We start from the raw sequence: 59,983 nt of genomic DNA, 5'->3' as shown, positions 1-59,983 counted from the left end.
AAACAAAAATTTCCAAATCTCATTTTTTCAGCATTATTTTTTTAACTCAATTAATTTTCTGTAGATATATACAAAAAAAAAAAAACAAAACAAAAAGATATTTTGGGTTCCAAGCCTAGAATGGACAAGGCAGTGTTTACATCCAAAATCTTCTAGTAGAAAGAAAGGACCATTTATCATTTCCTTGTGTCGAATGATTGATACAGAAATTTCTAGTGCAGGTGGGAAATGTCTAAAGAAACGATCTAAATTTTTTGAACTTACAACCATGCGACCCAACTTGGCTGTGGGCTCCAAATGGTCGAAGAGCCTACTTGATCTGACCCGGGACGATGCCATAAGGGACTGACCTTACCATTGCCCCAAGAGTTTTAGATTCTGAATAAAGACTATGGGCCATAGTTGCGGCCTTGAATGGTGTCCGAACTTACTCACATGAACTAAAGCCACACTTGAACTCCATTCTTTGTTCATACATGTATCTTGATCTGATTTGCAATGTCTTTGTTGGGGTTAATAAAGGTATGTATTTAGTCGGGATCGATTCAGTTTACATATAAAATCAAGTAAATTGACAATTTTCAACTGCTAGATCGACAAACAAAATAATCAAACTCAACTCTTGGTTCCATTAGGTTGATTTTAGCAGTTTTTGACTTTTTTTAATTATCAAATATTATGAGCTAACATTGACATGGTGTGTAAATACTAAAGACAAATTAAGTCTTATGAATCGAAGTTGGATAATATTTTTATTAAATATTTGGCTTGAAAAGCAATGATAAACACAACCCAAATCTGTCTTACTGGGAGATTTTAATCAGTTGTGACAATCTCAAGGATTGTGAAGTGTTCAGTGACTTGCTTGAAATTTGAAACACATAATAGTAGATGTAAAGTAAAACAAAAGTTGAAATCAAAATGGGAGAAGAATGTTAAGGGCATGCCAGCTTTTCAAGTAAACAGAGTGAGTATGTTGTTAGAATAAAAAATCCAGGCCTTAGAAGGAAAAGATGATTAAATAAGGAATTGGCAGCAAGAAGCTGGAACCATTAAGGAGAAGAGTTGATAATGGAATTTGGTTCTTAAAAGATAGCTATAGGAATGCTATTAAAAATACAGAGGGACTTAAGGAAGCTTTTATCAATCATTTGTGTCGTCTTCAAGACAATCGTAGTGAGTACTTGCTTCCCCCAATGGATGCCCCCATTACAAAAAGAAGATATCAGAGAAGCTTTCTTCTCTCTTGGCCACTTAAAAGCTCCTGGGCCTAATTGGGAATTCATGGGTAACTACATTATGTCAAGGGAAAGTCAATAAAACCTTCATCCCCTCATCCCCAAGAACAATGCTTCCTACTATTCCCCTGAAATTCTGGTAAACAAACTTAAGCTGGTTCTTGGAGATGTTATCACTCCTTTTCAAGAATGCTTTTATTCATAAAACATAAATGGGTGATGATGACGTTGTTACGACTATTTTTCGGTTGTAATCATAAAAAATAAAAAATCAGCTTCACAAATATTTGAAAAAAGATATCAATATTTTGGTCTTTACAAAAACATGAGATTTTTTTAAAAACAATGAGCAGTTATTAATGTTTTGGTTAAGTTTGACTCAAAACATTTAAAACTATCTTTATAAAAGAAATTTCAGAAACCATTTTAAAAATGATAATTTTAAGTCCTATAAAAACAAATTTGAATTCAAAAGTCAATTACATGCAAGATTTTAGCATCATTGCATCTCTCAAATTTGATATTTTATTAAATGCTCGTTGTTTTAATTTTTAAAATAATAAATTACCTAATTTTTTAGAACACTCTCATTTTGACCATTCAAAAAAATTCTTGCAAATTTATTATGCAATTTTCAAGGTGTTTTCATTTTAATCACTTAAGCATTAAATCATTTTCCCTTAAAAAAAAGAAGATAATAACGTTTCTCTAAAAATTGTAGACTAGCAAGTTATATAAAAAATGGGAAGAGCATGCAAATTGTTCTCGAAAATTTTGAGAAGAGTAAGTTATGGTATTTGGGAAGACCATGTTTTGCTTTTCTCTAAGATAAATAAATAAAATTGAGAAGTGCATATCATAGTTAATCTTTAAAAAAATTAAGAATAACTAGTTATAATATTTCCTTTGAGAAATGATTGTATGAACCAGTGATGAATCTAACTGAAAATACTAAAAATCAAGAGGAAAAATCTAATTTATCATTCTCCTATTGTAAAGGGATAAAGATAGAGTAACAGTTTCATACAATCCCTTTTCTGCTTCCCTAAAAGAATGAGAATAGATTGCTGTAGTGTTTTCCTAAAAGGGTAAAAACAATCAACTATAGTGTTTTCAGAATAACTAGCTATATTGTTTCATTAAAAAAAGAGGGAATAATTTGTTATAACGTTTCTCTAAAAAAGTGAAACAACTAGGTATAGTGTTTACGAAACAAGCTATCATAGTGCTTACCTAAATTAGTGGGAACACCCTAGTATAGTGTTTCCAAAGCGACAAAAATAATATTCAAGTATAGGTATTCTAGATATAGTTATTCTCAACCAGCAATTGTTCTGAACAATAAATATTCTAAACAAGAGTTGGTGTTCCAAAAGAGATATTCAAGTGAAACGACAGCATTACTTATTTTACGTTTGATAACACAATTTCTTAAAATATAATATTATTTATCTTAAGAAAAAAAAAACATTAGTAGTATGTTTAAATTCAAGCCACAAAACTAAGAGACTTAATGCCTCTCTTGACAAACGATAATGGGATGTTAAAGCCTTGAATGACATCCTTGGTGGGGAAATTAGTTTGACCTATTGATGAAGGGTCAGGATGATCTCCTCTGGATGTTGAACTCTACATGGAAGTATTATGTCAAGACATGATACAATATGCTCAATCTTATTGCTTACCACAACACCAATCCTTATTAGGAAAGGTATAGAAAACTTTGGGACAAAATATGGTAACTCGAAATTCCATTTTAAAAAATTGCCTTTTTTTTAAGAGTGTATTTAGGTGAGGAATTTGCAAGAAGGATTTTATTTATATAAGGTTTTTTAAATTCTAAAATGAATTTATTTGTTTGAGTAAATATTTAAGAGAATTTTAAAATTTCTAGGTAATTCCAAGAAATTTAATTTTTTTAAAATTTTATTTAATTATAATTTCTATTTTTAAAATTTTATTTTATTAAAACTATTTATAAATTTTTACAAATATAACAATATTCATATTGAATATTTTTTATATTATTTATTTTTAATAAAATTATTTTTCTTTTATAATTATTTTTAATTTGTAACTTATTTTTTTTCTAAATCAATTATTTATCCAAAAATAAATAAATACAAGTAACGTATGCAAGTAATTCAAATTGCATACTCAACAGATGAGAAAGCTAATAACAATCTTGTAATTAGGATGGGAAAAAGGAAAGACAGGTAAAGCCAATTAGCCTACCACTTAATTTATCTGTTTATTCATAAATAATACATTATTTTAAAATTTACTTAAAATTAAATTCATATCATTATAAACTACTACCAAGTCTTCATATGCACTAGCTTGCTATTATTAACCCCCAAAAAAATCAAATTAGAAAGGGAGTCTGCAATTTAATGATATTATTTACAACTTCATCCTTCTTATTATATTTTCCAAGTATAATTATTAGACACAATTTTTTTCTATTTAAGTATCTTTCTTTTTGTCAAAGTAGGTTTTTACAGTTTTATTTCGTTTTTATTTTAAATTCGACTCTTAATTCTTGTTAAAAATTATTTGAACCAATCAAACTATGACATATAATGTTTTTAATTAAATAAAATTAAAATTAAAATTTGAATACTATACAAATCCAATATTTTTAGCAAATTATCTCCAAAATCCATGTGTAAAATAAAATACCCAAATACAGCCTCGCATGTCCTTGACGTTGGAAAAACAAAAACCTTATAATCTTATCTTTTCAGTATTAAGAATTTGAAAGAGGAAAGGGAAAAAAAATTACTTAAAATGCGAAACAACACAAAAATTGGTGTTTGTTTTAATGGCAAATAAGATGAGGCTTAAATATTGGAACTTATGTGGTTTGTTTTGATGGGAGAAATTTGAAGGTCAATTTGCAATATATATATATGTTGAGAGAGAGGGAGATCTTTTTAATTTATTTTTATGTAATATTAACTTTAAATATTTTTATTTAATTTAAAATACATTATCTCATATTTGGATTGATTCAAAGAATTTTTTAATGGAAGTTAACAGTTAAACTAAAAGTGATAACGAAATAAAATTTTAAATACTTTGACAAAAAAAAAAATTAAGTAGCTATTCATTATAATAGGTCAATTTTGACCTGGGCTTAATATAAATAAACCAATAATGTCCAAATTTTAAAATCCAAATTACAAAAATTAAAACCCAAATTTCAACCCTCATTAAAACCCAATTCCTAACTTAAGCCCTAAACCCAATTACCCAATACAGATCAGCCCACTATCCTAAAACATTTTCAACCAAACCCTAGGAGCCGCCCTAGCCACTGCCCCCTCCCACGTGCTTCGTCGGCACGTCCAACGCTCGAAGATCGGCTCCCCTGACACCGCTTGTACCAACATGGCAAGTTTCTGCACCATCGCTTCCGTCTAGGCCTGCAAAAGGAGAACAAAAAAAGAAAGCAAGACAGAGGGCAGAGAAACATGCAAAGTAGAAGCAGAAACAAGCAAAGAATAGTAACAAATCATATGTAATCGGCTATAAAGCCAAATGAAAAAATCAATGTAAAGGGGGAACCGATTGTTCAAAGAAAAAATACTTATCAATAAAAAAGAGAAAAAGTTTTGACGGTAGTTTCTTTTTTTTTTCTCTTTATTTCATTCTATTCTTTTCATTTTTACATATATTTTATACGAAAATCAAAAGAAGAAGAAAACGAAAAATACCTGAATCGATCTCCCTCCTCGTCGACGGACGTAGTCGGTGTCCGAGGGTCCCAAAAGGCGACGGAGTGGTTGTATGTTCGTTTGTTAATCATTTTCTCCATTTTTTTAAAAAATAAAAACTGATTTAAAGTTCTTTAAAAAAAAGGAAAAGGAGGTTTCGAAACGGGGCTAAAAGGCCTTGTCTGTGCACCGTCAGCCGCCGGTGCCATGGTGGCACGGTGGGCAAAGAAAGAGCCTTCGTCAAAAGAGATGAAAGGTTTCAAAACTTTTTTTGTTTTTTTTTTCTAAAAAAATATATATAAAGATGGGTTTTAAAACATTGAATGAAACAGCTGCGTCGGGTGTGAATCCGTGCATTCCCACCTTGAAAGGGTGATTTACATTTTTAATCCCTCCCTTTTGTAGCACCACTTGATCAGGCTTATTTCTTTTTTATTATTTTTTATTTGGCCCTCAAATTTTTCGTGTGGTTTTTTTTCAATTCGGTCCCTTGGGCTGTCTTGCTGAACATGCGGAGGGAACCAAGGGAATGTTTTCCCATCTAGTCCCTGCTAGTTTTAATGCGCTTCGTTCGGATCCTTGATTAACTTTCCAGTATTTATATTGAGCACCCCGAAATTTTAGCTTGTTTTCATCCCTGTCCTTAATTCATTTACTTCATTTATTTGCTTATTTTTTAAAAACTGTTGTATTGCTTATTGGATTTTTTACCTCAATATTATAAAAAAAATTTATACACCAAAATAGGTTGTCAGCCAGATTAATTACGAAAATGGTATGTTTTTTAGGTCGTGCCTATCTGACAGGCATAACCGATTTTTTAATATTAATTTTTTTTTTCGTTTAAAAAATTATTATTATATTATTTTTTAAATATTTATATTAATATATATGTAAAAATACGGGTTTTATACGGGTAAAAATACCCGAAACGGGTCGAGCCTGTCAGGCAGGCACGACTAGTCGTGCCTGACAGGTAGGCACAACACCCCCTGCTGCTGCTGCCTTCCCCCTGCATGCTGCCCATTTTTTCTCATGCATGAGTCTTATCACTCATGGGAAAAAAAAATTTTATGGGGGACCTTATAAGCATGGTCCCCCCACATATTGAAGCATCTACGGGTGAGAAAGAAAGGAGAGAAAGGAGAAGGAGAAAAAGAAGGAAGGTGAAGGAGAAGAAGAAGAAAGAAAAGGTAATGTATTATTTTAGTAATTTATTATAAAATTATGGTGTTTTGTGAGTTTTTAGTATGTAAATTTTTTTAAAAAAAATTGTATAATTATTTTGTTAGTAGTTTATGATTAGGTTATAAATTATTAGTTTTTTTTTGTATTTTGTTATAGTTATTTGTTTTGTTAATAATTTATGGGATTAGGTTACAAATTGTTAGTGTTTAGTGTATTAGTGTATTATGATTTTTTTAGTAATAATATATTTAAAAAAATTTATAGTTGATTTGGTTATATAAATTGTTAGTGTTTAGTAGTTTAGTGTATTAGTGTATTGTGATTTTTTAGTAATATATTTTTAAAAAAATAATTTTATAGCTATTTTATTAGTAATTTAAGATTAGGCTATATAAATTGTTAGTGTTTAGTGGTTTAGTATTAGCGTATGGTAATTTTTTTAGTAATATATTTAAAAAAAAAATATTTTTATAGCTATTTTATTAGTAATTTAAGATTAGGTTATATAAATTATTAGTGTTTAGTGGTTTAGTGTATTAGTGTATTGTGATTTTTTTTAGTAATATATTTTAAAAAAATATTTTTATACCTATTTTATTAGTAATTTAAGATTAGGTTATATATTGTTAGTGTTTAGTGGTTTAGTGTGTATTAATGTATTGTGATTTTTTTTAGTAATGTATTTTAAAAATAATTTTATAGTTATTTTGTGTTAGTATATGATTATAAATTGTTAGTGTTTATAGTTTAGTGTTTTGTGATTTTTTAATGTAATTTTTATATAATGTAATTTTATATTATTATATATTTATTTGATAATTTTTATTGATTTATTAAAATGTTGATTAAATTTGTTGTTACATAATTTTATAGGTTATTTGGAAGTTCTTCTAATTAGGTATGTTTCTAGTTCTTTTTTTTTAATTCGTATGTTTTTTATATTTAGATAGTTTATTTGTTTTTAATTATATTATTATTGTTATCTAACATAAAAAAATTGTAGGTAAAAAATGAGAAATTATGAGATATTTACTGTGTTTATTTCTAAAATTTGAAAAAATTTATTGTATCTTTTGAAATAAGAAAAACTGAATTTAATTTTTTTTAATTGCAGATTTGTAACAAATGGGTTCTTTGATTGATAATACAAATCACATATCAAGTACCATTAAGGAGATGGTAATAAAATTTTTATTTCATAGTCATGTTATTTGTTGAATTAAATTATATTGTATTAATTATTTCGCTAATATAATAATGTCAGGAGTCGTACCGCGTATTGAGAGGCCGTGTTAATAGTATAGGGTTTCAGCCAGATGAATGCCTAATACCATTCTTGGAGTTAGCCGGGTTCGGATCAGCAGCATTGATCTGGACTTTTGATCTGCGATATGACCTGATTTCCGCTTTAGTCGAGCGATGGCGTCCGGAGACCCACACATTTCATTTGCCGTGCGGGGAGTGCACCATCACTCTAGAAGATGTTGCAGTATAGCTCGGGCTCCCCATCGACGGGAATGCGGTCACGGGCGTAAGTTCGATCTCCAGGCCGGCAACCCTTTGCTATGAATTACTTGGACGCTCGCCAAGTGAGGGGAAATTTGTCAGTTTGAGGTTGTCATGGCTAAAGGCCAATTTTGAGTATTTGCCGAGTACTGCCAATGAACGGGAGGTGATGCAGGCCGTTCGAGCTTACATTATGCACCTTATAGGGGGTGTACTTATGACGGAATCAAACGGCAGTACTGTTCACTTGATGTACTTACCCCTATTATCTAATTTGCATAACACCCGTTCATACAGTTGGGGGTTCGCAGTGTTAGCCATGTTGTATCGAGAACTTTGTCGGACGACAGATCCTTCTGCGGTGGACATAGGCGGATGCCTCATACTACTGCAGTCGTGGGCACTTTACCGGATGCCATTCTTGGCACCAATTAGTCACCAATAATATATATTTCCACTCGTTAATAAGTGATGAATTTTTATGCATTGTAACAATTAGTTGACTTTTTTTTTCGGATTATATTGTTCTAACAATTTTTTTCTTAGATGGAGCACAAATCCGGGTATCGGAAGATCATACACGGTTCCGATATTCCGCCTGATGATCGAGAATCATTCTGGAGAGGGGGTAAGTTTTTCAATATCAATTTTATTTTATTATTTTATTTCACTCGACCTACGTTGGGGAGATAAGCATGAATAATATGTTACAATGTGGAACAACCGGTTTGAGAGGGTACCTCAGATGGATCGTGGCTTGAATCTTCAGCCCTCGTTACAGTACCTACAGTGGTACTGTGAGATAGGGAAACCATTTTTGTTTGGTGGGCGGTCGATGGTAGTCCCCCCACATACGACACGAATTGGGCAACATCTTCCAGATCCGAATCATGCACCAGAGCCAGAGCCACAGCAGGAGCCAGAGCCGGAACTACACTCTAGAGGTAATTCTTATCATCCAGATTTAGGGGGCGATGACTATTTCTCGGGCTCCTCAGGCCACGAATATCATTCAGAGTTTGATATCTTCAGCCCACTACCACTTCAGTACTCCAGTCATCCCGGCTCATATTTATCTTAGTACTCTACTCCTTCCGGCCCGTATCCACCTATGTACTCAACTCTTCCAGAGCCGTATCCACTGCCGTACTCTACTCCTCCTGGCCCATATCCACCTCCATATTCTACTCCTCTCGGCTCAAGTTCATCGATGGCATTTGAGACATATGATTTTTCGTCTATGTTTCACACACCTCCACATACAGATGAAGAGAACGTTGATCGTCGTAGTCGTCCGCAACGTGAACGTCGGGCTCCACAAAAATATACCCCTAGAACCACACCATCAAATCATCAATTTTAGAGGGTTTTGTAATATAAATAACTTCCTTTTTTATGTAATAAATTTTTGGCAAATTATGTAATGACTATTTATGTAATGAGTTTTTTATCATTAATTACAAAGGATAGTTATCATTTCCCCAGTTGAAGAATGTTATTATAATAGTAAATGAAATACATAATAAATCCGAGTTAAGTATGTATGAACACAAATAGTCATGCTTCACCTGAAGTAAGTATGTAAATTGTATATAAACATGTGCTTCGAAGGCGAATTTTGGATTTGCTTGGGTTGAAGTGCATAATTGCAAAAAAAGAGGAGTATTAAAAACAATCAATTTTAAAATGCTTAAAAAATCCATTTAATACTACTCGGTGGGACTTTTTCTTCCAACATGCAATTAACAAAATCTTAATTTCTATCTGATCGTGACGATTGTCCAATATGGTAGTTTGGAGCGGGCATTTATTCCGATTATGACCTTGTAATCTGCAAACTCCACACAACTTCCCATCGGATTTCTCTCTAATGTCCATTTCGTTACGGATTCTAGATGATTGTGGACGACCTTTTGGGTTCCTACGCAACCCTTTGTCTGGGACAAGCTCGAATGTCGTTGGAGGAACCTCCCAAGTAGATAGGTCAGGAAGTACGGGAAACTCATTCTCCCATACACGCAACGTGCGTTCGAGGGTATACACTTCATCGATAAATTGATCCACATTGAGCGAGACTTTAGCACAAGCTGCTACAACATGTGCACAAGGATAATGAAGTGTCTGGAACCTCCTACAATCGCACCGTCTATTTCGGAGATCAACTCCGTAGGACTTAGGTGGTATACCGGGTCGACGACCGATGGTCTCTGTAACACGAAACGTTTCATTACGTTGTGAATATACTTCTATATTCATCAACCTCGCTATCCAACGGTTTGCAACCATTGCATCCCTGACATATTCGACAAACACGTGTCCTGCCTCTATTTGGTTGACTTGTTGCTGACCTATTCTTGGCATCAAGGTAGCCAACCTGTAGAATGTAGCTGAGAAGACAGATGAAATCGGAAGATGTCGTGTTTTTAATAACACAGTGTTGATGCCCTCCACCAAGTTTGTAGTCATTTGACCGTAACGAAAGCCTTCGTCAAAACTTTGAGCCCATTGCCACGGCTCCATGGTACCCAACCATTGTCGGAAAGATGTGTTCGTTTGACCTTCCATGTCATTCTCAAGTCGAGTCATCCTTTGCCGGAAAATGTGTGGCTCAAGCTCGTACGCTGTGTATGTATTAAGAAAATATAAGTTACAGTCTCATCACAAAACATTAGGTTATATATTGAAAGGATAAGGTTATTCTTTACCCATTTTCACAACTTGTCTCTTCCAGTCTGGATTCTTATAATCTCGATGAAAGTTAGACGCAATGTGCCGTATGCAGTAAACAGATCTCCATGGCACACCGGAACGCCTAATGGCAGCAATTAATCATTTCCCTCTATCGGAGATGATGCAAATACTATCATTACTAACAACATACCTCCGCAGGTTTGTAAGAAAGAATTCCCACGACTCTATATTCTCTTTATCTACGATGGCAAACGCAATCGGGAGCACGTTATTGTTCCCGTCCTGAGCAATCACAAGAAGTAAAATCTGTGTATATTTACCGTATAGCCATGTCCCATCCACTTGCACAAACGGCTTGCAGTGGGGAAATGCACGTACACATGGATCAAACGTCCAGAACATCTGTTGGAAAATTCTTTTTCTCGGTTGTAGTTGCTCATCCAGGCCATAATAAGGTCGTGTCTGCAACTCAATGGCAGTCCCTGGTACGTACTCCCTCGTAGCGGCAATCCATCCCTGCAACTCATTATATGATGCATCGAAATCTCCGTACAATTGCTCCATTGCTATCTGTTTAGCTATCCATGCCTTCCGGTATGACACTCGATACTGGAATTGTAACGACCCGAACTTTAAGGTTATTAGGAAAGTGTATTTTCGGGTTACCGTTTCTGAAAAATGGATTAGATTATAAAAAAAAAGTAAAAATATTTATGAAGTTAAGTGAGTGATTAATTAAAGTTTAATTAAGTAAATTTAGCTTAATTAAGGATAATTGGATAAAAGATTAAATTGAATATAATATGAAAGTTTAGTTTTAAAGTAATAGAAAATAAAAGGATCAAAATGGCAATTAAGCCATACCCATGAAATGAGGCGGTGAATGGAAGAAAAATCAAGATTTTTCTTGAATTATGTATATTATTAAATTATTAAATATATATGTATATATATAAAAAAGAAGAAAAACAAGTGTATAAAAATGATTGGTACAAGTGTTAAATAAATATTTGTTATTAAATAGATTTTTATTATAGTTATTATTGTCATTATATATATATATAAAAGAAACAAAAGAATAAAAAGAGGAAAGAAACAGAATAGCAGGGGACGAAACAGAGAAGGGAGAAAGGAAGAAGAGAAAAAGGGAAAAATAAGGTTTTAAAGGTTCCAAGTTAATTTGGTAAGTCAATTTAGCCCATTTTCTTATGATTTTTGAGTTTTTGGAATCCTAGAGATAAATACTACTTGTTTTAAGTAGAAATTTTGAAAGTCATTAGATTTCTAAGTATGGTTCATGTTGAATAAAATGATGGAATTGGGGGTTTATTTGATAGAAATTTTGATTGGAATTGAATAAAGGATTGAATCGTAAACTAAGCTATAAGTTTTGAGTTTTAGGGATTAAATGGAAATAAATTCTAAATTATGAAAATATGCTGGAAATTTAATAGTTAAGTATGAGTTTGGACAAAATTTGAATAGAAATGAAGTATAAATTGAGATAGAAAAAGTAAGTAAATCTAGTTAAGATTAAATTGAAATTAAAGTAGAAATTGAATAAAAATTGTATTAATTAGATATAAATTAGTAGTGAATTAACGAATATGAATTGTTTTAATTCTCGTAGCTAATGTTGTCTCGGGAAACCTCGGCTAAGCAATGAAAAATGGCAAAGACAAAGGGAGTTAGCTCGAGAAAATACGGTTTGTATTTCTATAATCCGAACCTAGTTATTAATTGTTATGTTTTTTTTATTCAATGCATTTAATAAATGTTGAAGTGAGAATTATTGTGTTTATAATGGAAATGGATTAATTTGGTATGTGATGAATTTATATTGATTGAATTAAATTGAATTATATATATATGTGTGTGTGTGAATGAGATATTATGCAATTATGATAATTGAATTTTGGATAAATATTATGATAAATAATTAAGATGGGAATTATTTGTATTGTGTCTTTATAATTGAAATGAAATGATTTAGTGTGTGATAAATTTATATTGAATTGATTTATGAATATCTGTTTTATTGAATTTATATTGATTGAAATTATTTTGATTGAATTTATATTGATTGAATTATATAATATATATGATTTATGTAGAAATTTGAATATTGAATGAATGTTATATTGATAAATATATTGATTGGAAATATGAGGAAATTGGTATGAATATATGAGATTGTGATATTTGAATATTTGATATTGAAAAATGAATTGAATTGTATTGAATTATGAATTAATGTGAATAATTGAAATATATTGTTGAATTGAATGAAACTGTATGAATTGTGAAAATGGGTAAATATATGTAATTATCTGAATGAGATATTGATGAAAGAATTATTAAATTGAGAAAGTGAATGAAATACCCTATTAACTAGTCGGGCTAAGTCGGATATAATTGGCATGCCATAGGATCTGAAAGTGTACGGGATTTACCGGCTTTACCTATTAGGCACTTTATGTGTCGTATTTCAGGCACCTCGTGTGTCGTATCAGGCACCTCGTGTGTCGTTTTAGGCACTTTATATGTCGTATACTGATCAGGTACTATGTACCGTTTTAGGCACAATGTGCCGTACTGGTGTGTTTGGGTTGGAATCCGTGTATCCGTCAAAGTCCGGGTTTGTTAATAGAGGTAAATAAGTGAAAAGATAAATCGAGTGAATTTGATTGATTGAACTATTGGAATGAAATGAGAAATTGAATTGAGAATTGAAATTGAGATATGAGATTGAAAACATGAACCAAAAGGTTCATGAAATGAGTGAAGTTCAAATGGATGATGATTGATGTTAGAATGAATTAAAATGGTATATTGTTAAGAAGTAAAGTGTGAATACAAGTGAATTGTGAAAATATTGAAAGAATTTATACAGTAAGCAAATGAAAAGAATTGAGCAAATATGTTGTTGTGTTTGTTATATGGCTTGTATAGAATTTTTATGGTAAGTAAATGAAACTTATCTATAAAATAAATAAATGAATGGTTATATTTATCATTGTGATTTTAAGTTTAATTGTTATATTATCAAGTGTTCGGATTATAGAAATACCACTGAGCATACCATACTCAGCATACGGTTTGTTTCCGTGCGCAGGTTTAGTGAAGATAGAACGTTGAATCAGCATCCCAGTCCGATCCCGAATTCATTAAGGTAAAGTGTGTTAATTATTGGTAATGGCATGTACCTAGGATGTTTTATGTGTATGTCATTTTGAAATTGTAAATGTAAGGATGAAATAAATAAATTTAGATTTGGCTATGGTATAAAATAGGATTTGACTAATTTGGTATGAATTTGAATTTTTGTGAGACAATGTCAGATTGATTTTGGAATTCCCTATTCTAAATTGGGAAAATCATTAAAAATTGTATAAAAATAATTACAGGCTATAATTTATATTCTTAGAATCTTTAATGAGTCTATTTTCAAGAGAAATAAACGGGAACATCATCCAAGTCCTGTGCTATGAGATAATTAAATTTTAGTAAAGAAAGGTCGAAACTGTCAAATAGCAGATCAGGGGTAACTTTGAGGAATAAACTGTACTAATTGGCTAAACCAAAAATTCTGAAAATTTTATGGTAGAAAGGTATATGAGTCTAGTTTTAATAAAAATTAACGGAACTTAATTTGGAGTTTCGTATCTCTAGATATAAATATTTTAGTGACTGTTACTCAAGAAGACAGTTTTGACATGAACATAAGAAAGTAAATGAAATTGTGTGTAATTATTCTGTAAACTCTGGTAGTGCTCCATAACTCTCTTCCAGGACGGTTTGGGGTTAGGGGGTGTTACAGGAATCGTGCCTGTATTTCGGCAATCAGTACCGAAACCTTAATGGCCGGCATGTCTTCAACCATTGGCATGATGCACGCACAGATAGTTTTGGAATCAAGTTTTCGATGATCTTCTGTTATACGTGATGAAGTGCATGTGTGAGGCCCAACAAATTTTCGTATCTCCCACATCTGCAACTTTTGGATAAATGCAGCTTGTATCCGCCAATTGCAGCCTTCCGCTGACTTCCAACACTCTCCAATATATAATGTCGGTTTAGACACGACGACTTTATAGTCTACTGATATATTCATACTATACCGTTTAATGGCAAATACGCACTTCCTTATTTTCGAATCTCTGGCCCATGAACAACTCCTCAGGGTCAGAATATACGGCCATCCGATGAGTAGATTGTATTTCAGGGTACTCTGGGAACTCGGCTACATGCGCCGCATCGGGGTCTATCCGAGACATGTGTACCCCAGGATTATTATGTATCACAATATGACGAATCTGGTTCCCGACTGAAGACGCATTAACATTTACTTCCTCATTCACGCCTTCATCGTCAATATCATCCGAGACCTCATCCACGTCGGGATCACTTTCACTATCGACTTCATGATCAGAAGGATCACTACTATGGTATACATCATCACCAACCACAGCAGTCTCGGGTGCAGCATTAAGATCAATGTCGATCCCATGTATAGTTGATTGACTACCAACGTATGATACCGGAACCACCATACATGGTTCTTAAGCTCTATCTTCTTCATCTAATGAAGTGGCATCTTCAGTTTCCTCCACACCAGCTAACTCAGCAAATAACTGAATCGGTACATTTTGGTTGCTCCAAGTCCCACAATAAAGAGCGACCATTGTCTCCACATCTTCATCGTCTACAAGTTCCATTTCGGTGAATTTTATGGGATCCGTCGAAACTGGAAACTTGTAGAAAAGTTTCGAGATCCTTCTCCCACAACGTTTATAAATTTTTTCACTAATTTTTTCCTTCATATCATCAAAAGAGATATTTCTATTGAATCTCATTGCACTTGTTTGCGACATTCAAATATACATCCTACGCTTGTTGTCAAAATTTCTCCATCAAAATAAACGCATACGAAAAACTGATTCTCCATATTCAATACTAGATCTGTTAAAAAAATTTCAAAATTCTCAAAATAGTTTCGAATAGCAAAAAAGTTACATAAAATTTTTAATGCAAAATTTTTTATTCAGAAGCTAACAAAATTAATAATCTAACAAACTTTTAAATAATAAAATTTCTAACAAAATTCTACATCCTATTTAAAAATAAATAAATTAAAATACCTTATCCTTCTTCTTGCTTTCCTTTCTTTCCTTCTTCTCACTCTATTCTTACTTCTATTTTGCTGCTAAATTTTCTGTATGTTCTTCATCTGATTTTCGAGGGAATATATAGGGAAAAATTAAGCATGTGGGCTCCACCAGTTGTGCCTACCAAGAAGGCACAACTAGTCGTGCCTGTCAGATAGGCTCAACTAGTTGAGCCTGTCGGGTAGGCACAACATGTATGTATGCTTCCATATACACGGGTTGTATACTAACCCGAAAAAAAATATATAATAATAATTTTTTAAACGAAAAAAAAAATTTAATATTAAAAAAATCGGTTATGTCTGTCAGATAGGCACGACCTAAAAAAACATACCATTTTCGTAATTAATCTGGCTGACAACTTATTTTGGTGTTTTTTTTATAATATTGAGGTAAAAAACCCATTGCTTATTATTTTATTGTTTTGCATTATTTGTTTCAAGTTTTGTATCATTCAGCTTAAACCTTTTCATATGTATTTTTTTTTTGTTTGATTATCATAAATTATTACATACTGTTTATTTTAAAATTTGTCTTACATATATTATTTTTTATATATTCTATTTATTTTTAGAGTGCCTTATTATATATTAATACATTATTTCATTTATCATATTCTTTAAATTTTGTATATATATTGTCTAGCTAAAACTATTTTATATATATAACTATTTTATATTCTTTATTTTAGATTTCTTTTATACATTATTTATTTTAAACTTGTTATATTATTCTCAAGTTATTTATATATTGTTCTTTTTTTTCTAAATGTTATTTGAGCTAAACTATTTTTTATGTCATTCTAAAATTTGTTATACGTTACTTATTTGTAAATTTTTATGTATCATTTATTTTAAGCTATTTCGTATATTTTATTTATTTTGAAGGGTTTTACATATATTTGATTTTGAATTTGTTTTCATGTATTATCTATTTAAAATTGTTTTATTATTTTAAATTATTTTATATACCTTATTTTTAAACTCCATTTTATTTATTTTAAAATGTTTCATTATTAATTATATTAAGTTTTTTTTCCATATTATTCATTTTACCCTTTTATGTATATATATTTTAATATTATATTTTTATATATTATGTATATAGTTTTTAATACTATTATCATGTATATTTATATGTAGCATTATCAGTATTTTTAATATTATGTTTTCGTCACCTTACTTACTATTATTATATGTTTATATATATATTCACTGTTTTTATTTCGTGATTAATAATATTATTATCGCATTTAATATCGCATGCATTGTTATCGTTTCTAACATTATTGTCAAGTTTATTATTTGCTTCGATGTATTTCTAACTCTTTTATTTTTTGTTTCTTACCCATTCTGTATCAGTTTGCTTTTTATTAATTTAAAATTTTTCATTCATGCTTTCTAATTAATTTCAATAAGCAAGGCAACGTACTGATTTAACATTAAGTCGTCGATTTCATCGCTATGTTGGGTGAATGTCAATCGACTTATGTTAAAAACGGAATGTCCTTCTCAAAAGAAACCGAAATTATAAAAATTCTCGTGTTTTGATTGGATCACGATTAAATGTTACATTGAACTCGCATTTTTGAAAATTGAGACGACACATGTTTAATGAGATACTATTTTTTGGGCGTCACGAGAGTGCTAATACCTTCCTCGTGCGTAACCGACTCCCGAACCCTATTTTTCTCTAGAGTTTTAATGTAGACCTAAACTCGGCCTTCTTTTTACCCAAAAATAAATTTTTCTGTTAAAAAGACGATTTATTAGGTGTCCGATCACACCTAGGAAAAAGGATTGGTGGCGACTCTCAATTTTTTTATAAAATCAAAATTCGATTTTCAAATTTTCAATAAATCACCTCAATTAGCGCCCAAGCAAATTTTATGTCGCTACATTCATGGGCTGGGCCGAGTCCGGTAAAAAAGTGGGAGGCTTTGAGCAAAAAATAGGCTCGAAAAATAAATTTGGACAAAAAATAATGCCTGTTTAAAAAATGGATCGAGCTTCAGGTAAGACATTTTTTGCCTAGGCCCAACCCGAATTCACAAAAGAATAAAAAAAATCTACTTTTTTTTGTTGTTTTAATGTTATTTTCTTATTGTTTTCTCTCTATTTTGCTATCATTTTACTATTATATTACTACTATTTTATTTTTATTGTTTGGATATTATATAACAGTTGTTTTATTGTTAATTTTGTTATTATTTTAGAGACAAGTTATTTAAATATACATATTTTTTAAAATTGATTGAGAAATATTTATTTTAATGTTTTTAGTATTTTTGATGTATTATATATATTTAAAAATTATATAAAAAATTAATATTGATGGGTCGGGCTAGGCCTGTATTTTAATATTTTTATCTAAGTCGGGTTTGGATAAAATTTTAGTCCCATTTTTTGGGTCGGGCCAAACTCAAACCTAATAAACAGACCTAAAATTTTGATTGAACACAACTCGGCCCATAAATACCTCTAACAGGATACCTAGTTTGAGTATTTTTTTCATATAAACCTTAATTATTATAATAATTTATATGATTCCTTATCATTTTGTAGATATCTTTTGGAAATTCTAAAAATTTCTTGAATTTGATCATAAGTTGTTGATGATTTTGATAGATATGTTCTCATATTTGGGTTGTCATCCAATTTTCTTTTTTACCCATTTTCATAAGTTAAAGGAAGATTCCTTTTCATTCCCTATTGCTTTTGCAATTTTACATATGAAATTCATGTGTTGTTTCACATTTAAAGAACAAATAGGGCAATATGAGCCCAAGAAAGCCATGCAAGTTACTGTATCCCAACTATTGGTAGCAATCTAAAACTAGGAGATACTATTCCAAGCAAAAGTTGGAACAATGTTGAGTACTTTTCACAAATAAAAAGTGATGGCCTTAGGTGTAAAGAATTGATTCACTAAAGCTATTTTAGGAATATTAAACAAAGATAAAATAAAAATCAAATTAAGCACATCATGCCCCCATGAAAACCAATCTGCTGGACTTAATACAAACCCATCATACTCAACTCTCACTGTTGTTGTTGTTTTTGTTTTAAATTTTTTTTTCTCTTTTTGCCACTTCATCTTCTTCCCCAAGCTTTCCTTCCATCTATTTCCTCTACCGGAAACTCAACAAAATTTCTACTTCTTCTGACTGATGATGGGTGTGATCTGCCGCTGTTCCCACACATCCCATATCACTGAAATCATCATCACCAGCTTCTTTCGCCACAAGCCTTAAACAAGTGAAGTGAAGAATTTCATATTCTTTGAAACAAAGAAACCCACCTATCCAGTGTGGCCTTCTTTTCCCCTTTTAATCTTATTGGATCTTCTTCTGACGATGTTGATGATAATGATGAAGCTGATATTTTGAAAGAAAAAAAAACAGCAAGATCGATCCTTTAGCTTGAAAATTTTAATGGCGGGTGGGAGGGTCTATCGTAGTAATACTAGTGCTGATGCTGGTTCTAATAATCTCTCTGTTTTGCTTCAAAGTCAATGGGTTCCTTCCTCTTCTGAGCCTCTTGATACCCTTTTCATTCCAGGCTCTTCTCCTTCTTCTTTTCTTGGTATTCTCTCCATCTTTTTTTTTTTAATTTTATTCTCATCCTTTCTTTGTGATCTGAAAAATGATGGTCCAGTTTCAGGTACAAGATCGATGGTAAGCTTCGAAGGCGTTGACCGAAGAAGATCGTATTTTAGGACATTTGATGAAGAAGAGAAGGTGGAGGAGGATATAGAAGAGTATTTACATCGATCTGAAAAGAAGAGACGGCTTACGGTTGACCAAGTCCAGTTTCTAGAGAAAAGTTTCGAGGCGGAGAACAAGCTTGAACCCGATAGGAAAGTTCAGCTGGCTAAAGACCTTGGGCTCCAATCACGACAAGTTGCCATATGGTTTCAGAACCGCAGGGCTCGATGGAAGACCAAGCAGCTTGAGAAAGACTATGACAGTTTGCAAGCCAGCTATAATAGCCTCAAGGCCGACTATGACAATCTCGTCAAGGAGACTGACAAACTAAAAGAAGAGGTAATTAATTAGCTACAAAATTCCATATAGTCAATAATGAAGTCAATTTTCATGTTTATATATTTCAGGTTGTTCAGCTCACGGACAAGTTACTTTTGGAAGGGAAAGAGAAGGGAAAGTCGGAGCTTCCTGATGCGAAAACATCCTCGCAAGAGCTACCATCAGAGGCTGCCGAGGGGGAAGAGTCTAAGGTTGTGCCAGTGATGAAAAGCGATTACACTGAAGGGGTTCATTCTTCAGTACTCTTGGAGGGTGCTGGTTCATCTTATCCATTTGAACCAGACCAGTCTGATTTATCACAAGATGAGGAAGACAACTTGAGTAAGGGCCTCTTACATCTTCCTTCATGCGTCTTCCCTAAACTCCAAGACATCGATTACTCCGACCCGCCTGCAGGTTCCTGTAATTTTGGATTCCCTCTTGATGATCATGCCTTTTGGTCTTGGGCTTACTGAGTTCCTGTATTTATAATCTCTCTTGTTTAAGTCTGTTCTGTAGTAGCAATTATAAGTAAGCAATAAAAACCCAATGAATGGCATTGAAATGCAAATGTGTTGGTGTTGGTTTGTGGTTCGAAATGGTTGTTTTTTGTCCCCTTGTGTAATCTTAGTTTGCTTTGGGGGGATTCTTACTTCTTAGAGTTGGATAAGCTTCAATTCCCCAGGAATGTAATTAAATAACAACTTTTCTGATAAGGTTCTTAGAAATGTTACACAATCCATTGCAGCTTCTTTTATGCTTTATTCATTCATTATGGGATCATAAATATAGAGATTCGCTTATTGAACGCAGGCATTTGACCCTTTGCATATGCAAAATTCAATGAGATAAGATCAAACATAGCAGTTAGCAGGCTTTGAATTGCTAATACGGCTATCTCACTGAAAGCTGAAAAAAGTAGTATTTTCCGTGATGTGAAAACCCATGAGAATGCGTTGATTGACACTTTCTGTATAAATTCTTCATCTACAGTTTCAGTAACTTTCATGGTGGAGCTGCTTTAATGTTGAACAACAGTATGTTGCTTTACTTCCAGTTGACATATTTCCTTGGAATTGGCTCCACAAAAGGAGATTTGGAATTTTATTATTCTGTATTAGTGGGATGAACTATTGAGTGGGAACCACTCCATGTGTGAGGTGCTACCATCCCTTCAAACTTCATTGCCTTTGCATGGGTTTTTTTACTGATATAAGTTAAAAAAAAAAATTATATACTAAAAAAATAAGTTGTTAGCTGGATTATTTATTAAAATGGATTATTTTTTTTCATTCACGTCTATCTAACAGGCGCGACTCTTTTTTTTATATTAAAAAATATTTTTTTTTGTTTTTTAAAATAAAATATTATTTTTTGTTTTCAGATTATAGATACGAATACATGTTGTGCCTATCTCTGAGGTGCGACTAATTGAGCCTTTCTCAGAGGCGCGACTAATCGTGCCTATCTCAGAGGCACAAATGGTGAGGCCCACAGGAATGTCTGTTGCTTAAAATACAAAACACTAAAAACATTGATATTTGTGGGTGTTAAATAATTTATATAACTTAATCTTGATATCCAAGTTGATATAAAAAAATTAAATGAGTTAACAGCAACTATTAACATACCAATACTTAACAGTAACTTAAAAAATTTAAATGAGCTTAAACATTATTTGTCCAAATTTATTTTCAAAATGAAATGATTTTTAATTTTTTTATAAACTTATATGTTAAACTCACCAAATATTAAACTAAACACAACAATTTATAACTTAATCCTAAATTACTAATAAATTAATTTTAAAATAATTACAAACACAAAAAATTTTAACATAATCCTAAATTACTAACAAATTAATTTTAAAATAATTATAAAAACAAAAAAAATTACATTCATACAAAATATTAATCCAAAACTATAAATACTAAACATAAATATTTTATAATTAATAATTAATAACAAAAAAATTACATGCATGCAGCAACAAAGGCTGTAGGAGAGCTACTGTGCGGGCAGAAGGGGCAGCTGGGTGGGCGGTTTGCTGCTGCAGGAGGGGGACTGTGTGGGCAGCCCATTCACGCCTACCTGTCAGGCTCGATTAATCGTGCCTATCTGACAAGCGCGACCCGTTTTTACCCGTATTTTGACCTGTTAAACCATATTTTTACCTGTATATATATTTAAATCTTTTTAATAAAAATAAAAATAATAATATTTTATTTAAAAAAATAAAAAATTAATATAAAAAATTGAATTGCGCCTGTCAGATAGGCGCGAATGAGAAAAACAACTCATTTTGATAAATAATCGGGCTGACAACTTATTTTGGTAAATAATTTTTTTTTAAAAATTATTTCAGTAAAAACGCCCTTTGCATTTTAGATTTTAGATGCAATTTTGGTTTGTGATTCTTTTTTTTTTGGGTCACTCTTCTTTTGCCAGTGAAATCTGCAAAGTATTTATACTTTCAATCACACACAAATGAGACTACTAATAAAAACCCAGAGATGCTAACAGGGAAGATGTTTTACGCTGCTTTGAAGAACCAACTCCTGGTGCCTGGGCGCTGCTTAGGAATGACTTGCTGTGTTCTGATTCTTGTAATGGTTAATTAGATTGAGTTCCTTTCTTTTATTATAAAAAACAAAAGGTCAAATCAGTGTGCTTTCTAAACCTTAGATTCAACAGCTTGAATTGTGTTATTCAGTGAAAATACACATTTTCTTAAGTGCCCCGTCGATCAAAATTAGAAGCCGAACGGAGAAAATGGATAGTTGATACTGATGATGATGCTTTTGTCACGGTGCTATTCGCGGCCCGTGACAGTTTCACTTATACTTTGCAAGACTTGTTATTTTAGCAATCTAAGGGCCAGGGGCAAACCCCAAACTGATTTCACCTTAAAATTTATGTTATTTAACCAAAAAATTGAACACATGTACAATATACCACCACTCTAAACCCAGTTTTATAAAACTTGATTAATGATGGTGTAATTCAACTAGTTGAACCAAATTTGTGAATCAAAACTTATTTTCAACCTTGTTAAATTTTATTTTTAAAAATTGGGTTTTATATTAGATAAAATTAAAACTCGGTACGAGAAATGAAATTTTATAGAAAAGAAGCTCATTGAATTTAATTAATTAAAACACTAGTGTAAAATAGTCAATTAACTTGAGAACAATGCAAAGTCTTTCTCTCAAAATTCAAATTTTAAATACCCATTGGAGACACCTTTTTCAGCAACCCCTGACATGTGGCAACTAGCCTGTGGGCAGTTGGTAGCCACTCTCATTCAATGGGGAATCTAGAACTATTTTTAAATTAATTTTTACCATATATTAATTTATAATTTTATTAATTTTAAATTATCATTTTAAAATTTTGGATGTACCTCTCCCCAAATTAATTTATTAATTTTATCGCCTAGGCCCTTTTCTAAGTTTGATCAGTTTTCAACTTGAAGAAATATTTTTTTTTTTAATAAAAAAACTCCGTCGAGTTAATAGCTACTCAAGTTTATTTGAGTGTATTGTATGGCGACTTATTTTCTGGAGCTCAATGGCGCTTGATTAGCCTAAGTAATTGGTGACTCGTTTTTATCAACACGGAATTCACGTATTTTGATCATATTATCAAAAACACATTCATGTTTTGTTTGGGATGATGAGCCCAAACCAAATATTTTTTAAAATTTAATTTAACTCCATTGTACTGGAGTTTGTTATAATTTTTCAAAGAAGTTTATAACTTAATTATGCATAGGGCAATAAGTAGAAATGTAGAAAAATAGTAGGTATAAATTCATTATTCATATTGCAACTCTCTTATCCATATCTTAAGTTTCATAACTTAAATTATATAATATCAAAACCACATTGAAGTTATGAAGAGAGAGAGAGTTAACAATAGACCTGGTGAGTTGGCACAACTTAAATTTATATTTAATAATAATTTTAACTATATTTTATTTTTTAAACAATTAAACTAGTTTTCGACCTACAATAACCAAAGACTAGACAAAATTACCTCCAATTAATTTTTATTATATAAGAGATCTGGTCTCGGTGTATATTAAATTTGTAATATAAATTAATAAATTAATTTTGAAAGTAGATATTTTATAAATTTAAAATTAGTTAAAAATATGTTTTCATTAATTAATTAAAAAATGTAATGAATACGTAAAAATTTTCAGTACAAAGTTCACCCATATAAATTTTGTAAATAGAAAAATATTGTGTTTGTATAGGTATAACATAATTCTGGTCTTCAAAAAATCTATATATATATATATATATATATATTCAATCATGTTTTGGAAGTTTATATTACCTGCCCGTATAAAATTTTAAATTTCAACTCTAATATTTAAATTTTGTTAGGAAACTTCGACTTTTATAGTAAATTTATTAATTTTAGATATTTATACAATATGATATAGTAAACTATAATTAAATTATAGTTTGCCTACATGTGTTATGCACATTTTTTTTGTATTTAATAATAAAAATATGTTTAATAAATTCATATTGTATTTCATAGATATTATGTAACTACACAATATAAATTTGAAATTAAAACATATTTATTGATAATCAAATATTAAAAAATACTAAATGATTTTAGTAGATTTTTGTGCATATATAAATATGTTATTTTATTAATAAGATAAAATTGTCCTTCGCATTGCATATTCATAAAACCATGAAAGATCGAAACTGAAATATGAAATTATACCATTTAAAGGAAAGCATGCTAACTTAAGGTGCGCAAGTCATTTCTCATAATTGCCGACCTTCACCCTACAAAATTTCATCTGTTCCTCCTTTCTTCTAACTTAAAATCAACTCAAACTCTCGAGATCTCTAACATGTTCAACGCACAATTTAACTAACATGTAGTTTTTTAAAAAAATTTTAAAATAAAAAATCTAAAAAGAAAATTAGGATATTAAAAAAAAAAAGAAAATTTATATTGAGAGTGAACAATGATGAAAAAACAACCAATTTTTTTCATCATCGCGGTGGGCGTTGTAGTCCTCTCATTTCATCATCATCTTCATAATAGGTAAAAGGAAAAAAAAGTTATTATAATATATATAATTTGGTTGAAAAGTATTTTTATTAAAAAATTAAAATTAATAAAAGAATAAAATATTTGAATTATTTTCAATTTTGGATATTTTATTGGTTTTGAACGATTCACTGCTTTCCTGATTCAAACTCTGATAGTTGGATAAAAATAGAATATCTGGTAATTGATAGATGGATCAATTGTGTGAAATATCTTACAAATAAAATTCCAAACTACTGGGAATTATTAATAGTTACATCCAATGAAAAATAATAAAGAACTAAGTTTTTATACTAACTTTAGCTTCATATATATATTATGAAAATTATGGTTATTATAGATTAGTTGTATAGTAAAATCAGACGTAACTTTTTTTGTTGTTAGAATATAGATTATTTTATAGAGTTCCCAAGTACTTCAGTTTCCTTAAAATAAGAATTTTTTTAAACTTTTTATAATTTATAATATTTTAAATTAATAATGGTAAAATTTTATTTTAACCTCTAAAAATAATAATAATTTAATTTAATTCTTTAAAAGTTATAAAAATATAGACTACGAAAATAACAAAATTAAATCTTTATTATTATAAAAATATATAATTTAATTTCAGTTTCGTGCGTGCACTAAATGAATCATTGGAAAAGCCAATAATATTGCCATACTGGACCTTCCATGGTCCTTATTATATGCGTTATAATAACGTGGACGTGCTTGCATGACTTAATTAAAGTGGATGATGGATGATATCCTTTGGTTTTCAAAGTTAGACCTCTTCATTTGGGCTGGACATTGAAGTCCATTTCCGGCCTCTTTGATTTTTCAATTACATGCAATTGTCGGGTGAACCCATAAATATCTATAGATATTTACATGAAGGTGAATGGGGGAAAAGAGGGTTTTATCATCTCCTGGAACTATGATCATGGTAAGTTTGAACTTGAGGACAAGTTTTTTCTTTCTTTTGGTTTCATACATAAACTATGATTTACAGATGGGAAGTCTAAAGCTTTCAAAGAGAGTGGTTGAATGGATTGAAGTCAATCACCTCCAGAATAATTGAAGGGGACCTTTTGAAGAATTTCAAGAGCTTCGTATTCAAAAGTCAAGTTTCTCCAAAGAGCCAAGGTTGTATATTACACTGGACATTGGAGTACGAGAAACTGCATGAGGGTATTCCAAATCCAGAGACAATGTTACAGTTTGTAATCCAAATTTGCAAAGATATGGATTCTCACATAATCCAAGGAAATTAACCAAACTATACAAGGCATCAAAGATGGTTGAGATTGAAAATCCCATCTGTTTGGTGTGTGTAAGAATAAATAAACGCTGGGAGACAACCAATTATTACCTTTTATTTCCCTTTGTAAGTTAAAAACGTCTCGCAGTTGAAATGTTACACTAGTAGCGTAATGGACTCGAAATACTTTTAATATTAATAAAATTACTTATTACATAACAACACAAACACATGTAAATATTTTTCTTATGTTGCTGCTACTATTTCTTTTAGGCTTAATTTAGTAACGCTCTCAAAAATGTTTTTAGAAAAAAAAATGTTTTTGAAGAGAACTTAAAATTTTCTAACTTCTTAAAAAAATATTTTTGGGCTAATTTTTTTACTTAAAAGAAGTATTTTTCTTTAAAAAAATAACTTGTTTAGGAATACTTTTATATTAAAAGTATTTTTTGTCCCAAAAATACTTCTTAAAAGTAATACTAAACACGCAACACCAAACTGAAATATGATAAATTAAAATACTCAAAGACTTGATAAGTAAATTTCTCATTTAGATTGACTGTTGAAAAAACTTTTAAGATCAATTTTGAGAGTGTAGCGACACTAAACTTTAAATAGGGATAATTGCTTCATAAACCTTCCTTATTATTATTTTTTATTCTCTTTCAACACCAAAAATAGAGAAGCCTTATATGAATTAGTCCAAAAAGCTTTTTTACCAAAAAGTATTTTTTGTAAAATAATTGATTCCAACTGGAAATAGATTTTATTTATTTTTTGAAAAATTATTTTTTTTGTTCGAATTATATTTGACATAACAATTAACGTTATTCATAGTAATTTCTTCTGTTCACATTATATTTAGAAACTATAAATTCAACTAATAATTATAAATTATATGTAATAAGATTTTTCTAAATTTTTTATAATTAAAATTTTATACCGTATATGTAAATTAAATTAATATTAAGGATAATTATAAAAGCTTTAGAAAAATATTATTATGTATAAATTATAATTATTAGAAATTTATAGTTTCCAAATAAAATGTGAGCGAAAGAAAACTACTATAAATATCAGTAACTACTATGTCAGACATAATTTAAATAGAAAAATTATTTTTCAAAAAATAAATAAAATTTATTTGCAGTTGGAATCACATTTTTTACAAAAAAATAATTTTAAGTAAAAAAAAAACTTTCTGAAACTATTTAAAGAAAATAATGTGAGTTTACAAAGCAATTAAACCTATTTAAGGGTTGTTGTGGTCACAATATAAGACGACACCCTTAAAACGTTTTTTCAAAAGTCAATCTGAATAAGAAATTTAGATATCAAATCACTTAATAATTTAATTTATCACAATTTAATTTAGTATCGTCAATATGTTAAATTACACCAACAAAATACTATCGCAAATTCTTATTTTCATAATTAATTTGTTTTTGTAAAAATTCCTAATTCTCGCCCACTTGCTCCAACCCCAGCCAAACTTATTTATCACACTTTGCTTATGCACACACAACATTTACACCATGCACACTCCTATAAATTTATAGGCTTGACACACCGCCTAAGACCCTTCCAGCAAATTCAATTTGCTGCCATATTTATCCATTAATATTATTTATTATGGATAATGCTTCACATGACCTTTGTAAAAACTTTGTAAACTAGCTTCTTCCCACCTTATTTCTGCCCATGAATTTTCAATTACATGTATCACGAAACTCTAAGAAATTGGCCAAATGAGTATTTGAGTCTTCATCCTGCAAACCATCAAGCTGAACAATCTGTTGAATCATTTGAATAGTGTTAGGTTTCAGTTCAAAATTATTTGCAGTAATGGCAGGTCTAACAATACTCAATTCAGCCCCAGTGAGAGTGGGCTTAGCATAATCGTACTTAGTACGAGGAGCAGAATTCTAATAGGAATTGCGACAATCACAGGAGGTAGCAGTTTCAGCCATCTCCTCAGTATTATTAGTTTAGTCCTCGTGCTCTTCTTTTATATACTGTAGACTCCTCCTTATTTCTCTACGATTTCTGCAAGCTGTGCTTTCAATTTCACTGTCAAAAATTAGAGGTCCTAACGAGTTTTTTCTAGTCATAAACCACAAGAACCTTCCAGAAGCAAACAAAAAAAATTAGTAATTAAAAATAAAACCAAAACAAAAAAATAACATGCAATAAAATAAAATGGCTAAATTAATAAAAATCAAGTGTTCCTAATATCTTAGTCCCCGGCAACGGTGCCAAAAACTTAATGATCTTTTTATGATTCACTAAACTAGACCACGATCACGACTAAGGCAAGCGCACCTATCGAATGGTAGTATAGTTATGGTGAGTCCAAAATATCGTATCCACGATGACTAACAGTACTAGTATTAGCTATATTTCTATGATTTAGCCTAAAATATGAGGGATTTGTTTTAATCTAAAACTAACTAACTAATTAACTACTGAACGCGACAGAGAGTGAATTGGGAAAAATATTTGAAGAAAACTTATAAAGAGGACAATACCCAGGAAAGAATCCACCTAGATTTCACTTATTATTCTGACTTTGAATCAAACTATTTATTCACTTGTCTTGATCCGTAGAAATCCCTAAATTATGTTAATATCTCTTTCGAGACTAAAAACAACTAACTCTAGGTTGATTAATTGAAATCTCTTTCTAATTAAAACTCCATTGTCGCATTAACTCGATCTATGGATTCCATTATTAGATTTGACTCTAATCCGGCAGATTTATATCGTCCTATTTCTAGGATTGCAATCAACTCTGCTTAATTATGGCAGATCCTCTCTTAAACAGGGACTTTTGCTCCACTGAGTAAGCACATCAAACTTGGAATAATATTCTGCAAATATTAAAACAAGGATTAAGAGCCCATAATCAAGAACAAGTATTTATCGTGTAATTCAAACAATTAAATAATAAGATCCATCGTAGGTTTCATCCTCCCTAAGTATTTAGGGATTTTAGTTCATAATGTAAAAGGAAAACATCTCAACTTTAGAAAAATAACAAGACATAAAAAGACCCAAATAAACTTCGAGAGAAATTTGAATGGAGATCTTCAATCTTGAGTTGGATCTGCTTCTAAGATGATTCCAACGGCTCTGTGTCCCCCCTTAGGTCTTCTTCTAGTGTGTTTATATAGACTTTAGAATGCTCAGAAACCTTAAAAATTGATTTTTTTCACGTGTTTGGGAAGCAGGGAGCGATATCGACACGGGCTGGCACATGGGCATGTGGCCTGCCCGTGTGGATCACTTGGGCATGTGCTCAGTCCGTGTGGATCCTGAAAACTTTGATTTTGACATCTTTTTCGCTCCTTTTGCTCCCAAATACTCTCCTAATTATAGAAATATGAATTTAAGGGATTAGGAGCATCAAATTCACTAATTCTCATAATAAATCATCCAAAAATAAGCCTAACATGGAACTAAAATATGTTACATTTATGGTTTATCATTAACCCAATAAAAAAAGGATGGATTCTTCTTGGAAAATAAACTGTCTGATAAATATGAAACAATTTTTACAGATGATATCAACAACAAAAAAAATATCAACTAATTTATATCGTGTTGGGTTGATTATTTATTTGTATCAAATTATTGAGTAAGAATTTGGAGATTAAAATATATTTCAAGTATCTATACATTATGTACATTTGGATTTTAGCCTCTTTTATTTTTAAGAATTTACTCTTATTTTTTGAATTTAAAATTTTAAGTCTAATTGTTATCGTTATTAAAATTCTTCTATTAAATCTACTAGAATGGCATTTTAAATTTAAAAAGAAAAATACATTCATTTTGTAGTCATGTAATAATAAAAATAATGTTGAAAATATTGATTAGAATTTTTTTCCTTATAAACACCCGTTCGAACTTGTATTGATAAAATAATTTTTTTGTTGTAGTGTTTTAAAGAAAAAATATTGTCAACGTTTTAATTGAAATAATTAATTATTTAGATTAACTAATGATATTATAAAATAAATGAACTAAAATATATAAAAATTAAAGCATGTAGATTAAATATCAAGTTTCAATAGAATATAATAATTAAAACTAAAATTTTGACCATTATCTTATAATATAAAAAATAAAAATAAAGGCAAACTAAAAAAAATTTAAGTTTTTAATACTAACATTCAGAATATATATTCAAAATGTAATATTTTAATAAAAAATTAACATACGTATTCAAATTATATATATATATATAAAAATGTTAGGTCCTCTTTCCATATATATTTTTTCTTTAATCATTTAAACAATCAAAGGAAAGTAAGGAGCTATATAAGGACAAGTACTTTAAAACTAAACATCAAAACAAGAATAGTATGAAGATCATGAATTCTGGCTTCTCACTTTTCCTTTTTATTTTTCTTGTTTCGTAGGAACATGTCAATAGAATATGAATTAGATGCAACATCAATCTCTTGAATTTATCCTGCTTCTCTTCAGCCCTACAACTGCATATTCTTGTTGGATCTTATAATCTAAAGCTAAAGTAATAAAGGGTTTTCATCTAAGTTAGCTACCTATACATCATCTATATATGAATACAATTCAACATAAGACTAAGGTTTATCAGACTGCTGTTTCTCGCCATTAACGTGAAGCTCAAGCTTAGGGGTATTGTCGCTATTTCCTTTGTATTTATACCAACTTACGCATAACAAAAAGTAGTCCAAGTTTAAGATTCCTAGGCCAGCAATTATGTAATAGTAGTAATCTAATCTTCCCTTATCCAGATCCTCCTTTAACCAGTTTTCGATGGCTGTGCGGTTTGTTGTTCGATAAATTATAAAGATCAACAAGCTACTGAAATAATTTGAACCTGCCAGCCTACAATAGAATAGAGACCCTCCGATGCTTTTCATGTTCTCAGGGAACTACTTGTAGTACAATTCAATGAGGCCAATGGATGCAAACGCTTCCGTCAGTCCACTAAGTATGAATTGAGGGATTAAAATCATGGCTGACATTGACGAAATGACACCTTTTCTTGGCACAACTCCTAAGGTCGGTTTCATCAGAGTTATGCTTCTTCGGTGTTGTTCTACCATCCCAGACACAAGCATGGTGAATATGGAGACAAACATCCCAATACTGATCCTCTGCAGGATTGTAATGCTCCCTTCTTTCCCTCTGATTTTTTGAAGGAATGGGATGATAACTCAATCGTATACAGGCATAAAAATGGTCAGGCTAAGCATCATGAAGATAACATATGATGCAGCTGGGATCTTGAAGTTGTTGTTTCCGAGGCGTCTATCAGATTGAACGACTTGAAACACGGCATAGTTATGCAGTTGAACAAGGGTAACACAATACATGATTTGTGATACCCATATAGGAACTACTCTAAACAGACATTTCAGTTCTTTTACTTGCTGCAAGCTGCACAGTCTCCATGTATCCGCTGGTGATCCATCACCCTTTATTTCATCTTGGGGTGTCACAATAGCTGCTTTGTCTAGGAATCTGAATATACAAAAAAGAAAAAAAAAACTAACTTAAGCCAATTCTCAACATGTTCTTTTCCCCTCTTGTTTTAGCTACATTGCTTGGTCCTGAGGCATGCATTGGATATACTTAAAGTAAACTGATAAGTGGGAGCAGATAGTGTGCTAACCTGAAATGGTCGGTATAGGAAAGCTTAGAGTTAATAGACTTGGAAGGAAAATACCTGAAAAGGGAGAGCCAAGACTGCTCCACAGGTTTTAATTTTCTTTTCTTGATAGCTACCACTATTACTTGTGCTACACTGGTCATTGGACTACCAGTAGCTTGAACTTTGACATATATTTTGGAACCAACAAAATACACCACACAAGCTATAAACATGAGAGTTGCAGGAATCCCAAGGCCAACAGCCCAACTCACGTTTGATTGAATGTAGACGATGAGGGTTAAGGATACCATCTGCGCAAAAGTGAAGGTGAAGAAGTACCAATTGAAGAAGCTGTCGATTCTTCTCTTTCCAACTTCTGTTTTAGGATTGAATTGGCCCACCCCAAATGCCAAGTTATGGCCAAACGCCCCTAGCTCCCACAATCATTAGCCCCAAACCTATTAGCAGAAATGGCAGTTGCCTTGCTGTTGGCCCTTCGCATTCCCCACTCTCTTTTGCTGCACACCGGTGAGGATGTAACTCTGGAATAGCTGCTGTTAGTTGTATTGCTAGCAATCCCTTTATAAACAAAAGAGCAGAGAAAAAAAAAGCCAAAAGATTATATCAAAATCTGTACTGTAGCACAAAATTGATAAAGTTTGGTTGGGTCAATGTCCTATTATAGTTTAGCTTTAGATCTATACTTTTTTATGATTAGTTTCCTTGTTGGGGATTTTCAAATGAAGGGTAGGGTGTGATCTATGTTAAATGTTATTGCCAAGAAAGAGGTAGCTGTAGCAAATCCCAAGTTTTGTAACGGTCGAAGTAAGTATCGCAGAGGAAAGCTCCGACCAGGGTTCCAAAATTTTTAGTGCCATTGAAGACATTAATCATAGTTGCAGCTGTAATACTCTTTACGTTGAAGACAGTAGTGAGGTAGATCAACAGGTTGGCTAAGGTCCCAATGGCTCCTAATTTCTTAAATGTATCATTCCCTGCCATGAATCATACACCTCAAAAACCCAAGGCAAAAAATCAAAACCAAACAAGCTTTTGTTCCAAAGTTACCTATAATAAATGGCATGGCTTTCCATCATCTGTAGTTGATTTCAGGCTCATCATCTGTTGCGACGGTAGCTTTCTCCTCCTTCTCCATTGCTTTTTTGTCACTCTTGTTCATTCTGTCATCCATCTTTTTTGACTGTTTGCTAAACAAGATGTTACTATCTCATTTATAACATTAATTGCACGTATGAGACCTTTAGTGTGAACATAGATGACTAGGCAGTACTCCCATGATTTCGGTCCAGAGTATCCTCCTATCTGCCGATTAAAGTAATGACTATCTGGAACGAAATAATCCTTTACTATTTTTTAGTTTAAGCCCCATTCGTGGTTTTATCAGATCCGAAAGCAGAATAGGAACGAAAAAGAAACAATAAAGAATAAAAAAAAATCTTTTTTTATTCTTTCTTTCATAGATATAGAGATCTAATCCGTGTCAAGATTTATGAGCTAATGGAATGATTTAGAGAGCCAAACAAGTGGTGGTCTCCAAAACTTTACTTGTCACAATTTTCTTGCTTCTGATTGGCAACGCAAGAGACCCACCCTACCAAAATTTCTTACCTCAATGTGATAAATATCAAGGATATATTCATATTACACAAAAATTCTGATATAATTAGATGTAACATCAAGTCATTTTAAGTATACGGACACTAATAGTTGGATTTATTTATTTAACATTAATTAGTCTCTCGATATGATAAATTTAGTGAACGTCCATCGTAACAACTGTTAGAACAAGAATAAATTGTGAAAAAAATTAATTGATTTTCTCAAATTATCATGATCATTATTAATATAATAGAATTTTATATTTACATATTAAATACATAAATAATTTTATTTATTAAATATAAAAATAAACTAAAGCATTTATTCATTTAGATTTATATATTTGATTCAAAATAAAATTTCTACGTCTACATTCCAATTTTTTTGTATGTATAATTACATGAAATAAAATTTAATGTATGAAATTATATAATAGATAAAAACTGATGTAATTTATATTATCTTTTTTAATGATAGTCGAAGGACCCATCACAGCCTAATTTCAATTTGAACCACTTCGATAGTATATGAACGGTTGAATGTTGGACCACTTGGACAAAGTGTCCCCGTACTTTATTGCATCTTTTTTTTTTCTCTTGTTTGTTTATTTGTCTTTTTTTTTCTTTTCTTTTTTTAGCTTATATTGTTGATTAGGCATTTGTTTCATTGATATGTTTATGTATGGATGTGTTATAAGTCATAGATTAAAGCCTGTAATCTTACACATGAAACGCCCTATGAAAATTAATTGATCAAATGGGCTCATTTATTGAGACATTTGTGTTAATGGATAAAAAGTGAAATATGAGATAAGTATTAGCTAAAGGTATAGTACGCCGATTTGTATGGAATATTGTGTTAGCTAGGCTTAAAGTAATTTGGTTAGAAATCAAATGTATATCTTAACATGATAAGTTTGATGAAGGGAACTTATTTATATTTTTCTCAGAAACTGTAGGCCAATAAGAAGATAATTTCTGATACGTACGACAATTGTTAAAGCAAGATGAATCATATTTATATGTGAGAGTGTGTTCTGAAAAGGGGTTCTTCCTTCTTTTCCTTAAGTGGTGTCTACTGAAACCTTCCTTAAATCTAAATGTATCCTACGTTGATGATTTAGAGGCTAAGATTCTTTTATGATTAGTAGTGTAACAGCCCGTTTTTCAGTGATGTCGGAAACAATGGTTTTGAGACCACCAAATCCAACGAGTAAGTTAGTAAATATTATTTATATAATATTTATGAGACAAGTGCGATTTTTAAAAAGGTTTTTGATTTGATAATTTATGTTATATAAGTGATTTATTAAGTTCAAGTGGTTTTTAAAAATGAGGTACCGGGACCTTGTTTTTATAAACTGAGTCGTAAATATTTATAAAAATATTTACGGAGTGTCATTAAGGTAGTATTAAAGTTTCGTTAAGAAATTTTAACGTTTCGATAGTTAATTAATTAAAAAGAACCAAATTGAAAAAAAAAGAAGTGTGTTCCCGGGACTCCATTCCCGTAAATCGGACTAGTAAATATTTTTAATAAATATTTACGTACCTAGTTGTGTAATTAATTACGTTTCGGTTAAGTGAACTTTCTTGAATTAAAAGTAATTAAGTTTAAGAACTAAATTGCATATAAGGTGAAAGTTGAATTATAGATTAAAGAATAATTAAAGGGACTAAAGAAGAAATTATACCTTATTCTATTAAGTGGACGATATTAGTAACTTACATGTGTAAATTTATTTAATATATATTATAATATTGAAGTTAAAATATATAAATATATTATAATAGGTTATCGTAAGTATATATATTATATAATTAAAATGAAACAAATAAGTAAAAGAAAAGTAATAAAAGACAAAAGCAAAAACAAATTAGAAAGGACGAAAAAGGGAAAGAAGAAAAGAAGCAGACGCACAGCCTTAGGGGTTTTAAAATTACAAAGTTAATTAGTTAGTCAATTTAGTCCTTCTTCTTGTAATTTTTATGTTTTTGAAATCTCGACTTAAGTATTACCCGACCCATGTTGAAATTTTAGCATTGATTGAGTTTTTAAAGGTTGTTAATGTTGAATAATTTTAGTATTAGGGATTAAATTGATAGATTTTTAAGCTAGAAATGAAAAATGATTAAATTGTAGAATAAATTGTAAATTTTGAGTAATAGAGACTAAATTATGAAAAAAATTAGAAATTTAGAGATTTAAGTGAAAATAGGGAGTTAAATTTAGTTTAAAGTAGAATTTGTATGAAAATATAGAATTAAATGTGAAGAATAAAGTTAGTCCCGGTTTAAGGACTAAATTGAAATTTAAGCAAATATTGAGTCAAAATTTAAATATTCAATACGAAATTGAGTTATGTTATATTGATGAATTTTAATTGTTTTAATTCTGTAGCTAATGTAGTACCGAAATCCTCAATTAAGAAAAGGAAGGATAAAATTGACGTCGAATAGCTCGGAATTCCTGGTTTGTGTTTCTATAATCCGAACCTAATTGCTAATTGTTGTATTTTGATTTAATCTATATAGAAAGTGGTTAAGGTGAGTATTTGGCACTTTGACTATTGAATTGATTTAAAGTTGATTGAATTGGATTGAATTGATATATATATAAATATATATTATGAATATATATGTACAAATATGATAATTGGATATTGGTTGTATTTGAAAAGTGAATTGGAACCCTATTAATTGTATCAAGTTGAGTCGGATATAAATGGCATGTCATAGGATAAGAAAAGTTCAGGAATTTCTTCGACCTCAAGTGGATGAGACACTAAGTGTCAATTTACTTCGGTTTAACCGATGAGACAGTGGGTGTCAATTTACTTCGGTTTAACCGATGAGACACTGGGTGTCAAATTTATATAGCGCTGGGTGCATATTACTTCGGATTATCTGATGAGGCACTGGGTGCCAAAATGGTGTGTTGGTTAGATCCGTGTATCCGTCCAAGTGCGAGTCGTGTTAATCAGGGTAATTAAATAAAACAGTACTATGATTGGTATTGGATGATATTGTATATGAATTGAAAGTGGGATAGTGAATTGAAACATGAAAATGAGATACATGAATTATGTACTCATGAATTGGATATGGAATGGCTAATGTTATTGTTTAAATGATATGTGGATCAAATTGTGAAAAGCTATTATATTGCAAGTGATGGGAATTGAGTATGATATAAAATGATGTATTTATGATTTGAGTATTGAATGGCTAATGCTATTGTATGAATAAATGTGGTTTTAAATATTCAATTGTGCTTATAATTAATATGTGTATATTATATTATCTTGTCTTTAATATTCGGATTATAGAAATATCTCTGAGTTTTACTTAGCATACGGTTTTGTTTTCTGTATGCAGATTAGGTACTTCGCTTTTGATCGTCGATTTAGCATCCAATAACGATCCCAAACTCAAATGTGGTGATATTTATTTTTTGTGTTGGCATGTACCTAGGGTGTCTAAATAATAGTTTTTTGGTGGATTGATTGTAAATGAGGTTATAAGTTTAATATTGGTTTGGTATATATATAAACATGTGTTTGTTTTTGAAGCCATATTATGGCATGGTAAATTGAACCAAATCTAAATACGTGCATGTGAATTTAGGTGTTTAAGTGCTTATGAACTAGGCAAAATGGATTGAATTTGGTTTGTTTATAATTTAGATTTGAATGATGCTTTAATAATGTAAATGTGATACCAATGAGGGTACATTGGTTAGACACCTAGGATCATTGTTTTGGCATGTTTTGAATGTGTTTGATCGTATTTTGAACAGGTTAAACGAATGGTTATTAGGTTGTTTAATGCTCGAGCATGTAGAAAATGGTAAATTTGTTATTTAAGGCACCTTTTAGGTCACACGGCCAGACACACGGGGGTGTGACTCGGTTGTGTGAGACACACGGCAAGCACACGGGCGTGTGGCTTGGCGTGTGACCCAAGTCAGAGAGTTACACCGGCACAGACACGGGCTAGGACAAGGTCATGTGTCCCTATTTCGAATGCCCATACGATCTAAGACACAAGCGTGCCTCTTGGCCGTGTGACTCACACGGCCTGGCCACACGGCCTTGTGAACCCTATAGATTTGAAAATTTTTAATGTATTCGGAAAAATTTTCTGAGTTTCCGAATTAGTCCCGACTTGTTTCTAACCCTTATTTTGGGCTCGAGGGCTCGAATAAGGGACAATTTATATGATTTTAATTAGTTTTAGACTTGAATATTATATGCTATGAAATGTTTGAAATTTCTGTCTGTTTAATCTGTAAATTCCGATAATGCTCCATAACCCGGTTCCGACGATAGATACAGGTTAGGGGTGTTACAAGTAGTTACTTAGCATCAATGTAAGTATTTCAGCTCTGTACGTTAAGTACTAAATAAGTAAATATGTATTAGGTAACTAAACAATGAGACTGTAAGTATAAGGCTTTTGCATGAGATTCTCAGCTATTGAAATGATAAGCAACTTGTATGTATAAGAGTAGGAATAGTGAAAATTTGTTCTTAAGCAGTGATTGCTACTGGTTTGAGAGAGATGTATGGATTTGGAGTTTTAAAAATAGGTTGGGCCTCGAATAAGGCTTTTTGGCCCGGCCCAGCTCGACTCGGCCTGAATTATACTATTTTTTGTTGTTTTCTCACTGTTTTGTTATCGTTTCACTATTATATTCCTACTATATTGTTGTTATTATTTGAATATTGTATAACTCTTGTTTTATTGTTAATTTTGTTACTATTTTATAGGCATTTGCTTGTTAAGTTACATCTATCTTAATGTTATTTAAGTATAAATATTTTTTTAATTTATTTTTAATTTGTTGAGAAATATTTATTTTAATATTTTTAGTATTTTTGATGTATTATATATTTTTTTAAAAATATATAAAAAATTAATTTGGGCAGGCTGAGCAAGACTCAAGTTTTAGTATTTTTATCTGGGCCGAGTCTAAGCCTATCAAACGAGTCTAAAATTTTAATAAAACCTGACCTCAAACCCGACCCAACCCATAAATAGGTCTAATGGAAACAAGGCAAGGTGGGGCGAATTTTTGCCCACCCCATTCTCGACCTGAAGCTTTACTAATCTGCCCTGAGCTCAATCCCACTCTAATTCTTAAGAAAAATCTGTCTCAAATTAAAATTTTAATAACAAGCCTAACTCAATCTGACCTGACCTGACCTCAATTTAATTTAATTGTTTTATTTTTATTTTAAAGAAAATAAAATTACTTTTTTACTTAGAAATTAAGTCACATAAACCATTTAGTTGGCAAAACAAACGGAATCCAGTTACATTTTTGAATTTAGAGCAATAACTTTTTAGTTCAAAAATAGGAAATTATGTGCAGAAGTTATGAGACTTCACAACCTTGAATTGTGCGACTAGATAAGAACAAAATAAATGAGAGAAAATTATGAGAAAATAGAAAAAGGAAAAGTCGAGGTGGGGATGAGCAACACTGACTAAACAAGGGAAACGCACTATAAACATTTAAAGTTTTTATCACATTCTCGATCAACCAAAATATTTTATATTAATAAAATGATTATTAATATGAACTTGTTATTCTTATATTCAATTCTTAAATAATATTTTTCAATTATTTTATTTAAAAATTATATAAAAATATGAAAAGATAAAAATATATTTTTAATAATATTAATTACCTCTTAAAATAAGAATATTTTAATAATTTCACAATTAAAATAATTTAAGAGAGGTAACTGAATTAGATTTGAACAACGAATCTAAAGAAGTATTATCTACTATAAATAATAAATTAGATCAGGTTCTTATTAACAAATCTATAGAACAAGAAATGGATTTAGGTCCTTTATATTATGGCAATAGTAACATAATATTAACTTTATCTAAGGAAGAAGACACTTCTTCAGAAGAATCATGTAAAAACCTTGAAAAACAAAAAAGAAAATATACTTGTCAACAAAAATATGATTTCCAATCTTATAAAGAACTTATAGAACATTGGAAATTTAAATTTACTAAAAGTACAGATAAAAATGAAAGAGTAGAATATTTAAAATTAATAGAACAACATTATGAAAAACATAAAGACTTATTTACTTTATTTAACTATCATTATATGTTAAATTATGATACTACAAATAGTAGTAGTTCTAGTAATTATGATAATCAAGAAGATTTAAAGGTTACTAGTTATAAATCTAATGAAGAAAACACTTCAACAGATGAGGAAGAAAATATAGAAATTCCAGAACCAATGGATACTGAAGAAACAGATCCTTATGGAAAAAGAAATATAGAGTTAGATATTCAAAAAGATGATTATCTGATAGCTTTAAATAAAGATTTTGAAAAAATTGAAAATACAGCTAGAATTTTTGGTAACCAAATCGAAAATATAGCTACTAATGAAATTAAAATTGAATATCCAAGAGAGTCATCTAGTCAACCTATACCACATAGGATTGATGATTTAAATAAAAGAAATGTGGCCTAAGGAGGAATATATTTAGACTTAACTAATATTTCAATATCAGAATATGAAATGTGGCCCAAGGAGGAATTTTAAAAAGGAAAACAACAAAAAAAGTCAGTTAATTAATCAGATACGAACTCCTAAAGATCTTTTAAAGGATTAACTTTTATTCTAAAAATAGAATTTTGTGGCTATTTTGATAAAAAAGATTAGGATAGTATATCTAGTTATATATTATCTAAGATTAAATTATGTAATATTAGGTATTTAAAAGAATTTTCTAAAAAATTTCTTCATGAATTTCAAAAACTAAAAAATGAAAACATAAAATTTTGGAAAAATCAATATTTTCATAAATTACCACTACCATGGGATGAAATTTGCATACAAAAATATGTAAATTATCTAGAAAAATATAGTTAAAAGGCTGGAGTAGAATCAGAAAATATAGATTCTATAGGAAATAGGATAAATTTTGCTAAAGAAATAATAACTTTACATTACTTACAATCTAAAGCTTCTAAACAAGTTAAAAATAATTTTTTTTTTTGAAACAAAAGTTAAAAATAAATTAAGTGATAAACATTGTACTAAAATTCTAGAAAATGAATGAGAATTTGGATGTAAATCAATACGTCCTAAAACTTATAAAAAATATAGAAAGAAAAATAGAAGATATAAACTAGTTAGATAGAAACCAGGAAATAAAAAATATACTGGTTATAATAATAAAAAGGAAAAAATTTCTAAAAAATCTAAAAAAACAAATATGTAAATGTTTTATATGTGATGAATAAGGTCATATAGCAATAAATTGTATAAAATTTATTTATATAAGCATGTTAGGAAGATAAAACCCGGATTGCATTTTAATCCTGTATTCAATATAATTAAGTGACAAAAAATAAAATAAAATAAAATAATTATTTTATAATATTTCATAATTAAATAACTAACAAGAAATATTCATAATTGGATGAATATTAAAACCAGTCTTTGAAATATCAGAGAGGTAAACTTTTGTAACCCCAATGAGATAGAAAGTAAAGAGATGACAGTGATTCAGTCTTCAACAGGGGACCACTTTCCTTCTCATACATTTATCATACTGAAATTTTGGTAGAGATGACCAAACCATATGGATTTTGAATCCCACCGCTTCGATAGGAGTGGATAGGATGAAAATAAACAAACAAGAGAAAAAATAAATGCAAAATAAAGTAAGGGGACACTTTGTCCAAGTGGTCCAACATTGAAAAACTCTTAGGAAAAAGTAGCTTACAAACACTTAGGAAAGAAACATTGAAAAACTCTTGAAACCACTCATCCAACTTCCAGATATCTAGATAGCCAGTTTCTGCATTTTTCCAATCTTTTATACTCCAATAAAACGAATAAAACATTCAATATTTGTCATTATTTCGATGATTAGTGCAACTCAAACCACTAGAGAAATACAAATTGGTTTAGACTTTTAAGTTGAAAAAAGGCCATTGAAATTGAATATGTTTGTCTTTTCCTCTCAAGGCCATCTGGTGAAAAAGCAGTAGAGAAGTCGGAATAGAAAATCTCAGAGTTTAATTTAATTAATATTGGGGGGGGTAAATTTTAAAATCATATATTCACTTTTATTTTATCTGTAATATGACACATAAACTTTGATTTTTCATAATTGTATCTATAAAATTTTAATTTTAGTTTCATTTTCGTAAATTAACATTATCGTTAGGAAAATTATTGTTGTTTATTCTATGTCATGTTTTAACAAGATTGTTTCTCTATTTGGGTCATTGACTTAGGCCTTAAATAGAGTTGAGTTCGGTTCATTTGAATGTAGCATATTTGTAACAGCCTAATTTTTAGTGGTGTCAGAAACAGTGATTTGGGATCACTAAATCTAACAAGTAAGTTTGAAAATTTAATAAATTAATAATTATGGGTCAAGTGTGAATTTAGAAGAATTTTTCAATTAGTGAATTTTGTGATTTAAAAAAGAAGAAGAAGAATTTAATAAGTAAATTGGGTCTAAAACGAGGTATCGAGACCTCAAATTCATAAGCTGAGCCATAAATATTTTTATAAATATTTATGGAGTGTCATTGAGTTAGTATTAAAGTTTTGTTAGAAAATTTTAACGTTTGGATAGTCAATTAATTAAAAAGAACTAAATTGAAAATAGTGCAAAATTTGTTAAATTGTGAGTAAATAGCTTAAGTATTTAAAAAGAGGGATTTAAAGAGTAATTATACCCAAAGGATAATGACTGGACGGTTTGGGTATGAAATAAACAAGAAAACAATGTGAACAAGGGGCAAAATTGGAAATAGAATAAAAGTTAGTAGTTAAAAATGATGTAATTGAAAAATCTAGCCATTTCTTCATCTTTTCTCAGCCAAAAACTCCATAGCAGGTCTCCTATGCTGGTTTTTCGTATTTTTGCACCATTTGAGTTCAATTTTTACTTTTTCTTAGTAATTTTATGTTTTTGTGACTTTTACAATTAGGTCCACTTATTGAACTCATTAGCTTTTAATTTTATGAGTGACTTTAAAAGTTACCTTGAATGAGTGTTGTATGTTTATGATGAATTTACACGGATTTAAAGCTTTAATTTCATTAAATGATGATTTTATTAAGTGATTTTAATAAAAATGATTTTAGGACCTAATTGTAAAAAATTATAAATTAAGGTTTGGTGCTGAAATTATGATTTTCAAAGGTTGTGTAGTAGCTTATAATGATGAAATAAGTGTTAATTGAGAAAGATAAGTTTAATTGAAGGTTAAATTGATCAGGGACTACATTTTAAAAACTGTAAAAATTTAGAGAAAAAGTGTAATTTTAAGAATTAAAGGGTAAAAACTGTGAAGTAGAGTAAAACTGAAATAAATGCTAATAAATGAATGATTTTACAATTATAGATCAAGAACCCGAAGTAAATCGTGAAAAAGAGAAAATAGCAGATTAGTCCCTGAACTTGTACGACTTTTGCGAATTTGCCCAGGTAAGTTCATATGGCTAAATTCAATGTTTTGTTATAAAAATTTCATTAATGCTATGGTATATTATTGCATATGAATGCTATTAAATTGTGATAATTGTAAAATAATGTTTGAGTAAAAGTACAAATTGCCCAGGTGGAACGACGGATTTGAGTACTTTCGTTCAGTGACTAAGATGAATTGACGGTAAAGACCATGATTGGACCATTGCAACATATGATATGTGATTTCCGTATAAGACCATAGCTGGGCTATGGCATCAGTGTGATATGTGCTTCCGTATAAGACCATAACTGGACTATGGCATCAGTGTGATGTGATTATGTGCTTCCGTATAATACCATATCTGGGATATAGCATCAATGTGATATGTGCTTCTATGTAAGACCATATTTGGGATATGGCATCAGTGTGATATGTGATCCGTGTAAGACCATGGCTGGGCTATGGCTTCGGTGTATGATATATGATTATGTGCAAGACCATAGTTATACTATGGCATTGTGAAAACGAAGTACTCAATTCTGTAACTGTTCCTAAAATTGATTAAGAAAAATAAGCGATAAATGGACCCAAGAGATTGAAATTGATTATTTATTGATATTGAGCTCAATGAAGTGAAATTTGTCATTGATTTTGTGATTGACAGGAAGAATTGGTGAAATTATATATTGTATAATTATTATAAGATTTTTGGTAAGAATTATTTTCTATGCCTATGAACTTACTAAACTTTTATAAGCTTACTCCTGTGTGTTAAATGTTCTTTGTAGATTGACGTGAAATCTGTGGATCGGATCAACACATCAAGGCACACTATCCAGATTACTTTGGTAAATTTTATTGTGCATTTTAAGGTTTATATGGCATGTATAGGGTTTAATTGAAAGGAGTGAAGGTGTTATAAACTTAGTTATCAACATTTTTCACTAAAACAGTTTTGGACAGTAGTAGTAGTCCAACTTTGAAAAATCACCAAAAATTGTGGAAATCGACTTAGAGGCTGAATAAAATATGAAATTAAAGCTTATTGAGTCTAGTTTTACATAGAAGAAACGGTGTAAACAAAAGAATCTTATTTTATGAGATATTTTAATTTTTGTGAGATAGAGTCAGAATGATTTTGGAATCCCCTGTTTTGATTTGGGAAAATCATTAAAAATTGTACAAAAATAATTATGGATTATAGTTTATATGCTTAAAATCCTTAATGAGTCTATTTTCGAAAAAAACAAACAGGAACGTCATCCAAATTCCGTTTGAGAAGATAATTAATTTTTAGTAAAGAAAGGTAGAAGCTGTTTGCCTCTCTAAATCATTCAGCTGAGCTATGTTCACACTAAAGGTCTCATACATGCAATTAATGTTATAAATGAGATACTAGCATGTTGTTTAGCAAACAGTGGAAAAAGATGGATGACAGAATGAACAAGAGTGACAAAGAAGCCATGGAGAAGGAGGAGAAAGCTACCGTCGCAACAAATGATGAGCCTGAAATCAACTACAGAGGATGGAAAGCCATGCCATTTATTATAGGTAACTTTGGAACAAAAGCTTGTTTGGTTTTGATTTTTTTTGCCTTAGTTTTTTGAGGTGCATGATTCATGGCAGGGAATGAAACCTTTGAGAAACTGGGAGCCATTGGTACCTTAGCCAACTTGTTGATCTACCTCACTACCGTCTTCAACTTAAAGAGTATTACAGCTGCAACTATGATTAATGTCTTCAATGGCACTACAAATTTTGGAACCCTGGTCGGAGCTTTCCTCTGCGATACTTACTTTGGCCGCTACAAAACCTTGGGATTTGCTACAGCTGCCTCTTTCTTGGTAATTAACATTTAACATAGATCACCTCCTGCCCTTCATTTGAAAACCCCCAACAAGGAAATTAATCATAAAAAAGTATAGATCTAAAGCTGAACCATAACAGGACATTGACCAAACCAAACTTACCAATTTTGCGCTACAGTACAGATTTTGATATAATCTTTTGGCTTTTTTTCTCTACTTTTTTGTTTATGAAGGGATTGCTAGCAATACAACTAACAGCAGCCATCCCAGAGTTGCATCCTCACCGGTGTGCAGCAAAAGAGAGTGGGGAATGCGAAGGGCCAACAACAGGGCAACTGGCATTTCTACTAATGGGTTTGGGGTTAATGATTGTGGGAGCTGGGGGCGTTCGGCCATGTAACTTGGCATTTGGGGTGGACCAATTCAATCCAAAAACAGAAGCTGGAAAGAGAGGAATCGACAGCTTCTTCAATTGGTACTTCTTTACCTTCACTTTTGCGCAGATGGTATCCTTAACCCTCATCGTCTACATTCAATCAAACGTGAGTTGGGCTATTGGCCTTGGGATTCCTGCAACTCTCATGTTTATAGCTTGTGTGGTGTATTTTGTTGGTTCCAAAATATATGTCAAAGTTAAAGCTACTGGTAGTCCAATGACCAGTGTAGCACAAGTAATAGTGGTAGCTATCAAGAAAAGGAAATTAAAACCTGTGGAGCAGCCTTGGCTCTCCCTTTTCAAGTATTTTCCTCCCAAGTCTATCAACTCCAAGCTTCCCTATACCGACCAATTCAGGTCAGCACACTATCTGCTCCCACTTATCAGTTTTCTTTAAGTATATCCAATGCATGCCTCGAGAACAAGTAATGTAGCTAAAACAAGAGGGGAAAAGAACATGTTGAGAATTGGCTTAAGTTAGTTTTTTTTTTTGTATATTCAGATTCTTGGACAAAGCAGCTATTGTGACACCCCAAGATGAAATAAAGGGTGATGGATCACCAGCGGATCCATGGAGACTGTGCAGCTTGCAGCAAGTAGAAGAAGTGAAATGCCTGTTTAGAGTGCTTCCTATATGGGCATCACAAATCATGTATTGTGTTACCCTTGTTCAACTGCATACCTATGCCGTGTTCCAAGCCGTTCAATCTGATAGACGCCTCGGAAATAGCAACTTTAAGATCCCAGCTGCATCCTATGTTGTCTTCATGATGCTTAGCCTGACCATTTTCATACCCGTATACGATCGAGCTATCGTCCCATTCCTTCGAAAAATCAGAGCAAAAGAAGGGGGCATTACAATCCTACAGAGGATCGGTATTGGGATGTTTGTCTCCATATTCACCATGCTTGTGTCTGGGATGGTAGAACAGCACCGAAGAAGCATAGCTCTGACGAAACCGACCCTAGGAGTTGTGCCAAGGAAAGGTGCCATTTCGTCAATGTCAGCCTCGATTTTAATCCCTCAATTCATACTTGGTGGACTGACGGAAGCGTTTGCATCCATTGGCCTCATTGAATTCTACTACAAGCAGTTCCCTGAAAACATGAAAAGCATCGGAGGGTCTCTATTCTACTGTGGGTTGGCAGGTTCAAATTATTTCAGTAGCTTGCTGATCTTTATAATTCATCGAACAACAAACCGCACAGCCACCGGAAACTGGTTAAAGGAGGATCTGAATAAGGGAAGATTGGATTACTACTATTACATAATTGCTGGCCTAGGAATCTTAAACTTGGGCTACTTTTTGTTATGCGCAAGTTGGTATAAGTACAAAGGAAACAGCGACAACACCCCTGAGCTTGAACTTCACGTTAATGGCGAGAAACAACAGTTAGATAAACCTTAGTCTTATGTTGAATTGTATTCATATATAGATGATGTATAGGTAGCTAGCTTAGATGAAAACCCTTTATTTCTTTAGCTTTAGATTATAAGATCCAACAAGAATATGCAGTTGTAGGACTGAAGAGAAACAGGATAATTTCAAGAGATTTTGATGTTGCATCTAATTCATATTCTATTGACATGTTCCTACGAAACAAGAAAAATAAAAAGGATAAATGAGAAGCCAAAATTCTTGATCCTCATACTATTCTTGTTATGATGTTTAGTTTTAAAGTACTTGTCCTTATACAGCTCCTTACATTCCTTTGATTGTTCAAATGATTAAAGCAAAAATATATATGGAAAAAGGACCTAACATTTTTTTATATATATAATTTGAATACTTATGTTAATTTTTTATTAAAATATTACATTGAATATATATTTTGAATGTTAGAATTAAAAACTTAATTTTTTTTTAGTTTGCCTTTATTTTTATTTTTTACATTATAAGATAATGGTCAAATTTTAGTTTTAATTCTTATATTCTATTGAAACTTGATATTTAATCTACATGCTTTAATTTTTATATATTTTAGTTCCTTTATTTTATAATATCATTAGTTAATCTAAATAATTAATTATTTCAATTAAAACGTTGACAATATTTTTTCTTTAAAACACTACAACAAAAAAATTATTTTTTCAATACAAGTTCGAACGGGTGTTTATAAGGAAAAAATTCTAATCAATATTTTCAACCTTATTTTTATTATTACATGACTACCAAATGAATGTATTTTTCTTTTTAAATTTAAAATGCCATTCTAGTAGATTTAATAGAAGAATTTTATAACGATAACAATTAGACTTAAAATTTTAAATTCAAAAATAAGAGTAAATTCTTAAAAATAAAAGAGACTAAAATCCAAATGTACATAATGTATAGATACTTGAAACATATTTTAATCTCCAAATTCTTACTGAATAATTTGATACAAATAAATAATTAACCCAACACGATATAAATTAGTTGATTTTTTTTGTTGTCGATATCATCTGTAAAAATTGTTTCATATTTATCAGACAGTTTATTTTCCAAGAAGAATCCATCCTTTTTTTTTATTGGGTTAAGCTGCAATTTTACAATTATATGATATTTGAAAAAAAAATTTATTACATTTTATTTTGTTGATTAGAATAAATATAAATTTATCATTACACCTTAATAATTAATTTTTATGGATAGAATACTTAGAATTAGAGCTCTTTATGAGTCAGGTTAAAATACAATTTCAAGACAAGTTTGTCTTGCTAATATAATAGCGTATAAATAGGCTTTATTCTCTCCTGGTAAATCACAAGAGAGAGAGCTGAAAGATCTTCACTTTCTTGAGTTCTTCTATTACGAGCTTTTTTTTCTTTCTGGTGTTGAGAGCAACTTGTGGAGTGTTTTTGTCGACAACTTCACTGTATTTTCTTATGGTTATTTTGTTACACTCTTTTAGGAATTATTTGGAGAAGTTTATCAGTCGTATTGTGAGATATTTGAGTGAGTGACTTGTGATAATTGGGGTCAATATTATGCTGCAATTATTTTTTTGTGTAATGGTAAATTGGGATTAAGCTAATAGATGATCTAAATAATTGTTGAATAAAATCATTCAGTGCATTAACAAAGATTGATTGTGTTTGATTATTTTCTGCTCTTATTTTTTTATATTATTTATTTTTGTTGTAATGGTTGTTACAATGAACATTTAGTTAATTTATATATGTACAGAGTAATTAATGTTGAATAAATAAATCCAATTATTAGTGTCCGTATACTTAAAAATGACGTAATGTTACATCTAATTCTATCAAAATTTTTGTGTAATATGAATATATCCCTGATATCTATCACATCGAGGTAGGAAATTTTGGTATGGTGGGTCTTTTGCGTTGCCGATCAGAAGCAAGAACAATGTGACCAGTAAAGTTTTGGAGACCACCACTTGTTTGCCTCTCTAAATCATTCAACTGAGCTATGTTCACACTAAAGGTCTCAGATGCAATTAATGTTATAAATGAGATAGTAGCATCTTGTTTAGCAAACAGTGGAAAAAGATGGATGACAGAATGAACAAGAGCGACAAAGAAGCAATGGAGAAGAAGGAGAAAGCTATTGTCGCAACAGATGATGAGCCTAAAATCAACTACAGAGGATGGAAAGCTATGTCATTTATTATAGGTAACTTTGGAACAAAAGCTTGTTTGGTTTTGATTTTTTTGCCTTGGTTTTTTGAGGTGTATGATTCATGGCAGGGAATGAAACCTTTGAGAAACTGGGAGCCATTGGTACTTTAGCCAACTTGTTGATCTACCTCACTACTTACAGCTACAACTATGATTAATGTTTTTAATGGCACTACAAATTTTGGAACCCTGGTCGGAGCTTTCCACTGCGATACTTTCTTCTGCAGCTACAAAACCTTGGGATTTGCTATAGCTGCCTCTTTCTTGGTAATAACATTTAACATAGATCACCCCTGCCCTTCGTTTGAAACCCCCAACAAGAAAATTAATCATAAAACAGTACAGATTTTAATATAGTATATTAGTATTATCATAACGTTCATTTATTTATCATATATACTCGACTCGTATAATTGTTTTATATTATTGCATTATTATTACCCCATGCACAATGTTTAAATATAATCGGTTGTCTTTGTATTATATTTCAAATAAGCCTACGTCGTTTTAAACTCACGTTTGATAATTAATTAAAAAGAGAAATTTTCAAAGTAGGGCAAATTCCATATTTAGAAATTCGAGAGATCGTGTCCTAATGTACTAGGCTTCGATTTTTCTCGTTTGACCCAAATGACCGAATATCCTTTTAAAATTAAAATGCATGAGTTTTGAAAATTAAAAGACAAGCTTATTCTCGAAGATTTAAAATGTCGTGTCCTAATGTACTGGATGGTAGCATTTTATTACTTCGGGACAAGAAAGTCTTTAGCATCCGCTTCGATTTATCCAAGCATTTTTGTTTAATTAACATTAATAAAAAGAGGGATTGTATTTTAAATTCCTTTCGAGTTTTCTACTTTCGACATCAAGACATTAATTAATCAATTAAGTATCAATTTTGGGCGTTACGAGGGTGCTAATCCTTCCTCGCACGTAACTAACTCCCGAGCCCGTTTTCTCGAATTTCGTAGACCAAAACCGTTGTTTTAGTAAATCAAACATTTTATTAAAACGATCACGAGGTGATCCGATCACACCTCATCAAAAAGGATTGGTGGCGACTCCATGTTCGTTTTCGTTTTCAAAACCAAAGTAAACTGTTGTTTTCAAAAAAATAGTTTCGACAATCTTTAAATTCTTACTTAATATTTTGATAGTAACAAATAATTAACTCAACACAAATAAAACAGTATAAATTAGTTGATATATTTTTGTTGTCGATATCATGTGTAAAAATTATTTTATATTATCAGACAGATTTTTTTCCAAGAAGAATCCATCTTATTTTTTTTATTGGGTTAAGTCGCAAATTTACAACTATATTCTATTTGAAAAGAATTTGTCATTACATTTTATTTTGTTGATTAGAATAAATATAAATTTATCATTACACCTTAATAATTAATTTTTATTGATAGAATACTTAGAACTAAAGCTTTTCATGGATCCGGTTAAAATAATTTTAAAAAATTTTCATGTTTATGCTCGTTTTTTACCTGGCCCAACCTGCTCAAAAAGTTGATATTACTATTCATAAATAATAAAATATTAAAAAATATTTTTAATTGATATCTTATATATTTTATAATTAAATTTAAATTTTAAAAAATTATTATTTAAATTAAATTCAGGTTAAGCCAAATTAACCTAAAATACAAAAATTATTGTCTAAACCTAGCTCAAGTCGGGTCAAGCCAAGTGGGCTACTTGACCCTTGGATAAGTCTATTTAAAACTATCAGTAACCCCTCTCTGACCTTTAAATAAGAGAACAAACGCAATTCAATACATTAAAACTTATATCATCCTGCCCTGACAACAAATTTCAAAAAATAATTTAATTTTTCAACCGAGATAGTTTTTCAATAGCTAATTTGTGAATTTTTTTTACATTAAATGGATAATGTTTTTAGGTTAAAATATGTGAAAGTGTCTATTTTTTATAAATTTAAAATTTAGTCCCTGTACTTTATTTTTAGAAATTTAATCTCTTTACTTTTTAGATTTCAAAATTCAAGTCCAATCGTTAGCATAGTTAAAATTATTTTGTTAAATTCAGATTCATTACAACATTATTTTTTAGTTACGTTGCCACCAAATGAGTAAATTTTTTTATTATTTCAAATGGTCGTACAAACAAATTTAATAAAAGAAAAGCAACAAGGTTAACAATTGGACCTGAATTTTAAAATCTGAAAAGTAAAGAGACTAAATTCCTAAAAATAAAAGTATAAATGCTAAATTCCACATTTAGCCATATTTAAAAAATAAATTAATATCAAATGGCATAATTACCTTTACATATATCGCTATGTGATTCACAAAGTATGAGTTGTTTTTATCAATTGAGTCATGAAGTTGTTGTCATTTAACTTACGACACTAAATTTATAGAGATGACACATACGATCTGAGTGAAAAAATAAATGAGGTTTTAGTTAAAATGATAAGCTTGGATTTTAGAGATTATGATGTCTTTAGTTCAAATATCACTTTAAGTATTTTTCTAAATTATATTGATTTTTATAGATTTTACATAAAAATATAAAAAACAAAAACACAATTATAATAATTTCTTTTATTATAAGTAAAAACAATGGATTTTTAGTGCTTTATCAATTGAGTTAATTTTTTATTGACTCTTAATTCTAATTTAATCAGATTTAAATATAGTATAATTTTTTATTGACTCTTAATTCTAATTTAATCAGATTTAAATATAGTATAGATAGAGATGAATGAATAACAAATTTACATTTTAGCCTATACTTAAATTAAACTTTTGACTGAGCTAGTGTGACGAGCCAATCGGGCACCAACTTAATTAAAAATTTATTAAAATAATTTTTATATACAAAATAAGAAATATTAATACAAAAAAATATTTTGCAATTTGAACTTGAGGCACATGAGTTTTAAAATTTTAATTTTTTTGTCGGAACTAGACATTCACCATAAGTAGCAATGATTAATCTCCAGTGAATACTCTTTAAAAAGGTAAACAAACTTTTAATTTTAACATTTCAACCATAGTATCACTTACCTTTAATATAAAATATTTGTAAATAGATTTTTACATAGATTTTTGGTGTGCCATAATTTAAATTATTTTATTTGTTTCGGGTTTGCGTATAATAAAAAAATAATTATTCTTTAATCAAAATATTTTACAAAATAAATTATTAAAATTTGACAAAAATATAAATAAGTGTGGTGTTTTATTGGTTTAAGGAGAAAATATAAATTTAAACTTTATAGAAAATATTGTTAAAAAGAGCAACTATAAACCTTGAATTTACAAAAAAACTATTTTTTTTAAAAAAATCATTTGATACGTTAAAACTTAAAACAAAGTAAAAACTCCTTTTTCTTTTAGAGTAAGTTACTAAAAAGCTATGTGGGATATGATGGACACAGTTGAGATGCAATGAATATATGAGTACTAAACAAAAGTGTCCATCATTAGAGTATATTTTGTGTGGGAATAAAATCATTTTGATTTAAAGAATGGAATGATAAGGACAAACGCCTTTTAGGTCTTGTATTTGGATTTTTGACTATGGATTGGACCCGATTGTGACGTCATGGATGACGTCCACCAATTTCAACCTTCCTTTTTATTAAAAAGATATACAAATACTTATATTTTATTAAAAATAAAAATAAAATTAACAATAATATTGATATATTTAATTTATCATTAATGAATTTTTTTAGTGTTTAATATTATTGCAAGAACATACAATATTTAAAAATGATATTAATATATCGTTCCTAGTAATAATTGAATAAATTAATAGTATTAAAAAGTTGTATAAGTATGCTATGAAAACTATTCTAATGATGTTATAAGGAACATTGTCCCGATTGTCATAACAAAAGTAAACACAACAAACAAACCATAACTAAAGTAATTTAATGGGTCTTACACAAACTTGAATCTCTTAAAAAATCTTAATGCAGGCACTAACTACAATTTAAACAATCCAACGATTTTTGTAGCCTTAATCTTGCACACTATAAAAAATTCACTCAGTAATTTTGTAAAATTTTAATATGGGTGGATTGGACTGAGTTTGAGTTTTAGTATTTTTATTTGAGTCGAGTTTGAACAAAATTTTAGATTCATTTTTCAAGCCAAGCTTGAGGCCTATAAAATGAGCTTAAAATTTTGTCCTAGTCTATGGGCATGTCTACATCAAATTAAAAATCTTAAATGAATACAACAATTTTAAGTTGGTGTTAAATTAGTTTACGACACTAGCTCAATCAACAACATTATTAATAATAAACTGTATCACACACACCTGTGTGTGAAACCATGTATTTTGAACATAAATTTGTATTTAAAATTAACATACAATAAATAATAAAATGTATGGCTTGAAACTCATTAATAATGACACATTAAATATGTACGATATAAAAATAAAAAAAATTTAGATTAAATTACAAGTAAAACGAAATTTAAACACATGAATACATCATATTAAAAATACTAAATCCCTCCATCTGTATTTTTTTTTAGAATAAAAAGACTAAAGTACCATGTAATAACTCTTTTTGTCACTGTTTTAGTGTCATTTTGCTATTATATTGCTATTATTATTTAGATATTGTATAACTCTTTATTTTCTTGTTAATTCTGTTACTATTTTAGAGATATTTGCTTGTTAAGTTGTAACTATCTTAGTATTAAATAATTTTTTAATTTATTTTCAATTTGTTAGGAAACATTTTTTTAATATTGTAGCGACCTAAAAATTGGGCACGGGCGCTAATCGAAATAAATATTGAAAATTTAAAAACAGAATCTCGATCTATTTGAAAAGGGAGTCGCCACCGATCTTTTTTCATAGGTGTGATCGGACACCTAATAAATTCTCTTTTTAGAAGAAAAATTTATTTTTAAACTTTTCTAAAAAAGAGGTAATTTTAGGTCTACGTGAAAATCCAGAGAAAATTAGAGTTCGGGAGTCGGTTACGCGCGAGGAAGGTATTAGCACCCTCGCAACGCCCAAAATTGGTATCTCGTTAAACGCATGTTGTCTTAATTTTCAAAAATACGAGTTCCATTTAATATTTAGTCGTGATCCGATTGAAATATGAAAACTTTTTTTAAGACACGAGAATTTTGAAGCACGAAAATTTTTTTTTAAAAAATGAAAGTTTTTTTTTTAAAACACGAGAATTTTTAAACACGGAAATTTCAGAAACACGAAAATTTTTAAAACACGACATTTTTTGAAACACGAGAATTTTTAAAACAAGACATTTTTTGAAACACAATTTTTTTCTTAAAAAAATTTAAAATACGAGAATTTTTAAAACACGAAAATTTTTAAAACACGAAAATTTTTGAAACACGGAAATTTTTTAGAAAACGATTTTTTTTAAAATCACCGGAGTTTTTGAAAACACGAAAATCTTTGAAACACCGAAATTTTTGAAAACACGAAGATTTTTGAAACACGAAAATTTTTTGAAAATACGAAGATTTTTTTTTAACACGGAAATTTTTGAAACACGGTCATTTTTTTTGAAAACACGAAAATTTTTGAAAGACATGATTTTTTTGAAAATACGGAAATTTATAAAACACGAAAATTTTTTCTGAAAACAAGAAAATTTTTGAAACACTAGAATTTTGAAACACGAAGATTTTTGAAACATGAGAATTTTTAAAAGCACGAGGATTATTGAAATTACAATTTTTTTGAATATTTTTTTATTTTTAAAATGGCGTATCGAGTTTAACGCAAACCGGTGATATTCACCCAACATAGCGATGAAATCAACGATTTTATGTTAAATCGATTCGTTGCCTTATTTATTAAAATTATTTAAAATAAAATAAAATAAAAATCAAATTAAATTAAAAATATAAATATAAATATGCATAAAATGCTAATAATATTAAAACGAAATAACATAAAAATACGAGCATTAAAATAAAATAAACGAAATTACTGAAAAGCTACCGAAACACGAGCTTCGTCGAACGGGTTACACGAATTGAACCTCTTTTTTCTTGTTTTTTCTTTTTTCTTTTTCTCTCTTTTTTTCTTTTTTTTTTGCTGGGCTGGCCGGTTGGGCTGCTGGCTTGGGCCTGCCCTACTGGTGTGGGTGGTCTGCTACTGCGCTGGGCCTGGGGGCCTGCTGGGCCTGCTGCTGCGCTGGGCCTGCATTTGGGCTGCTTCTTTCTTCTTCTTTTTTCTGCTTCTTTCTTCTTCTTTATTGCTGTTTTTTTTTTTGCTTTGGTTTTTTTTGGGGCTTGTTTCTTTTTTTTTTGTTTTTGTTGTTTTTTCTTGGGCTGCTGGGTCGGATCGGGTCGTAGGTGGGTTGGGTCGGGTTGACCCGACTGTTATAATATTTTTTATTATTTCTTTTCTTTTTCTTTTTTCTTTCTTTCTTCTTCCTCTTTTCTTTTTCCTTCTTCTTCCTTCTTCTTCTTCAAAGTCTAGCCTCCACCACCGCTTGTGCCGCCGCTACCTCCTCCGACGCCGGTACTCTTTCTTTTCTTCTCCTCTTTCTCTTTTCTTCTCTTTTCTTCTTTTTCCTTCGAAAAAATCTCTCTTTTTGCAAGTTTTTTTTGATTTTTTTTCGTGGGTGTGGGTTTGATTTTGGGGTTTTAAACCCATTTTATAGTTGATATTTGCTTCCTTTTTGCAGGTGGTAGGTGAAGAAGGAGCAGCCACCCATGTTTGTGGCCTAAAAATCTGGGAAGTGGGTGCCCCAAATCACGTAACCTGTCTGAAGGACCAAATCACAAATGCAGCAAAACTTCTGGGGCTAAATGTAACTTTTAGAAAATTTAGGATTAAAATGAAATTTAATGAAAGTTTAGGGGTCTAAGTGAAATTTAAAGAAAGTTTAAGGGTCAAAATGAAATTTAGGAAAAGTTTAGGGGTCAAAATGCAATTTTTATTTTTAAATTTTTTTTTTGAAATTTTGAAAATTAAACACAAATTCTAGTCGGACAAAAATTTAGTGCTTACAACTGCCCCTCTTTGCTCATCATTGTGAAACAAGGATAGTGCAAAGACTTAAAAGCACTAAATTTTGTTCAATTGTCCAATCTTTATTCTTTACTCGGCATGTGATCCTGAGCTCAACTCATTTCTCGCAATATGAATTGACTCTTTAAAACTAGACATTAAAAATAGAAATTGAAAATAGCTCAGCACGTGAGCCAAGGCTCAACTCACTTCTCGCAATATGAGTTGATTTTTGAAAACAGAATTTGCAAAAGGCTCAACTCACCTCTCGCAATATGAGTTGATTTTTTGAAAAATAGAAAAAGGCTCAACTCACCTCTCGCAATATGAGTTGGTTTTTGAAAAATAGAAATTAAAAGGCTCAACTCACCTCTCGCAATATGAGTTGATTTTTGAAAAACAGAAATTGAAAAGTAGAAATTGAAAATACCTCAGCGTGCCCTGAGGCTCAACTCACCTCTTGCAATATGAGTTGATTTTTTTTTGAAACACAGAAATTAAAAAAAACAGAAATTAAAAACAGAATTTGAAAAGACCTCAGCGTGTGGCCTGAGACTCAACTCACCTCTTGCAATATGAGTTGATTTGAAAAGTAGAATTAGTAAAGCAGAAATTGAAAATACCTCAGCGTGCCTTGAGGCTCAACTCACCTCTCGCAATATAAGTTGATTTTTGAAAAGCATAGATTGAAAAAAACATAAATTGAAAATACCTCAGCATGTGAGCCGAGGCTCAACTCACCTCTTGCAATATGAGTTGATTTTTGAAAAACAAAAATTAAAAGGCTTAACTCACCTCTCGCAATATGAGTCAATTTAAAACATAAACTAAAAATACCTCAGCGTGCCCCGAGGCTCAACTCATTTCTCACAATATGAGTTGATTTTTTTTTTAAAATTTAAAAATACCTCAACGTGTCTTGAGGCTCAACTCATTTCTCGCAATATGAGTTGATTTTGAAAAACAAAAATTAAAAGGCTTAACTCACCTCTCGCAACATGAGTCAATTTAAAACATAAACTAAACATACCTCGGCGTGCCCCGAGGCTCAACTCACTTCTCGCAATATGAGTTGATTTTTTTTAAAAATTTAAAAATACCTCAACGTGTCTTGAGGCTCAACTCATTTCTCGCAATATGAGTTGATTTTGAAAAACAAAAATTAAAAGGCTTAACTCACCTCTCGCAATATGAGTCAATTTAAAACATAAACTAAAAATACCTCGGCGTGCCCCGAGGCTCAACTCACTTCTCGCAATATGAGTTGATTTTGAAAAACAAAAATTAAAAGGCTTAACTCACATCTCGCAATATGAGTCAATTTAAAACATAAACTAAAAATACCTCGGCGTGCCCCGAGGCTCAACTCACTTCTCGCAATATGAGTTGATTTTTTTAAAAAATTTAAAAATACCTCAACGTGTCTTGAGGCTCAACTCATTTCTCGCAATATGAGTTGATTTTCCTTGGAAAGCATGAATATTAAACATCAAAATACCAAAACCTGTCCTTTGGTAGAACTCGGGTATCTTTTCCTTTGATTCAGTGCGACTCTCATTCAAGATTTCTTGCTTTACTGGATTACCTGTATATGCCATGCATGATGTCATCATGATATGCACATGTTTATCTTAAATGCCTTTATGCCTACATGATTATGCAGTGCTCCTTAAGCATATTGGTCGTATGTCATTTTCGCCATGATTGTTGAGGATCGCGTTCATTGCTTTGATTCTCGACCTTCTCTTCAGGCCTCATACCTGTCTTCGAGCTTTACGAGTAATCGACGTTTCTCAGATATCACCCTTTTTGCCCTTGATTAAACTTTGTTCTTGCTTTGAAGATCTTGCACTTATCAAATTCTTATCCGGGTAATGCTTGACATTTCTTTTGTTTAGAGTATGTCATTTCACTATTTATCATTAAATAAACACATAGTGAGATGCATGAAAATGGTCAGGTAGGGACACAAAGGATATCTCATATTCCTTTATTTCAAGTGTGGCAAACAAAGAAAGTTAAACAATGAGAGTAAAAATGTCAAAAAGAAAGAAAAGGTCGTATTCAACGGATACAAATGCTCTAGATATTCAACACATGAACTATTCCACGTTCCTCAATCAATAATCTTTTCGAGCATGGCTTCTTGCGTAGAAAATTTAGAGCTTTCAGAAGTGCTTCAAATACTGTAGTCTCACTACTTTACCTATCGTTCGACCGCCAGGTTTGTTTCATTAGGACGCCCTCTCGGGTTTTCATCCTAATCTTTTTGTACTAATCAAGACGCCCTTTTCGGGTTTTCGCCCTTATTTTTTTAGATGCCCTTTTCGGGTTTTCATTTTAAGCATAATATTTCTTCACCGCATCCGAATTCACCGGATTCGGTAACTCCTTCCCATCCATCTCGGTAAGGATTAAAGCTCTTCCTGAGAATGCCTTTTTTACAACGTATGGTCCTTCCCAATTTGGTGCCCATTTTCCTCGCAGGTCTTTTTGTATTGGGAGAATCTTTCTCAGAACGAGTTCTCCTTCATGGAACTCTCTTGGTCGTACTTCTTGTCATGGGCTGGGATCATTCTCTTTTGGTACATTTTCCCATGACAAATTGCCCTTAGACGTTTTTCTTCAATGAGGTTCAACTGATCATATCGAGCTCGAACCCATTCTGCTTCTTCTAACTTTGATTCCATCAATACTCGCAGAGAGGGGATCTCAACCTCGATAGGTAGCACAACTTCCATTCCATAGACTAGAGAGAAAGGAGTTGCTCCCGTAGATGTTCGTACAGATGTGCGATATGCAAACAAAGCAAATGGAAGTTTCTCGTGTCAATCTTTATATGTCTCAGTCATTTTCCCAATGATCCTCTTAATGTTCTTGTTAGCTGCTTCAACAGCCCCGTTCATCTTTGGGCGATAGGGCGAGGAATTATGATGCTTTATTTGGAACTGCTCGCACACTTCTTTTATCATCTTATTGTTCAGATTCGTGGCATTATCTGAGATGATTCTTTCAGGCAAACCATATCGGCAAATGATTTCCTTTTTCAAAAACTTGCACACTGCAGTCTTCGTCACATTGGCAAACGAAGCGGCTTCAATCCATTTTGTGAAGTAATCGATAACCACAAAAATGAATCGATGTCCATTTGAAGCTTTTGGAGAAATTGGCCCTATGACATCCATGCCCCACATAGAAAAAGGCCACGGAGAAGTCATGACATGAAGGGGTGAAGGGGCTACATGAATTTTATCGCCGTAGATTTGACATTTGTGGCATTTTCTGGCAAAATTGATGCAGTCACTTTCCATTGTCAGCCAATAATAACCGAGTCTCATGATCTTTCTGGCCATATTGAAACCATTGGCATGCGTTCCGCAATTCCCTCATGGACCTCTTCAAGTATTTTTCTGGTTTCAACATCATCCACACATCTCAAAAGCATCTGATCATTTCCTCTTTTATACAGGATATCCCCATCAAGAACAAATCTCGCTGCCATTCTTCTAATTGTTCTTTTATCGTTCTCATTCGCTTGTTCGGGATACCTTTGATTCTTGATATATTCTAATATATCATGGAACCAAGGCCGTCCGTCTACTTCTTTCTCAATGCTACAACAGTGTGCAGGAGCCTCGTATATGCTCATTTTGAGGGGCATTATTTCTGCTTCTCTACTTGCTTTGAACATTGAAGCCAAAGTGGCTAGGGCATCAGCCAGTTGGTTCTCTTCTTGTGGGAAGTAATGAAAAGTTATTTCTTTGAATTCCTTGATCAATCCAGCCACTAAATCGCTGTACTTAATCAATTTTGAGTCCCTCACTTCCCATTCTCCACGGATTTGGTAAATCACTAGGGCTGAGTCCCCGTACACCTCCAAGATCTCGATGTTTCGTTCGATAGCTGCACGAAGCCCCATGATACAGGCCTCATATTCTGCGATATTATTGGTACAGAAGAAGTTCAGTCTTGCAGTGAACGGATAATGATTCCCGTCTGGTGATACCAGGATTGCTCCAATTCCATGCCCTAAAGCATTTGACGCAACATCAAAGCACATCTTCCATGACTTCTCTTTGATGACTCGGATTCTATTTCTGTGATGCACATTAAGTCTTCGTCTGGGAAATCGAATCTTAAAGGCTCATATTCCTCTATCGTTCGAGTTGCTAAGAAGTCAGCTATTGCGCTCCCTTTTATTGGCTTCTGACTTACATAGGCAATGTCATATTCCGAAAGGAGGAGCTGCCATCGTGCCATTCTTCCTGATAGTGCCGGCAATTCCATCATGTATTTTATTGGGTCCAGCTTTGAAATTAGCCATGTCGTGTGATACAACATATATTGTCTGAGTCTCCGAGCTACCCAAACCAGAGCGCAACAATATTTCTCAACGGACGAATATTTTGCCTCATATTCAGTGAACTTTTTGCTGAGGTAGTAGATCGCCCTTTTCTTTCTTTCCTGACTCGTCATGTTGTCCCAGTACGCAACCCATTGAACTTTCGAACACTGT

The 59,983-nt window shown here is 31.0% G+C and overlaps 3 protein-coding genes, 4 long non-coding RNA genes and 1 pseudogene across 8 annotated transcripts; 5 read left to right on the top strand and 3 right to left on the bottom strand.

The window, feature by feature from the left end:
• The first annotated feature begins 6,992 nt into the window (after positions 1-6,992).
• LOC121211020 (uncharacterized) lies at positions 6,993-9,128 on the top strand. The gene is made up of 3 exons (XR_005906391.1): positions 6,993-7,043; positions 7,260-7,324; positions 7,410-9,128. It is a non-coding gene; the product is annotated as an uncharacterized lncRNA (long non-coding RNA).
• Positions 9,129-9,316: 188 nt separating this feature from the next.
• LOC121211451 (uncharacterized) lies at positions 9,317-10,906 on the bottom strand. Its single transcript, XM_041084217.1, has 5 exons — positions 10,832-10,906; positions 10,533-10,624; positions 10,357-10,463; positions 10,026-10,272; positions 9,317-9,944 (listed from the first exon to the last, which is right to left on the bottom strand). Exons 1-5 carry the CDS (start codon positions 10,904-10,906, stop codon positions 9,317-9,319), a joined length of 1,149 nt encoding a protein of 382 aa, XP_040940151.1.
• A 572-nt stretch (positions 10,907-11,478) lies between these two features.
• Positions 11,479-13,510, top strand: LOC121211019 (uncharacterized). Its single transcript, XR_005906390.1, has 3 exons — positions 11,479-11,525; positions 11,973-12,048; positions 13,458-13,510. It is a non-coding gene; the product is annotated as an uncharacterized lncRNA (long non-coding RNA).
• Positions 13,511-18,302: 4,792 nt separating this feature from the next.
• Positions 18,303-20,272, top strand: LOC107939850 (homeobox-leucine zipper protein HAT5). Of its 2 annotated transcripts, none has more exons than XM_041083193.1 (3): positions 18,303-19,094; positions 19,173-19,555; positions 19,624-20,272. In XM_041083193.1, the coding sequence occupies exons 1-3, from the start codon at positions 18,944-18,946 to the stop codon at positions 20,008-20,010; spliced, it is 921 nt and encodes a 306-aa protein (XP_040939127.1). In that variant the 5' UTR covers positions 18,303-18,943; the 3' UTR covers positions 20,011-20,272. The 2 variants fall into 2 exon arrangements, with proteins under 2 accessions (XP_040939127.1, XP_040939126.1); XM_041083192.1 differs by having other exon boundaries at positions 18,379-19,094; positions 19,167-19,555.
• Positions 20,273-30,230: 9,958 nt separating this feature from the next.
• Positions 30,231-32,971, bottom strand: LOC107916748 (protein NRT1/ PTR FAMILY 2.11-like; annotated as a pseudogene).
• Positions 32,972-43,509: 10,538 nt separating this feature from the next.
• On the top strand, positions 43,510-46,496 carry LOC107939854 (protein NRT1/ PTR FAMILY 2.11). The gene is made up of 4 exons (XM_016873234.2): positions 43,510-44,153; positions 44,229-44,446; positions 44,644-45,203; positions 45,349-46,496. Exons 1-4 carry the CDS (start codon positions 44,003-44,005, stop codon positions 46,253-46,255), a joined length of 1,836 nt encoding a protein of 611 aa, XP_016728723.1. The 5' UTR covers positions 43,510-44,002; the 3' UTR covers positions 46,256-46,496.
• LOC121211018 (uncharacterized) lies at positions 44,129-45,079 on the bottom strand. Its single transcript, XR_005906389.1, has 2 exons — positions 44,573-45,079; positions 44,129-44,479 (listed from the first exon to the last, which is right to left on the bottom strand). It is a non-coding gene; the product is annotated as an uncharacterized lncRNA (long non-coding RNA).
• A 1,081-nt stretch (positions 46,497-47,577) lies between the features above and the next one.
• LOC121211017 (uncharacterized) lies at positions 47,578-48,841 on the top strand. Its single transcript, XR_005906388.1, has 2 exons — positions 47,578-48,466; positions 48,541-48,841. It is a non-coding gene; the product is annotated as an uncharacterized lncRNA (long non-coding RNA).
• Positions 48,842-59,983: the final 11,142 nt, after the last annotated feature.

This window comes from Gossypium hirsutum, chromosome A12 (assembly GCF_007990345.1).
Source record: "Gossypium hirsutum isolate 1008001.06 chromosome A12, Gossypium_hirsutum_v2.1, whole genome shotgun sequence".
In the NCBI taxonomy this organism is placed as follows: domain Eukaryota; kingdom Viridiplantae; phylum Streptophyta; class Magnoliopsida; order Malvales; family Malvaceae; genus Gossypium; species Gossypium hirsutum.
This window is presented reverse-complemented; position numbering and strand designations above follow the sequence as displayed.

What these genes read in the sequence shown, in the direction of transcription:
- LOC107939850 (XM_041083192.1), top strand. Translation starts at nt 18,944, where the DNA reads ATGGCGGGTGGGAGGGTCTATCGTAGTAATACTAGTGCTGATGCTGGT. An exon ending in TTCTCCTTCTTCTTTTCTTG is followed by an intron (nt 19,095 to 19,166) that starts GTATTCTCTCCA and finishes ATGATGGTCCAG; the next exon opens with TTTCAGGTACAAGATCGATG. An exon ending in CTGACAAACTAAAAGAAGAG is followed by an intron (nt 19,556 to 19,623) that starts GTAATTAATTAG and finishes TATATATTTCAG; the next exon opens with GTTGTTCAGCTCACGGACAA.
- LOC121211451 (XM_041084217.1), bottom strand. Translation starts at nt 10,906, where the DNA reads ATGGAGCAATTGTACGGAGATTTCGATGCATCATATAATGAGTTGCAG. An exon ending in TTTCTTACAAACCTGCGGAG is followed by an intron (nt 10,464 to 10,532) that starts GTATGTTGTTAG and finishes TGCTGCCATTAG; the next exon opens with GCGTTCCGGTGTGCCATGGA. An exon ending in GAGACAAGTTGTGAAAATGG is followed by an intron (nt 10,273 to 10,356) that starts GTAAAGAATAAC and finishes ATACATACACAG; the next exon opens with CGTACGAGCTTGAGCCACAC.
- LOC107939854 (XM_016873234.2), top strand. Translation starts at nt 44,003, where the DNA reads ATGTTGTTTAGCAAACAGTGGAAAAAGATGGATGACAGAATGAACAAG. An exon ending in CTACAGCTGCCTCTTTCTTG is followed by an intron (nt 44,447 to 44,643) that starts GTAATTAACATT and finishes TTGTTTATGAAG; the next exon opens with GGATTGCTAGCAATACAACT. An exon ending in CCCTATACCGACCAATTCAG is followed by an intron (nt 45,204 to 45,348) that starts GTCAGCACACTA and finishes TTGTATATTCAG; the next exon opens with ATTCTTGGACAAAGCAGCTA.